This window comes from Cibotium barometz, chromosome 41, assembly GCF_041138505.1.
Source record: "Cibotium barometz isolate CiBa-2024 chromosome 41, ASM4113850v1, whole genome shotgun sequence".
Classification (NCBI taxonomy): domain Eukaryota; kingdom Viridiplantae; phylum Streptophyta; class Polypodiopsida; order Cyatheales; family Cibotiaceae; genus Cibotium; species Cibotium barometz.
Window position 1 is genome coordinate 16,178,713 of NC_141086.1, and position 72,089 is coordinate 16,250,801.

General features: G+C 40.1%; 1 protein-coding gene across 2 annotated transcripts; it reads left to right on the forward strand.

The window, feature by feature from the left end:
- Positions 1–25,296: 25,296 nt before the first annotated feature.
- Positions 25,297–34,452, forward strand: LOC147614712 (cell division cycle 20.2, cofactor of APC complex-like). Of its 2 annotated transcripts, none has more exons than XM_086780041.1 (10): positions 25,297–25,580; positions 26,285–26,400; positions 26,494–26,610; positions 27,116–27,304; positions 27,448–27,717; positions 27,834–27,936; positions 31,180–31,487; positions 31,587–31,736; positions 31,935–32,161; positions 34,332–34,452. In XM_086780041.1, exons 2-9 carry the CDS (start codon positions 26,290–26,292, stop codon positions 32,085–32,087), a joined length of 1,401 nt encoding a protein of 466 aa, XP_086636167.1. In that variant the 5' UTR covers positions 25,297–25,580; positions 26,285–26,289; the 3' UTR covers positions 32,088–32,161; positions 34,332–34,452. The 2 variants fall into 2 exon arrangements, with proteins under 2 accessions (XP_086636167.1, XP_086636166.1); XM_086780040.1 differs by lacking the exon at positions 34,332–34,452 and adding an exon at positions 32,301–32,700.
- The last annotated feature ends 37,637 nt before the right edge of the window (positions 34,453–72,089 follow it).

Genomic DNA, 72,089 nt, shown 5'->3' on the forward strand with positions numbered 1-72,089 from the left:
TAAGACTTTGTATTTCCTTGGTAGTACCCTTGTGCTTGCAGTAATCTTTTGGGTACCCAGACTGATTGAGATGTTGGAGTTCGTTGAGGAACTCGCATAAGCTTTTGTGGATGGTATTGTGGGGTACTTTTATTTTTCTGTGGCCTTTAAGTGATGTGTTGAGGAAGAGGCTTTGATGATTGAGGCACCCTGGTTGTTGTTGTTGATGAAGCTTGAGTCTCTTGTAGAGTGGTGGTGATGATGTTGAGGCTTTTGAGCATGCATCCCCCTCTTTTTGCCAAGGTTGGTTAATGAAGAGGCGTTTGCTCTGGGGATTTTTCCTTGAGTTCCTTCTTTGAGACTCTGATGGTTTTGGTTGGTGATCTTCTTTAGGAATAGTCGTTGATTACGTGGTTTTGGCATTAGACTTTGTTTGGTGTGAGGATGGAGTGGAATGGGTAGATGCTTTATCCGAGTTGGTCATTAATGCAGATGGTAGGTCATTTTTGTAGAGGGGATTCCGTGGAAGAGGCTTATAACTTTTTGCGTTCAGCATCATGGTTCATCTTGAAGATTCTATCATGGTATGGTTAGATTTCCCTGCGGGCAATGATGTTTAGCGCAAACGCGCATTGATTAGCCCTCGAGCTAGTCATAACATCTTAACAATAGACACTTGGGTGCCATTGGGATAACCTAAACTCATCCCTACAGACAATGGTCTTGCAAGAGGAGCCAATGGACAAAACATTGAAGTTCTAGGTTACTTTAGCTATGCTACTCAAACAATAAGTGGAGATGTGGAATTTAGATTCCATGTTACCCCAGATCCCCTTGAGTATGATGTCATCCTAGGTGGAACTTGGATATGTGGCTCATTGTATTCACTTGATAAATACATGCAAGCAGTCACTTTGAACACTCTTGCATGCATTGTGCAAATGCTCTTACGGGAGGAAGAAACCTTGGAGGAGCTGGAACTTCCAACATATCTTATTGAGATTATCCCAAGAATTATGGTTGGATTTGAACTTTCCGATAAAATCACCACAATTCAAGCATAACTTTATCCAACACGAGAGAAAAATCTCATGACCCTTGATTATGGGATTTGTTAGGTCAACCAAGACTCAGCTCATCTTGAAAGAATTCCATTTATACAAGACTTGAACATGCCATGTTTGGGGTACTTTGAACATACAATGTATATTAAAACTAGCCCCCTTACTTGCAAGTTTTTTGTGGTTGAGTATATATTGGAAGGAGATTTGATCTTGGGGTATAAATGGACCATTACTACCCAAGCACCACTGTGCTTTGCTAGCGATAGGGTCATCATGATGGTCAACGACACAAACTTGACAATACCATACTGTCAGGAGGAAGATCCAACCCTATGGATGTTTTAGTTTGTATTTTAGCTTCCGATCTCATTTCGATTTCATATTCCCATTCACTCTCATCCTCTTTTTAGCTCTCGGCTTTTTCAATAGTACCCAATGTGTACAATGGTGCACTTGGTCCTCTGACAATTATAACTAAGGTCTGTTTGGAAACTTGCGATACAGTCCCGTTCTATGTAGCTCTTGATGTCTTTAAATAATTCATGTTTAGCCTTTAAAGGTGCAAGTGCTGATGCTATGCTGGCTTCACCACATGAGAGAAGAGCACTCCTCCAAATGAGGTTTTGAGAGATTGCTTTAATTTTGTTAGGGATTCATTGAATTCCTCACGTGCTTTTTCAACCACATAATTCATGTAATCCATCTCTAATGACTCTTCTATAGAGAGTATGTCTTCCTCTTGACAGCGGAAGCGATACTCCTCAAGTTCTTGTATTTTGGTTGCTTTTTTAGGATTGGCATTATGAGGTTCAATCACATTTGATCCTGTATAACACTCAACAATGCTAAGCATGCTCTCCTGAGCTTGCTTTTTGGGTTTTGCATATGTCATGTGATCATGATTTTCAATTTGGGGTGGTTGGGCAGATTCTAGTTTCTTGATTGGTCTGTGAGGTGCATCTAGTGCCGAATCAGAACTTGTTTCATCCTTACTTATCAACTTGTTTCATCTTCTGAATTTCATTGGATCGTCAAGTTTTCAACCGCATAATTCATGTAATCTGTCTCTAATGACTCTTCTATAGAGAGTACATCTTCCTCTTGACAGGGGAAGCGATACTCCTCAAGTTCTTGTATTTTGGTTGCTTTTTTAGGATTGGCATTATGCGGCTCAATCACAACCGGTGATCCTGTATAACACTCAACAATGCTAAGCATGCTCTCCTGAGCTTTCTTTTTGTGTTTTGCATATGTCATGTGATCATGATTTTCAATTTGGGGTGGTTGGGTAGATTCTAGTTTCTTGATTGTGGTCTGTGAGGTGCACCTAGTGCCGAATCAGAACTTGTTTCATCCTTACTTATCAACGTACTAGAACTTGTTTCATCTTCTAAATTTCATTGGATCGTCAAGTTTTCATTATGTTTTCCCATGCAACGAGAATAAATTTTCTTTCGGGCATTTGTATTCTGTGTCGCACATATGGGTGTTTTGGTTTATGTGGTATCTTTTGAGATGGATGTTTCTGTATCATGTGTAGTTTTTAGCTTTTTTGGGGGTAGGTCCTCCACCCACCACAGGCTCTTTTTCCCTATCCCTTATTTCAGCTTTGCTTTTGACGGTTTGTTTCCCCTTGTTTTTCTTGGGTTTAGAAGGTTTTGCTTGCTCTTTTGGTTTCTGCTTTAAGGCATGCTCTTCTACCCATTTTGAAGTGTTTACTTTTGCGTTCTTTTTGACCATTTCTAGTGCCTTGGCTTACAATTGTGTAAACACATTCAAGGGTACCGTGGACAATTGCCCATTTTGTACACTTAAGATGCTTAGAATTGTATTCTGTGAGACAGGTTGCAGTGAAGCAACTTGCCTTGGGCAATCTTGGAATAGGTTATCGATGCCACATCGTGCACATATAGGTTGCGAAGTAACAGTGACTATGGGCATGGAAGTATTCCAAATTGTGTAGTTTGCCACTTTGTACAGTCCACAACAATAGAAACACTGAAGTGTTTGCTTAACTGCTTCCTGAGCGGTTTCTACCCTTTTGACTATTTCTATTTGGTGCACGGGAGATGGAGGTTTTGAGTTAATTGTTGATGAATTGGGACACTGGTGGGTGGTATTTTGACCAAAGGTTTTGTAATGTATGCAGTACAGAAAAGCAGGTGCCTTGTATGCACAATGGGGATTGGGATGGTCGTAGTGATTGCACGGGACACAAGGCATTTTACTCATCACTTGGAGAGGCATTAAGGATGTTTGGTTTTGGGGAAACTCACCGTCCCTTAGAGATGTCGATTGTAAGCTTTTAAGTAAGGCTGTATAAAATTCGAGGAATTGGGACACTAGGTGGTATCATGACCAAAGGTTTTGTAATATATGCAATACAGAAAAATAGGTGCCTTGTATGCACAATGGGGATTGGGATGGTCGTAGTGATTGCACTGGGGACACAAGACATTTTGCTCATCACTTGGAGAGGCATTAAGGATGTTTGGTTTTGGGGGAGCTAATCCTCCCTTAGAGATATCGGTTGTAAGCTTTTAAGCAAGGCTATATAAAATTCGGGGAATGATAAATCCAAGATTAATTCTTCTTTAGCCATTTCTTCAATTGCTTTAGATGAGGAACATCTCGTATCATGGTCATCTTCTATCATGATGTCATCTAAAAGTATTGCTTCTTTAGAACAGTGATCAAATGTTTCTAGATTGGATACAATGATCAAGTTGTGTAAGATGTTATTCTTTAAGCCCATCACGAAACATCTCTTTAATTGAGAATCATTTAATTTCTTCCATGACTCACATCATGAGTCCAAGAATTTTATTCGAAGGATAAAGTCTCTAATGGTTTCATTTGGTTTATGCTCAATTGAATATAGTTCACTTGATGAACTCCACCGATCACCTTGTCTTGAAAAGCCGTGGATAAAGGTTGTTTTCAAGGTTCTAAAGTTGGTCTTGATCACCGGCATCAATGTGATGAACCATCGACTAGCATTTCCCACTAAGCATAGGTTCAATGCATGTACCTTGGTGGGGCAGTTTGGATTTCTAAAGGCTTCACATCTCTATTCAAACATTTGAATGAAGTGAACAAGATCAGTTGTTCCATCGTATTTGCCCATGATTTTGGAGATCTATATTGTTGTATTTTTGTATGAGTCATTGAGGCCGTATGTGAGTGCTCTTGTGGGTAGGGACTCACTTAGTCTCTAGGTAACCCTCCTTCCTAAACTAGTCAATATGTCTAAGGTGTGGGCATGCAGGGGTTGGAAAGGGTTAGTAACTTTAGGATTTGTGGGAATGTTAGGTAAAGGACCAAAGCCCGATGGGATTGAAGGGACAGGGGGTGTAAAACCCGATGACACGCTTGTTGTTGGCATGGCAAATGGTATTGGGATTTGTACATAGATCTCAATGGCTCGAAGATGTTAGCCATTGGGTTCAGTGAAGGTGTCATCCCACGTAGTCTCTTTATCGTTGCCATGTCTCGATGCTGTCAATTGCTCCTTAATGAGCAAGCACACATATATATATATATATATGTGTGTGTGTATATATATGTGTGTGTGTATATATATATATGTGTGTGTGTGTGTATATATATATGTGTGTGTGTGTATATATATATATATATATATATATATTGCTTTTTAGATTTTCTCATAGCCCGTTACAGCCTAAGAGGCATGGCATACTCTTCGTTGGGTCAAACGAGTGTCCATTTACCTTAATTAGCTTAGACACTACACGCACCTAAACCTTAGGCATATTTTTCTGAAAAAAGTATATGCTAGTATCATCCCAAATGGAAGAGGAGGTCTCAAAACCTATTTTCCATCACAGTCCGAAGATAATTTTTTTATTCAGGGAAATTTTTCCTGTATCGCAGCCCGATTTTGAAGGTGTTCCAAGTGAAATTCGGAAAAACTTTGTATGAGAGAGTTGTAGTATTTTTGGAGTACTACAACTTTGTCTCTCTGAGTCTTTCATGATTTTGTCGTTTAGACCCTTAAAAAATAGCCCGAATATGGTTCGCAGTTATTTTTGTACTGTTTTGGGTGATTTTTGGTGCCGAAGGATCGTTTTTTGCCTCGATTTTCATGTCGAATATTTAGGATGCTGGTTGGAGGCAAAAACGATCGATTTTGACCTTGGATAGCACCAAGACCAATTTTGAAGAGCTCGATGTCGGCTTTTCGATGAGCACTAGAGTACCTTCATCGGATTCACAGTTTAGGAGATACAGGCCTCCAAATATGGCTTTTTTTTTGGGCCGACGGAGCCCCTTTCATGACGTGAACTAGCAAGGTGCAGTTCACAACGTGAAACGAACTTCATGAAAAGAATTATTATTATAATTATTTTATTTTTTTGCACGGGGATTATTTCACGCCGTGAGACACTTTAGGGTTCATGTTGTGAACCCTTAAGGCGTGAGATAGACTTCACGAATTTTATTAAATTTGATTATTTTTTTATGCATGAGGCCTTAAGGCATGAGACACTTAAGGCATGAGTCGATTATTATTATTTTTGCACGTGAGGCCTTAAGGTGTGAGATGCTTAAGGCATGAGCCTTTTTTTTTGCGCGTGAGGCCTTAAGGCGTGAGCTAATTTCTTTTTTTTGGAGTCAAGGGAAATTCAAATTTCCTTGTTTGGGAGAGGGGATGTTTTTTGAATTTTAAATTAGGGAGATATTGGCATCTTCCCAAAAAGGCAAGTGGGAATCAAAAAAGCCAACCTTTTTATGACACCCCCTTACACCCTTCATAATGACCCCCAAAATGGACAATTTGACAACTCATGGATATCTCACTCATTCAATACTCATTAGCCTTAATGAGTTATGTAAAAAAGTGATTAAGAATTAATCTTTTCACTAATCTTTTCCTCTTTTAGACTAATCAAGGGCTCTAATTAACCTGTAATTACTAATTAATTCACACAATTGAGCACATCTTTGAATAGAGCAAGGAATTGCTAAGCTATGTGCATCAACTAATGTGTAAATTAATATATAATTAGATATTAATTAGACTCTTAATTTTAGTCTTTTCTTTTAAGATAAAATTAAGCAAAAGAGAGTCAAATTCCTCCAATTGACAAAGAAATTGATGTAACGAGGTGTTTTGATGCATCTAGATGCTCTCAAAACACTTAAAAACACTAATTTCGGCTACTTACATGATCAATTTGGACCCTGAATAACACATTTTCTAAATTTTTTGTCTCTTGAAGTGGATTAATCACCCTTAATGATAAAAACCAGTCGATTAAGGAAGATTAGTCATTTTCAAGAGTTTTTTTATGTTTTTGAGAAATGTTTTCAATGATTAAGCTACTCATGCTTACTAACACTCTAATGCATACAATTCCAACAAAAAACACACAATTTAAGCTAAAATCAATGATTCTAGTTCTATGTTTAACTCTAAAGAGAGCTAACATTCACTAAAAATTGTATTCTATTGCATTGTTTGATGCAAGGGATGCAAACTAAGCCTAATAAACTCTATTTGAAAGCCCCAAGAACATTAAAAACCACATTAACAATAACAAAAATAACAAATTAAGCTAAAAATTAAGTAAAAAAATAGTTTTTACAAAACAAAAAAGAGAGCTATTTCTCACAAAATCACACACAAATATCTATCAAATCCAGATCTTTTTTAAGGGAAACCATTAATCAAGAGAATGGGCAATGAATAATGCGTAGATTAGAGAAAAATGATGGAAAAAGCCAAGAGATGGCTCCCCGGTAGAGCGGCGCAAAAAATGTTATGGCTCATCCTAATCCCCCTTAAAACACATCTAAGAAAAGATTACCTAGTGAACCGCAACTGTCATGAGGATCTTTCCAATGGCCGAGCTCGTAACCCTTGAGGTCTCCAAGCTCTACAAATCCTTGAGAAGCAATTCCACTGCACCTCCTGTCTGCGAGCGTTGTCACACTACCCCATTGCACTACGTGTACTCGTCCCTCCTCTCACCTCACATCACTCACACACACTCACTAGCATGCATTACATGGCCATAACACTTAAATTGTGGCCGACCGGGCACTTTAGGCTCATAAGAGGCCTAATGCTATTACAATGACTACTCTCATAATATATCCATGAAGTACATCACTTAGGACTTCATCCTAACTTACTACCACACGCTCTTGAAGTGGGACTCGCCATAAATACTCTGTCACACCATTATGGGTGCTCATCCAAGTTGTAGATTTGGACACCATTGCTTCATATCTTGAATGTATGACCTTTTGGTGTATCTACCTTGACTCCTTGATATAAGATAATGGTAGTATCTCTTTTTAACCCTAGGAATGGGTTAATAGAGAGGTAAGAAATTGTCCCTTCTTCACCCCCACCTCTAGAGATATGAGATACCAAGTTCTTTATCTTAAAAATATATAGAACTTGAGCCATTTTTTAGGGCCATGCCTACACACCCTAAGGTAGATATTTTGACAAAGCCATTCCTCAAACTACCATGTCCATGTAACTCTAGAGCCAAGATCTAGACTTTAAGCCCTATGTTGTGGCTCTAAAATTCTATGGAGATAAATGGCTCTATGGCCATATCTCTAGACCTTGAGATTCCCACCTCTACATGAGATATGATTCACCTTAAATAAACTATTTATTTGGCTCTATATCTAAAGAAGGTGTGCCTATAGACCAACACGTCATTAGAGAAAAGGGAGAAATGGCCCTTGGTGGCCTATATCTCCATGCCCCATGAGTTACCCACCTTTAATGCCTTGAGCTAGGCTTAGAGCCCATGTTGTGGGTTTAAATCCATAGCCTGAGGAGATTTTACCTTAGGACCATATCCATAAAACCTATGGCTACATGGCCATATCCATAAAACCTATGGCTACATGGCCATATCTCTAGTTCTTGAGTCACCTACCTTTGGAAGAGATATGGCCCAAGGGTCATTTCTACACACCCATCTCTAAATTCATGAGTAACCAACCTCAAGGAAAGATATGGACCATGAGCAATATCTCCATGCCTAGAGCATTCCCAAAGGTTGATACTACCTATCTCATTAATATGGATGATTATGTTGCATCTCATTTCCCTTTTCACTAGATGTGGACATATGGCGCCTGGGCCATATTTCCCTACCTTGGTCTCCCACCTATATATGAGATATTAACCACCTCTAATTAACTTTTTATCTTTTCCCATCACTAGAGGATGCATGTCTCTATAGGGACAAGTCATTAGAAAAAAGGGAGAAATGGCCCTTCGCCCATATCTCCAAACCATATAGCTCTACTTCCATATTTTAATGCCATGAGCTACCCACTTGTAATGCCTTGAGATAGACTTAAAGCCCATGTTGAGACTCTGAAGGCATAACCCACTAGATTAAGAGGGATATTCTCTAGGGCAATATCAATAAAAGATATGGTTACATGGCCATATATCCATTCCTTGATCCACTAACCTTCGGAAGAGATATTGCCCAAGGGTCATTTCTTCACACCCACCTTGAGAGGAATGCACTACCATTATCTTGACAAGATATGGACCTTGAGCCACTTTTTTGAGCCATGCCTACACAATCTAATCTAGATGTGGCTAGAGTGCCATTAATCCACTACCATGGCCATTCAACTTCAGAACTTAGGGTTACAATTCAAGCCCAAGGTTGTGGCTCTAAAGCCCTATCTAGTAGATGGGAAGAAATGGATCTACGGCCGTATCTATAGACCTAGAGATTCTCACCTCTACATGAGATATGACCCACCTCTAATCAAGTATTTATATCGTCCCATCTCTAGAGGAGGTATGGATTTAGAGAAATAAGTCATTAGAGAAAAGGGAGAAATGGTTCTTGGTCCATGTATCCAAACTATATGGCTCTACTTCCATATCGTAATGCTATGAGCTACTCACCACCACCTCTAACACCTTGAGATAGACTTAGAGCCCATATTGTGGCTTTGATTACAAGGATATATTGCTCTAGGGAAATATCCATAAAAGATATGGCTACATGTCAATATCTCCATTGCTTGAGCCACCTACCTTTGGAATAGATATGGACCATGTGTTATTTCTTCACATCATTCTCTTGAAAATATTTAGACCTTGAGCTATTTTCCAGAGCTATGCCTACACAATATAAGCTAGATGTGGCCATAGAGCTATTTCTCCACTTCTATGGCTGCAACTCTAGAGCTGAGAGTTGGACTATAAGACCCATGTTGTGGCTTTAAAGACCTATCCTAGTACATGGGGAGAAATGGCTTTATGGCCATATATATACACTTAGAGATTCCCACCTCTACATGGAAAATGACCCACCTCTAATCAACTATTTATATGGCCACATCACTGGAGAAGGCATGGCTCTACAGCAATAATTTATTAGGAAAAAGTGAGAAATGGCCTTGGTATATATCTCCAAACCACTTTCATATCTCAATTTTTCAGCTATCCACCTCTAATGCCCTAACTAGAATTAGATCCCACCCACTAGATTAAGAGGAGATAGTGCTCTAGGGTAATATCCATAAAAGGTATAGCTACATGGCCATATCCTTATTCCTTGAGCCATCTACCTTTGGAAGAGATATGGCACAAGAATCATTTCTTCACACCTACCTCTAGAGGTATGAGCTACCATTCTCTTGAAAAGACCTTAAACCATTTTTTAGAGTCACATGCCTATATAGTCTCTACTAGATATGGCCATAAAGAAATTTCTCCAATTGCATGGCCATGTAACTCTAGAGACAAGATCTAGACTTTAAGCCCCATGTTTTAGCTATAAAGCCCTATGAAGTTTAATATTTTACCTTGATATTCCCACCTCTTCTACATGATATATAAACCACCTAGAATCAATTATTTACCTGGCCCCATTGCTAGGGGAGGCATGGCTCTAGAGAGATAAGTCAGTCATTATAGAAAAGAAAGCAATGACCCTTGGACCATATCTCCAAACTATATGGTGCTACCTCCATACCTCAATGCCATGAGCCATTTTTTAGAGGCATGCCTACACCGTCTAAGATAGATATGGCCACAAAGCCATTTCTCCATTACCATGGCCAAGCAACTCTATAGACAAGATCTATACTTTAGGCCGCAAGTTGTGGCTCTAAAGACCTATGTAGTATGATGATCAGAAATGACCCTGAGGCCACATCTCCAGACCTTGAGATTCCCACCTCTACATGAGATATGACCCTTTGTCTCTAGAGAAGGCATGGGTCTCAGTGATAAATCATTATATAAAATGGTGAAATTGCCCTTCAACCATATCTCTAGACTATATTAGTCTACTTTCATATATGAATAATATGAGCTACACACACCTAATTGTTATATGCACATTATGTGTGCATATACTAGGAGGCTAACCCACATTAGGCTTGTGATCATGGGAGCATGGGAACAAGCTCTAGTGGAGCATGGGTTAGGACTAACCTTAAGGGTTAAGGTTAGGGTCAGGCATCCAAAGGTCACACATGGGAAATGGAAAGTCAAGAGTCACTTGAGGGCAAAATAGAGCGTATGAATCAGATTGTAGAGTATATGCTTCATGCATATGTCTCTAGAAAATCATCATATTGGGAAAAATATCTTCCAATGATGGAATTTGCCTATAACGGTTTTGAATATACGGCTATTGGTTTTAGTCCATGCATACTTATGTATGGGTATCAACCTAGGGCACCTATTGATGTCGGTCTTAATAAGGACATCGAACTTGATGCATTGAGGGATTTCTTGCGAGATATGTAGGAAATATTGACCGAAGCTCGGGATTCTATCAGGAGTGCTCAAGATAGGACACGGTTTTATGCTGATAGGGGATGCTCATCTCGGTCTTTTGAACCAGGAGCGTTGGTTTATTTTAATGTTCCTAAAGATTTTCAGACTTTGTCACTGGGAAAATGCTCTAATTTATCTCCTAGATATTGTGGTCCATTTTCGAGTTATACATCGGATTGGCACAGTTGAGTCTGCACTTAAAACTACCTCCACATGTTAGAGTTCATCCAGTCTTTCATATCAATAGATTGAAAGGAAAACTGGGAGGTGAGGATAACACATTTACTCCTCAAGAACTCATTGAAGTCGATTATTTATCCTATATTCCATATGAACTTGATAAGGTACTTGAATTCAGGGAAAGCAAACTTTGTAGTTGACTAATTCCTGAGGATAAAATTAGGTGGAAAGATAGGGAAATAGAGGATTCGACTTGGGAGTCGGTTGATATTGTTTAGTGAAGTTCTTCTTCTTTTCATTGCAAGAGTGCAATGTTTTGAGAGAGGGGAAGTATGTTATATGCACATTATGTGTGCATATACTAGGAGGCTAACCCACATTAGGCTTGTGAGCATGGGAGCATGGGAACAAGCTCTAGTGGAGCATGGGTTAGGACTAACCTCCTTAAGGGTTAAGGTTAGGGTCAGGCATCCAAAGGTCACACATGGGAAATGGAAAGTCAAGAGTCACTTGAGGGCTCTCCTATATAATAGGGGCATGGGACACACTCAAAGGAGGCTTGGGGGGCTTGGAGGCTTATGCTATGCTCTCTTGTGTAGAGGTCCATATCTACTCATCTACCATTTCACACTATAGCTACATGCTATTGGATTGGAGTTATACCTCTTGATGGTATGGAACATCAAGGTAGAGGTATGATGTATTTCATTTATAATTCATGTGTGCATCCCTTGGGCTCGGGTGGTTGGGTGGTTGAGTTTATGCATGTTTTATGCATGTTTATGCATAACAATTATATAGAGAGATCTTAGGGTTTTAACACTAATTCCTTGAGCTAGACTTAGAGTCCATGTTGTGGGTCTACATTCATATCTCAATGACATGAGCTACCGACCTCTAATGCCTTGAGCTAGACTTAGAGTCCATGTTGTGGCTTTGAAGCCACAATAACCCACTGGATCAAGAGGAGATAATGCTCTAGGGTCATATCCATAAAAGATATGGATGCATGGAGATATGGCTGCATGGCCATATCTTTATTCGTTGAGCCACCTACCTTTTGGAGAGCTATGGCCCAAGGGTGATTTCTTCACACCCACCTTTGGAGACATGAGCTACCAATCTCTTGAAAAGATATGGCTGCATGGAGATATGGCTGCATGGCCATATCTTTATTCGTTGAGCCACCTACCTTTTGGAGAGCTATGGCCCAAGGGTGATTTCTTCACACCCACCTTTGGAGACATGAGCTACCAATCTCTTGAAAAGATATGGAACTTAAGCCACTTTTTAGAGCCATGCCTACATACTCTAAGCTTTATGTGGCCATAGAGTCATTTCTTTTTTGCGATGGCCATGGAACTCTGGAGCCAAGTGCTAGACTTAAAGCCCCATGTTGTGGCTCTAAAGCCCTATCTAGGTATAGATGAGGAGAAATGCCTCTATAGCCATATCTCTAGACCTTGATATATTGCTATAGAGAAATTATTTGTTGGCAAAAAGAGAGAAATGGCCCGTGGTGGCCGATATCTCCAAACCATATGGCTCTACTTGCATATCTCAAAGCTAAAAGCTACCCACCTGTAATGCCCATGGCCAGACTTCTAGCCTATGTTGTGGCTCTAAATCTATAACCCCCCCATAACCCACTAGATCAAGAGAAGATATTGCTCTAGGGTGATATGTCCATAAAAGATATGGCTACATGGCCATATCTCCATTCCTTGAGCCACTTTTCCTATGAAGTGATATGGCACAAGGGTCATTTTGTCACACCCACTTGTAGAGGTATGAGCTAGAGATATCTAAAAGATATGGACCTTGAGCCTTTTTTTAGAGCCATGCCTACCTAGTCTAAGCTAGATATGGCCACAAAGCCATTAATACATTACCATGGCCATGTAACTCTAAAGCCAAGAGCTAGTGAAAGCCTAGTAGAGGATACCCAAATATGATGGCAAAGCACACCCAAAGTCACTAGAGAAAAGGGCATAAGAATGCAATAGCCATGATATGAGACACAATATTGCTACAAAAAGTGGGGAGAGTGAAGGAACTGTGTGAGGGAGAGGGATAAAGAAGAAGAAGTTTCAACTTCCCCTCAACCATCGAAAATCACACGACTCCTCAAGTCACTTTTATATTCCTTTCTAAAGTTTTTTAATTAGATTGATCTTAGAGCCTTTGGGTTGAGGCTTTATTCAAATGGAACCTAAGACTAAAGTTTTTAAAAAAGTTTGCTAAAGCACTAGGAGTAAACATAACATGTGACCATCATTTTTTAAAATTTATAGACCTACTTTTAAAATGCACACACTTACAACTTCCAACAAGGAGTAAACATAACATGTGACCATCATTTTTTAAAATTTGTAGAGAGATGGCTCTATGGCCATACCTCTAGACCTTGATATTCCCACCTCTACATGAGATATGACCCGACTTATAATAATCTATTCTTCTAACCTCATCTCTAGAGGAGACATGGCTCTAGAGCAATCAGTTGTACTAGAAAAGGTATTTCTTCACGCCAACTCTATAGGCATGAGCTTATCGAGAAAGAAACTCCATAGCCATGTCAGAACACACACACACACACACACACACACACACACACACACACACACACACAGAGGTTAAGAATATGTGTGCCGGCACAAGTATCACCAAAATAAATTATCTTCATTGGTATAAAAAAATTCACCAAGAATTTGTAACCATTGTAAAAAAGGCCAATATGAGCACGCTAGAGTGTGTGAAAATGAAAAGTAAATCCCAACCAAATGAATATGCAAGTGTAGGTGTGCACAAGAAAAACATAAGTGGCAAACATGAAGGCTACAAGAAAAACATAAGTGGCAAACATGAAGGCTACAAGAAAAAACAAAGAAAGAGAAGCGGCAAAAGCCTCGCATTAAAAATTCATCTCACTACCCATTTCTTAAACAAAATTTGTTGAAAAAAAAAATCCTACTTCCTACAAATGCACCAATGTGAAATGGCTAGCAAGTTGGCGCCAACACCACTGGAGATTTTCCCTTCTCCTCATGCTGGTGGTCAACACCACTGGAGGTTTCTCCTTCTCCTCCTCATGCTGGTGGGCCCAAATTTGCCTTGCTCTTCCCCCAAAAACTAATAGCTGAACTCAGTGAGCTCTATGATGACCAACTTGACTCACACGAGCTTTGCTCATTCACAACTTCTTTGAGCTGAGTGATGCTAACACATAGCTTCCATTAGTACTCTTGTTATTCTTTTGTACTACTTTTTTTTTCTTCATCTTTATTATGCTACACTTAAAGCTCTATGGTGATATAGTTGCTGCTCTACGCTAGAATGATTCTACCATTGCTATGTTCTCCTTCAAGACCTATAGCTCATTGGTCAAATTCCTAGTTGTTTGGGTGCATCAGATTGAGTTGAGTTGCACTATTAGACGTGTCTGTTTGTTGTTCAGCTTGTGCTTGTAAGCATTTTGCGAATGTTAGAGAAATGTTTGTTTTGCTGAGCTTACGCTTGCAAGCAATGATGCCAGTGAGTGGGGGTGCCCAAGGTTTTGACGAGGTGCTTGAATATGAGTGTCTTCAACTGACAAATTCAGGTCACTGGCAGTGTAAGTAGAAGGCAAAACAAATTGCACAACAAAAGGTGCATAAGCTATTTCTTTCTTAGCAATTCGTTGAGATTTTTAGAGCTCTTTTAGTATTGGTCATATCAAGAGGTGTTCCATGCTCCTTTGATTTCTTCTTTTCTTCTACAGTCTACATATACTACTTCTTGATAACCCTAATGACTTGGTAAAAAGTGATTGTAAACAATATGCTGAGCAATGGAAGCTTCAAATACGGTTGTTCACCCAAAACCACAAAGTTGTTATGCTATTATAAAGCCTTCATTGTTGGTCAAGATGGTAATATTTTGTACATACTAAATTCCTTAAATACTTTTTGCAAAAGCTCAAATCCCAACTTAATTAAGCCTTTATTAGCTTAATCCACCTTTATTTAGCATCCATACATGTTGTTCCACTAATCCCTGTTAAACCACTATGAATCCACTCTTATGCTTTTCTTGCTTTCATACAATTCTCCACCAACAATGTGTACCATTTCTTTGCATTAATCTATAGGGCATGCTCTTGCTGCACTTCAAGAAGATAGTAAATTGTTGAGACTAGAACCACTTCTCGTTTTCAAATAACCTTAATCAAGTGGTTTAACCTATCACAAACTATTGTAGAATAATGTAAGCTGCTTGATTTGCCAAGATCAATCAAGGTTAGTTGCTAATCATAAGATTAGAACTTATAAGATGCTCTTAATGCTTTTCTTGGTCAAGAACTATCTAAGCTGTCTTAGATCATATTAAATCATCAAACTACTTCCATAATCTTGTAATATTTCCACCAAGATTCAATAATCTTGCTTTCTTGCATCAAATATTACAATATTTTTTGAACTTTTTAAGGTTTTCATAATTTATCTTAAGGAAACGCAATTTCTTGTAAGAATCGATAATCACTTGAGATTAAGGTTTTCTTATCAAGATTATCAAGCAAATATTTATCGAGAACTAATATAAACTTAAAAATTTGGTTATTTTAGACTACTCTTAAAAATTTGGCTATTGTAGACTACTCTTAATTCGAATCCAAGAATGATTAACCTAATCAACTCTAATCAAGGATAAAAGACACTCAAAGAAATGATTATTAAAAATACAATCTATCAAAGATAAAAAACACTCAAAGAAATTTTAAAATCTATAAAAACCCTAATCTAAGAATGATTAAGTTCTCTAATCACTCCCTGATCAAAATACCAAGATTAAAGCCAAGAGCTCTGATACCAATGTAAAGAAAGGATCTAACCAAGCTAAGATTTGGGAATGGATCTAAGCGGCGGGCGAGGCTTGGGATGCTGATAGATTTAGAGCAACCTCATCCAGGGGTATAGAATCACTCGCAAACATCCCTTGTCAGCAGCCTACAAATGCACCAATGGGCATAAAGGTGGAACGATCACCTACGCACGTCATGAGTGTTAGCTCATGCAAGAAAGTATCTCAGCTCACCTAAATCGTTCATGTCAAAACTTCTTCTTGAGGAGACCCTTTGCATTATACGGTTGTAGCAAGATTTTTTTTTAATGGGCACCCTTCAAATAGGTTTTGTATAGGTTTTGTACCCTCGGGCTATGTAGCATGACAGATCTTCGCTTAGTGATTCTATAGCTGGACTACACCTACCTAGTCTAATTGAGTTATAGCATACTTATCTTGCTAATTCACCTACTTAGCATGTTCACATTATGGACCGCTTATACATAGTACTCTAGTACTTATGTTGATTTTCACTTATCTTTTATAGAAGAAGAAGATTTGAGCCTTCCAACTTGGTGTGTGTCTTATCCATTGTTGTGCGCGTGTGTGTGTGCTTACAAGAGCTCAAGCTCTCTCTTTTCCCCCAATCTTTTCATGGTATCAAAGCCTGGTTTAAACTTAGGAGCTAAGCAACAAGAAAAGGAAGCTACAAAGGCAAAGAAAGTGGTACACAAGAAAGAGCATCATCATCTCTTCCCCTTCTTGTTTTGGTATGACACCCCTTGGGTAGCTTTGGTGGGTGCTACACGTCTCTGATTGAGGAGCTATCTTTAGAGGTGGGGAGGTACCTATATGGTGCATAGTACTTTGTACTGACATTTGGCGAGATGGCTCGATTTGTGTTTTTGGTGCATTTCGACCTCCCTTCACTCAATCCCCACTGCAAGGTGTTTACAAGCACTTCTAGGAAGTTTTAGTTTGTAACGGTCTCTGTCAAACTCTAGTTATTGCAATGCACAACAATTTATTTTAGGTCTGTCCAGATAATGATTGCACATATATTCTTGATCTTGGGTGTATATACGTGTACTTTGGTCATGTATTGTGACATACAGATTATGCAGAAGTACCACTTAACGACGTGTACTCTGGTCATGTATTATGACATACATATTGTGCAAAAGTACCACCTACTAACAAGAATTACAACAACAGATACTATTGTGTTGCAAGTTGCATACAGAGATTGTCTATTTGTAGATTTTTGGTTGTTGCAAGAAAAGATGTCAGACAACATCAACCAAATTATCATTGAGAAGCTTAACAAGAATAACTTCCATGTGTGGAAGTTTAGAATGACCACTTTCCTGATAGGAAAAAGATTTTGGGACTGTGTTTAAAGAGATAATGAGGATCCCCTTCGGAATTGCCTGAAGAGAATGCTACTCTGCCAGAGATAAATGTGTTCAAAGACTAGAACTAGGGTGCAAGGATTGTCATGTATTAACTTTTAGTTAGTGTGACAGACGCTATGATAGGGCATACATGATGCTAACACTCCAACAGTTGCATGGCAAAACCTAATGAAGAGGTTCCAGACAAATACAATGGCAAGAAAGTTGCAGCTAAAACAATAGGAGCTGCATATAGTGGAGAAGAAGAACATGTCCATCAATGAGTATACATTCAGTATGGGTTGAAGATCAAGGGTATTGTTGAATCTCTTATACCTAACATAACAAGGAATTTGGTTTTGGTTGGGCAGATGGTTGAGTAGGGTTTGCAGCAGGTATGCTTTAACCTTGAGGGCTACTATGTTGAGAACTTCAACAATAAATATTGTTTGGTTACAAAGGGAAAAAAAAGTGGGTAGAATGTTTACTTTGGATGATGTAAGCATGCCTAAGGTGAAAGCTACTATGTTTGCATAAGGTATATGTATTGTGGTTGATATAGGTATCTGGCACAAACATATTGGTCATGTGAATAAGCAATGATGATTAAAGCCTATGCAAAAATAGGAAATTGTTACACGTTAATAGGATTTTTTGTGGACCAAAGGATGATCTCAATGGAGGCACCTACCCACACCCCATGAAAATAATAAGGCTCATAGAGTACATATGAAAACTTTAGAACGGATGTTGCATGACTACCAACCTCAAAGTGTATGGTTGTTGATAGCTGTAGTGAAGTAAAGTTGAGAACTGTTGCATGCGCATGGCGGCGTGGTGGTTGACCAAAAATCAAGCAATAGGCGCATTGCATTGGTGATTTGAAAAAGAGTCGAGGAAGGAGAGAGTGGAGGTGAGTTGAGGAATTGGGGAGATAGTTGCAATTGAAGGAATTGTGAAGAAGGAGAACATCAGAGAAGGGGAGGAGAGACAAAAGATTTTGTTTTGGATAGCTTGCTGATTGGTTTTCTCTGGTTTTGTGGGGAATTGACGCGAGACTAGATTTGAGGAGATTTGGATTGGTTCAAAGCAGAGTGTGCAAAGGAAGACAAGGAAGACGAAGGATCTTGTAGGATGATTGGTGCCCTAGGATCTCTGTGGTGCTGCAGTTCTGTTGGAACTAGAACCTGTCCCAAAAATTGCTCATATCTTTTCTCTACTATGCGTGGTCGTGGGCCTGTAGGTGTTGTTGTAGAGCCTTTTTCTTGTCTAGTTTTGTAAGATTGAAAGATTGGACGACCTTGTTGTGGATCCCCCCTTGCTCTAGTTGTTTCTTATTGTTGATATCCCCATGTCTCAAGGATGTTGAGACCTTGAAGTTTCTTTGTCTATCTGATGACATCTGAGAGGTTGGTCTGTGTTTGTTGTGAGTAGATAATATAGAGACTTTTGTTTTGATGTATTGTTGTGATATGATGATTGTTTTGAGTGAGTTGAAGGGAATGAATCTCTGGGTTATACTTGGTTGATGTCTGGATATTGATTTTGAGTCAGTTCTAACTTAGTCAGAAACTATGGAAGGGTACAGGTTTGATTCTATGTCAGCCAGGCATCATATCAATCAACTGGGGGCCTGGGGATCTTGTTATGATCTATCTGGGTAGTTTGGAAGTGACTCTGAGGTACAGCTAACTGTTTTGGGTTTGTCTGAGGATAACAGTCAGAAGACTTGTTATCTCACAAGCTTTCTGTGCTAGCAGTCTCACGACATAGGTGGTCCAATGAGGGTTTTTGAGGGTGGGTTCTGATTGTGTTTAAGTGTTTAGAGGTCCCTATGGTGTCAGCTGACTCAGAGGATAGAGTTTCTGTGCCAGCTAGGTCAGTTAGGCTAGTTGGGTGGTTAGCTGTGAGCTAGTAGCAGTCAGCAGAGAACCTAGGAGGTGATATCTTGCCTAGTTGAGAAGTTTATGAGCGGTTATACCTATCAAAAGACACTTTGGAAAGTGTCAGAATTGTTGTTGACTTCAAAGGCAGAATAGCTCTGTAGTAGTAGAATTCAGAAGTAGAGGCTGCAGGTATTGGTGGGAGGTCAGAAGACAGTCGGAAGAGGGTCGATAGGACATCTAGGAAAGTCTAAGAAGTGTAGCTACAAGGTCCGTGAACGTTAGAGGATGGTGAATTAAATTGGAGGATTAGTTTTGGACTAGAGTGAACCATCTAAATTTAGAAGCAAAAGACAAAGAGTTTCTGACTTGCTTGAGGCAGCCTGGAGGGAATACTGTCAGGCAGAGGTCAGCTACATAGTTCTGAAAGGTTTTAAGACAAGATTTTGATGTTAGCTGACTATGGAGGACATTTTGGGACTCTATAGGACAAGATTTTGACACGAAACAAAGAGGAGGACTTTGGAGGCGGGTTCTGACCATTTTTGTGTCAATTGGAGGTGGTTTTTGTCAGGCAGAGACACGAGAGGTTCTGCATTGACAGATCAAGTACATTGGAGGTTAGTGCTGACCTTAGAGGACAATCTGAGCCCTCTGTTATTGTTGTTGCTAGGTTGTGGTGCTTGTGTTAGCTTCCTCTCACGGTGGTGTGCTTCAGACGGAGCTATAGAGACAGTGTTTCCCGAAGCGATCAACATTTGCCAAAGTTTGTAGATGGAACGTATAAAGTATGTGAAGCATGTCACTTTGGAAAGCAAAAAATGGATGTATTTCCACATGATAGGAATGTAAGTAAGAGAGCACTTGATGTGGTGCCCTCAAACGTATGGGGACCGACAAAGACAACATCAATGGGAGGATGTTGTTAATATGTATCCTTTATTTATGACTACATAAGGAAGGTGTGGGTATATTTCATGAAAAAGAAAAGTGAAGTGTTTACTCACTTTCAAAATTTTAGAATATTGGCTAAAAAGCAAATAGGTTTACAGGTTAAGTGCCTAAGATCAAATGGAGGGGGAGAGTACTTCTCCAACGATTCAGTGAGTACTTGAGAAAGTATGGAATTTAGAGGCAATTCACATGTAGGTAAACTAAAAAAACAAAATGGTGTTACTCTGTGAGGAAGAATAGGCACATTGCTGAGGTTACTCGTGCATTGATGGTTGAGAAGAGTATTGCTCACCGTTATTGGCTTGAAGCAGTTTACGACTGTAGGTTACATTATAAATAGAACTCCCACAATAGCATTGCATGGTGTGACTCCAAAGGAGAACTATACTGTGACATAAAACTAGATTTGTCACTTGAAAGTGTTTGGATGCATTATATATGTACACATTCCTGATGAGCCACGCAGTAAGTTGGATCCAAAGGCTGAAAAATGTGTGTTCATTTGTTACTCCCTTGAGCAAAAGGGGTATAGATGTTACAACCCTATCACACGTGAGATGAGGGTGAGCAGGGATGTTGTCTTTGATGAGATGAGAAATTGGTATAATGCTATAAAATACTCGATTAGGGCTGATGCACAGGAGCAAGTCATTGCACAGAATATAGGTCAACAATCACAGTCATTGAGTGGACCGAGATAGTCCTCTAGCAGTGGATCTCATTGATAGACCATGCAATGGCAAGCAGTGGCAAGCTACATAAAAAAATCAATCCTACAAGTGCATCACATAAAGGTAAAGACAATGTTGATGAGTCTCTTGGTATGCCTGACATTTCAGTAGGGCATTCATATGTTAATGGAGAGTCTAGTGGCTCACAACAGAGCCTTGATGAGGAGTTTGGGATTCCAGCTATTAGTTTGGTGCAAGAAAGACTAAGGCAGCCGCAAGGATACTAAGGATAGATCCAAGACCATGCAGGTTGGGTAGGGTCAAAAACCTTATTCAGAGATTGATGTATGATGGTTATCTAGCTCACCATTATGCATACATGGCAAAGGTTTCCCAGGAGGTTGAACCCACATGTTTTGAGGATGTTGTTGGGCATGGACATTGGGAGAAAGCCATGGATGAAGAAATGGCTGCCATGGATGAACAAATGGTTGCATTAGATGCAAATAAGACATGGGAATTGGTGCCTTTACTTGAGGGTAAAAAGGCTATTGGATGTAAGTGTGTAAAAAGTGAAGCACAACTTATGGAAGCATCAATAGGTATAAGGCAAGATTAGTTACCAAAGGTTATGCTCAGACCTACATCATTGATTATGAGGAGACATTCAAACCCATTGTTGCCAAGATGGCAAACGTGAGAGATGTTATTGCAGTGGTCTGCATCAAAAGGTTGTGTTTTACATCAGATGTTATGAGGATTTAAGTCACCTAGATTATGTGTGTAGGCTACATAAAGCCTTATATGGCTTGAAGTAGGTGCCTAGAGCATGGCATGATAAAATTGCACAGTATCTTATTACCATTTTCTTTCATAAGGTAGATGTTGATCATCACTCTATGTGCAAAAGAGTGATAACGGGATTGTAGTCATCACCATCTATGTGGATGACTTGATTGTTTGGGGGGGGTGACAATGAAGAAGAGAAAAGCTATACCAAATGCTCTAGTGGCGTAAAGGTGGAACAGTCACCCAGGCACGTCATGAGTGTTAGCTTGTGTTGAGCTTGACATCTCAACATCCCCAATCCTCCCAACAACCCTTGGTGATTATGTTGACACCAACACCACCATCCAACATTGCAAAGACCGGCATTTCTTTATAAATGGCAGGTAACACGACATTTATTTCATCACTTTCAAAATAGTTCTCTAGCTTGTTCATGGGAACTTTTGGCTGCCCTTTTGTCTTGGGTATGGAAGGAGAGCACTCATATGCAATGACTCATCCTCCTCCTCTTCAGATTCTAGTTCAGTTGTGTCGAGTCTTAAATTTCCATTCATCCAGGTGGATAAATCTCTCCAAAGTTGAGACTTTCCTTATAAAAGAGAACTTATCGACACTTGGACTTATGAGGATAAGATGATTGTGAGGCTTGTTATGTCCCTCGTGCAATAATCATGCTCACTTAGCTTTGTAGTAGTCACTTAGAGGTGGACTTACTAATGATATGCACTGGTCCTTCCCTAGGAGGCGGTGCCTCTAATGGGGTCAAAATAAAGCCTCACCTATCACATTGTAGAAAATATTGTGGTGAATATGATGACCCATAGAAGGCAGCACTAACACTGTATCTAGCAATGCAAAATCTAGTTAGATTGGTTCCAAAGGCATAGGCTCTAGACTTGGACCTTTGTGTGGCCTCCTTAGAATGGTTATGGTCTCGGTCAAGGCCTTTGACGAGCACTAAGGTTCCCTCATTCGTGCTATGATTGGATCTGGGATGGGGTTAGGGATAGGCTTAGGTAGGGTCAGTGGTTTGTACTCAACCCACTTGTTCAAGTACTGCTCTAGTGTAGCCCCTACGCTAGAGCCAGTGGTTCATACTCGACCACTTGTTCAAGTACTCGCTCTAGTGTAGCCTACACCTTCCTTACAAGCTCTTGGGCTTGTTTCATTTGCTCTTTGTCCAACATGGGTTTGGGGTACTCCTTGAGTTTCTTTGGAAGGTATGCATAGTCAATGGGTTTATTTTCTTTGGGAAGAGTTGGTTTGAATGGGAGATTGTTTATTGTCTCCATGATAAAGGTAGCTTTGGAGCTATTATCCGAACCACTTTTAATGGTCATGACATTGTTTCCCTTGACAACTGAGCATGCATTATGTTTCCACATGTTCTTCGAGGTGGACCTTTGGTTCTGGTTGATTATCCTTTTTAAGGGTTGCTTTGTAGGTTTTGGGGCTTGCACCTTTGGCTCTTGGGTTGTTGGCTTCAAGGAGCTTTCTGCTTCTTTGTTGCCTTGGATGTTTCCAACTCCCCTTGATTTGGTGTGGAGACTTGTGATGACATTAAGGGGATTGCATGATGTGTGTGTGTGTGTGTGTGTGAACTATATGTATACACATATATATATATCTGCATATGTGATAATGTATATATGCTCCTACCATGAGGGTGATTGTGGCATTATCCTTGAAAGCATGTTCAAATCCACACTCCGTATGGAATGACATTGGGGTTTGGCATTGGAATCAGGGATGCAGTTGGGGCACTAGGTGCGATGGTGGCTCTATGGAGGACACTCAGCAGCACAATGTAGGCCTTTATAATGGAAACATTTCATCGGTGGCCTACATGCCATATTATTGAGGTCTCTTGCTCTTTATTGCACCATGACTTCAAACAGAGAGGTATAGTCTATGGATGGAGGTTGTTCTGGATATCCATATGAATCATATTGCTCATATGATTCATAGCGAGCAATATGATTCATAGCTCTCTTGTTCTAGACTCTCTGAGTCCGCTGGCAATATCACCCATAGCAATGGGGTGTGGAGGAAGAGCTTCAACTGCCTTAATGGAGGCAAGAAGAGTGTTTCCTCCATAGTGGTTCTCACTCACAAGAGATGGTGTGGAACTCATGAAAGGGAGAGCTTATAATCAATCCTACTCAAACATGCAATGGGAGCCTCTATGCAACAAACGATAAAATTTAAGATTTGATCCCTCATGAGAGTGAAAGAAATCTATCGAACAATGCAAAGGTCCAAGAGAATTCATGCCAAGGTGCAAGAGAGATCATGCAAAAGAAATAGTCCATGGCACTCACACTTGGATGGCCATAACTTAAAAAAAGTTTATAACTTCTAAGCCTAAGCAAGTATATACATGGAGCCTGAGGCTTCCCCCATTTGGTGTTAAACATAGAGTAAGGCCACTTTATATTTTCTAACGCCATCTCTCATAGTTCTTACAAATGATATGTTTTGGTCACATAAAAAAAGCTAAGAAGGCAGAGCGCCTTACAAAAGTAGGTCGAGCGAGACTATTTAAGTGGTTAACATACCCCCCTTCCTTAAAGGTGTGACCACATCCTCACATCACAAAGCTCAAGTGGTGAGGATACTACTAATTATGGAGATGTATGGAGAAGCTATTTGTGTGGTTAAGTAGTTAGCATGCAAGGGATCGATTCACTTGCTTTAGGGCTTGTTAGAGATAATTTATTTTGGTCCCTGAGGTAGGAAGCTTGTTGATGCTACATGTGGGATAGTGTTGGCGAAGAAGTTTTTGATGTAAGGCCTCATCTCCATGGTTTAGGCATGTACGTTTTCCATGCTCATGATAGTACTAGAGATGGGGCTTCTTCATTGTGTGTTGCATCTTTGGTGGTGAGGTTTTTATAGTGTTGGTTATTGTGGGCAACGGAGGGGGATAAGGATATTGCATATCCTAAAGATCTAGGAGGTGCCTAGCCGTTTGAAGGGAATCCATGTCGATGGGTTGAGAGAGAGAGAGAGAGAGAGAGAGTGTGTCTTCCGTAGACAGAATGGGCCCAACTTATTTCCAAATGCTCTTCTATGTGGCGATTTGTGAAACTGAAAGTCCAAATGCGGAACAAATATGATGACGTGTCTTTTATCCACCATTGGCTAAAATCGTGTAATATAACTGGAGTGAATGTGAAAACATACTCCGAGTTGGGATGTCACTATTTTGGGTATACAATTTTAATAGTTTCATTTTCTATCTTCATCACAAATTGATGCTAAAACGGAAAATATTGTGGTTCTCTTTATCCTGGAGCTTGCTTAACTTCTGAAGAATCCGCCTCATCTTGAGAGGAGCCCCCTTTATGAGGAGTAGCCATTGTGGAGTACTTGGGCACCCCAGTTTAGACACTCGATGGTGGCCAAGTATGGCCAGATGGTTAGGAGGAAAAATGCTGCCTCCTAACCATCTAGCCATTATGACACCATCTGGCCATACCTATAGTAATTGGATAAAATTATGAAGAAAATGCTAAATTTTTCCTCGTAGTAATTGGATGAAATTATGAAGAAAATGCTTATCTTTTCCTCTTCAATTCATGGTAAGAAAGATTCATGTCAGATCAATCGAAAGTGTTTTAAGAACCTCTTTCTTTAATTTCAAAAAATAAAAATAAAAAATAAAATCCACAATTTTTCTTTGTTTAGAATTTGAAATTGCAGTTTTTGTTTTACCGTTAAAAGCCTTCATGAACGAACTTTGGATCTCCTTTCTTGCTCCGTCCGTCTTCCACCTGGATGAGGCTTGCAGCTCCTTCACCATAGCCACAGCCATAGCCAGGCTGCTGCAAGCCTTCTCTACAGTTCAATTGTAACAAAAGATCCAGTAATTTTCTGCTGCTTTCTGCTCTGTATCGCCGCTCCGGCATCAGTTTTCCACACAATCAATCGGTTGGCTTCTCAACAGCGAAACTGCAAGAAATCAGTCCATCGAATCATCCCTGTGTCTATCAGTTCTGCAGTTTCATGATCTCCTGCAAATTTGAGAAGAAGTAAGTACTACCTCTTTTTTGTTGTCTGCTGCTTCAATTTTAGGGCTTCTGTTGAACTGATCATGCCGCAGGGGCTTTTCTCTGCTGCCTTCTTCTTATCATCTAGGGTTTTCTGTTTATCGTAGCGTGCGTCAGATGCATTTTATCTATTTCCTGGTACCTCGTTTCTAGGGTTATTCTTTTAATTGAGGATGCCGGCAGACGCCTTTTTTCTGTTACCTTTTGCTTCTTTGAGGTTTCTGTTGTACTGATTATGCCTCATGCCTTAGATGCGATTTCCCTGTTTCCTACTGCCAATTGTCTAGGGTTTTTGTGCCACATGTCTAGGGTTTCTGTTCCTTGCGTTCTACTGCTACAATTCTATATGGTTTTGTTCAACTTAGCATGCCACGGATGCACTTTCTCTCTCGCCTGCTGGTACATTCCTAGGGTTTGTGTTGGAATGTACAGTGTTGCCTGATGCTACTGTTCGAGGTTTCTAGCGAACTGACCATGCCGCAGAATTTTCTTTGTTTCCTGCTACTTCATTTCTGTAAAATGGACACGTGAATTGTGTAGCTTCCAGTCCCTTGCCTTTGTTCTTTTCTGCTTTATTTGTAGGGTTTCTGTTAAACATAGCATGCCACACATGCATTTTTCTGAAGAAAATACACAGTAAAGCTGCTTGTTTTAACTGTTGTCAAAAAATCTTTTGGATGAAACAGGACATATGTTAGCTACAGTACCACCAAGGGAGGGGTTTAGATCGACAAAGCGACGGCCCTTTCCATTGAGCATCGTTCCTCCATCCTGTAAGACAGGGTTTTACAATGGATATCAGGTGATTTGTTCTGTCTGTGCTGTGGTTTTCCACATCTTCTTTCATCTTTCCTTGAAAGAATATTGAATGATTTTTGTTTTTTGGCCATCTCAGGGTGACAGATTTATCCCTAATCGTAGTGCGATGGATTTGGACATTGCTCGCTTCAACCTCCTTCATGAGACAAAGGAAAACACTTCATCAGTGATAAATATCACTTCTCCCATCAAGGTCCCATGGCTTACCTTTAGGATTCATGGCTTTCCTTGTATGTTTGTTTTTCTCTTTGGTTTTTCTATTAGGTTAGTTTTTGTTTTGTTTTTTTTCTGACTGGCCTTAGGCCCAAGGTGGTTACCATTTTCCACTGCCCATAGGCTTTTATCTGCCCGGGCGATTTAGTCGAGGAAGCACCTTGTGAGGTTTTGAACACAAGACCTCCTGGTCTTAGACAAACACCTTCACCACGTGAGCTATCACCTCATTGGCGGTTTTTCCATTAGGTTTTATGGCCTTGCTGTTGCTTTCTTCAAAGAAACTTTAAATTGTTACTTCCCTTTCTATTTTTCTTTGCTTAAAGAAGCACCAGATTGTGGCTTTCCTTTGAGGAATTATGTCTTGCCTTTAGGTTTTATGTCTTTCCTTTTTTCTTTGATTAAGAATGTGTATTTCCACTGTCTTCAAAGTTCAGTGTTGTTGGGTAAATTTGTATCATTACAAATTTGGCTTAATTCTGCAGGAGGAATATAGAAAGAAACTTGCAGAGAATCTTTTGCATGATGGAAATGTGTCTGGAGAAAAAAAAATTCTGGCTTTCAAGAAAAAAAAGAGCCCTGCTCTGGGGACAGATGAGGATTTCACTCTACAGTTCTATTCAGAATCTATAGTCAAATCCTCAATACAGAAGCTGTACCGGCATATTCCTCAGGTAATACTGGTTCCTTCCTCCAGCATTCGAGCTTGAGAATGGTTTCTCTACTTGTGGTTGTGTATGTAGTCACCAGAACGGATTCTTGATGCACCAGAACAGATTCTTTACTTATGGTTTCTCTACTTGGTTTGTGTATGTAGTCACCAGAACGGATTCTTGATGCACCAGAACTGGTGGATGACTACTACTTGAATCTGCTAGATTGGAGTTCCAAAAATGTTTTGGCGGTGGCTTTAGGGACATCTGTGTATCTTTGGGATGCAGAATCAGGTGCAATCAACCAGTTAATGCAGACAGTGGATGATGATGATTATGTTACTAGCATTGCCTGGGCTGCAGATGGAAAGCACATTGCAGTGGGGGTCAACTCAACTGAAGTTCAGATATGGGATGCTTGTAAAGGAAACCAGGTGTTGAATCTGAATCTGTAATGCATATTAGTTAAGACATGGTCATGTAGTGCATCTCTGTAAATTTCAGTTCGCCATTTTGGATCAGAAGACTTATATTGTAGTCATGTTTACAGGTGCGACGGATGGCAGGTCACTCAGCTCGAGTTGGGAGCCTTGCATGGAATGGACCTACCTTGTCATCTGGAGGTCGAGACAGCAGGATCATCAATCATGATGGTATCCTTTTAAACTCTATGGATGGACATTATACTTGTCTGTATCAGTGGTTGGAGTGATGGCAAGAAGGCTACTAAGCTTGGGAGTGCATTGAATTGTTGAGCTTTGATTCACCTACTTGTACTCTGATCGTAGGCCGAGTTTAAAAACCATTTGTTGGTTACTGCAAAGATCATGTGTCACTGTGTTTTTATTCCAGATCTTTCCTAGGTGCAAGGTCATTCAGGCACTTCTCAACTAACTATCAGCTATCCAAGTTTATTTTTGTCTCTGCAAGGTCACATACATACATGCAGATATACAACCAGATGCATGCATGCGTGTACACATACATCCTAGAATCCTCCTCTAACCAAATAGTGAGGAGACCACGTCAGCTCATGGTTCCTCTGTGAATGCCATGTATCAGTTATCCAAATTTAATTTTGTTCTCTGCAAGGTCACATACCGACATGCAGATATACATGCTTTGAATGTACAAGCAGATGCATGCATGTGTGTACATACACACATACATCCTCAAATACTCCTTTAACCAAATAGTGAGGAGACAACACGTCACCACATGATTTTCCCTGTTGAATGACATGTGCAGAAAGAAGTGGAGAGTAAATGATAATACTGCTTGCAAACTTTGATTACAAACTAATGGCTGTCTGCCCACCTGCGTGCACCCATGCTGGCTTTTTTTCGCACACAAAGACGTTCAATGTCAGTGCTGCTGTTGGGTCTTGCAAGGCTGAGAGGTCCCTTGGACTGAATCACCCTTTATATGGCATGCGGCTGTAGATGTGCTGGCCAACCCCCTGTAGGGCATCCTGCTCTATAGGGCTGGCCAACTATGCACAAGGGTTGGTCATGGGTTAATAAACCCCCTTGAGGAGTGTGTAGGTTGGGTGCCCCATACTTGGTCCTTGCCTCTTGGCCTTGGGCACCCATACTCCTCCGTGGCCCCCTTATTTTGGGTGACCATAGTGCCACAAACCATATGTGCAACCTTAGTCTTGTAAGAAAACACAATAGCAGCAGGAGGATCTTCACAATACAAAGCATTGAATTGCAAAAAGAAGTGGACAGTAAATGATATTACTGCTTGCAAACTTTGATTACAACTTTGATAATTGATTGCAAACTGATGGTTGTCGGCCCACCCTTGTGCTTCGGGTAAGGAGTTTTGATAGTGGACGGAGGATGTTTTGCTTACAGGAACACTTGAACACAATGAACTCGATGATGAACAAAGGTTGCCAAACTAACCCGTATATGGTACCAAGGGTTGGCATGGACGTAGGTCGACCATGTTGGTCAACCCACGACTTGGTCTAAAAGGACCAACTGACCATATCATCCGACTGGGACCATATTAGACTACAACGGCCATCTCAGACCATCAGGACCCTCAAATGGACATTGCAACCTGAGAACAATGTGTCCTCGTCGATTTGCTATCCAACGCTCACAAATGCAATCACATAACTCGCACACGCATGCATCCTACTTGGCAGAGTCCACATAATGTGGTAGATGGGCCTTATCCATCACCCGTAGTGATAACACGAGGGTGGAGCATTGAACAAATGCTTTTCCAACACCCCTCCTCAATGTCCACCCGTAGGTTAACTATCTCTTCGGTCCAATGTCGAGTCGATGAAGTGGTGCTCCGGCATATCTCTCCCAAGAGCCTTTATGAAAAATTCTGCACAATTCTCTATCGTTGGGTAGTAGACAATCTCCACCTCTCCATCCATGATAAGCTCACGCACATTATGATATGTATCTCAATGTACTTTGTGTGAGCATGAAACATCAGGTTCTTCTCAATCGTCATGCAACTCTGATTGCCGCACAACGTTCCTTTCTGAGCAACACCCATGTCTCCTGAAATCCTTCTTAACCAAATTTCTTTCTCAAATTAAATAAGCATAATGTCATCAGCATAAAGTAGTATGGAAACAAGGATGCCTGGTAGTGATATGTCTCCTCCCCCTCTATCAACGAAGGCCGAAATTTATCATTGTAGAGGCCAAAGAGAGTGGGAGCCAGTGGGGGCATCCTTGCTTCACTCCAATGGTACTGGAGATCTCCTATGATAATCCTCCTAGGCAACTCACCCACCCTATTACCGACTCACATAATGCAATGATCCCCTAGATCATGTTTTATGGTACCCCCAAATCCTGGAGTCTCTGCGGTAGTCTAGCTCAAGGCACCGTATCAAAGGCTTTGCGGAAATCCACAAAGCAGCATTAAACTTGTTGATGTCATGCTCTAGCCTCTATGATGGCTCGGACGGTGAAGATGTGATCCAAAGTCGAGAATGACCTACGAAAGCCGCCTACTCGGATGCTTTGTGCATGTGTCTCTTTGCTAGTGTGCTAAGCTCCATCTCAAGTACTAACCCATAAAGTTTGGCCAGTGTGTGGCCATTCATAATGGTCTTGTAATTGTTGGGGTCCTTGGGATCTTTGGCCTTATGGATAGGTGTGATGATATGGGCTGTCCAGGTGGGTGGGAAGCCTTCCGAAAGAGCCTGGTTGAACATATGGGCTAGGAGAGTTTCCCTCGCATGGAAGGTGTGCTTTGCCAAGAGGCCCTCGTGGTCCTGTGATCGAATGTTTTTGAGTCTTCGGATGGCTCATGCCACCATGGAAGGTGTGAAAAATGTGGATGTGATGGTGGTACTTCATACAGGGATTGTGCATATGTGCCATATGGATGTGATGGTGGTACTTCATACAGGGATCGTGTATATGTGTGCCATATGGATGGAGATGTGATGGGTGTGGGTCGGTGTTTCTCCCAAATTTTCTTCTAGCCCTTGTTTTAGTTCACACCTTTGAGAGATAGGTATAAGTCCTTGTATTGGCCCTTAACATGTGCTTGTTTCTTACGTCTGGTTGAGTATTGGTTAATCCTTTGAGCATCTCGCTCGTTATGGGGCATGGTGCCTGTAGGGGGTATGGCGATGGATCGGCTAGTGAATGGAAATGCAGCTATTGCGGAGGTGTGTAAGATTGTGGTGAAGTGAGAGGTGAGGTCAGCTAGTGGGAGATTTGGGTCTACATATGTTAGATGTTGGTAGAGATGAAAGCTGAGCCTAAAGGAGAGATAGGCTTGTTCGGCTCCAAGGAGGCAGGTGGGAATGGTGAAGGCATGTATGGATGTGACAAAAGCTGGAGAGAGAGAGAGAGAGAGAGAGAGAGAGAGAGAGAGAGAGAATTTGATTTACTACTGTTTTTTCAGTGCGTGCACGGGACCATATCATCTCCATTCTAAGGGGTCACAATCAGGAAGTGTGTGGTTTGAGCTGGTCTCTATCTGGTCAGCAACTCGCAAGTGGTGGAAATGATAATCTTCTTCATATTTGGGATGTGGCATCAACAGATCATCTTTATAGATTGTGTGATCATCAAGCAGCAGTCAAAGCTCTTGCATGGTGCCCCTTTCAGACAAACCTACTTGCTTCTGGTGGTGGGACTGCAGATCGATGTATCAAACTATGGAATACGCAAAAAGGAACCTGTTTAAATAGCCTTGATACACAATCTCAGGTGACATTCCATTCTTGCAAGGACAAAATGAGGTTGTTTACTTTGTTTGATTTTCTGTGTTGGCTCTAAACACTTTCTATGCATTAAATAAACTTTCAGGTTTGTGCTCTAGTGTGGAGCCAACATCATAAGGAGATTCTAAGCAGCCATGGCTACAGTAAAAATCAGCTTTGCCTCTGGAGATATCCTTCCATGGTCAAAATTGCAGAACTCACGGGTCATACTGCTCGTGTTCTGCACCTTGCTCAGGTGTGCATCTTACTACACAATCATTTCACACAGTACAAGCATTAAGAGAGACTGCGTTGCTCGTGGGTTCTAAACACCAGATGTGGTGTGAGCATTTGGCCTCAAGGGAAGTGTTTTGAGAATCAGTGCAGCTAGTCTTGTGCCTCAATATAAGAAGGTTATTCATTTTACACAGTTATTTATGTTTTCGTATTCCAGAGTCCAGAGGGAGCTACAGTTGTGTCAGCTGCGGCAGACGAGACTCTCCGCTTTTGGAAAGTGTTTGTGGGTCCTGACAAAAGTAGCTCCAAAGCCAGCTTGCAGGCAAGGGAGAGTGGTTCTTTATCACTAAGAACAGTGCACATAAGATGACGATTAAGATTACAAGCTCTGGAGACGGAGAATTTCACAGTATGTGACCTGGCTCCATCGAAGAAAGACTTAAGGTAAGGCGAGAAACTAAATCATCTAATTATGTGAAGTTAAGAAGCTGCTCTCGTTTTGAAGCTGTCCAAGTAAGGTTTGTCTTCATCAAAGGTAAATTCCTAACAGCGTTTACTTGCTGTTTGCAAAACTGATCTACAGACACTCTATCTGCACAGCATTTTCCTTTGGGTGTTCCTCAGTCTCAGAAAGATTTGCATAGAAAGGAAAGCCTCTGAATGATAGGTTTTGGACGTAGGGCCGAATTAGCTGCCTCCTTCCAAAGAGTAGACAGAATCAATCTGTAAAATACCATACCAAGATGGGATGACCAGAAGAAAAATTGAATCTCCACGTGGGCGGACAGCTCTTGACAATACACATCAACATAGGTGGATAGTTCTTTCAAATAGAAATTATATGACGATTGAAACATTGTATACCATAAGTTCCATGCTGCAACAGCAGCCATGCTGGATAACAACTGCTCAGAAATGTTTTCAAGCCCACATGTGAACATAATTACGTCACACTTTATAATTACAACCTGCTATAATATTCAGACTCAGCTTCTCCGTGTGACCATTAAGTATGGCATTTATACTACAATCATGCATAAACCTCCCCTCGCTATACTTCAAAGTATGGTGGTCACTGGTTGCTGAGAAGGTGTTCTGTTTGTCAAGATTAGCTTGTATGTATTGAGGCAATGATGTACATACAGTGAGTGCTTGCATGCATTGAGGCACATACAAAAATTACTTTTGATAGTGCTGGAGAAATCGTATGGTAATGCCTCATGAGATGATAAGCTACTTGATTGTGTTAGTGCTTGCGCATAACATAAAAGCGTATGGATAACATTTTGATAACCTAAGGAAAGGGAGTGTGGGCCTCCTGAAGATTCAGTGAACGTCAAATGACTGAAGATCAAGGGAAGTACCAATATTTTGATAATTTACCACCACTTTGGGACCCTTCCCATTGGGAACTTTGTGATTGCCTTCCTCCAAGGGACCATCATATAGAGATTTCCATCTTCTCACCCCTGGTTGCAATTGCTCAGACAGTTGTTGCCCCAGCCTTTCAATGCTTAGAGGGAAGATCCTCTACCACCTGGGATGGTGGTGGAGGATATCCATCATGTTGCTGGTGTCTTAATTTATTGACTTCCATCTGCAGCTGGATCTTGTCACCTTTACTTGGGGCCATTGCTTGAGGGGATGCGGAGATTCACAAGTGTAGATGAAGGGTACTAGGTAACTTGGAAAAGGTACCTACCTAATAATACTGTGATACCTATGATGTGGCTCAGATGCACACTTGAGCATTATTGATGTTTAAACACATGAGTTGAGCTTGAGATGATATCCAGGATGATACAATGCAATGTAATGAACCTCGAGAATATCAACAAGGATGATAGCAATTACAATCACCAAGGATTGGAGGCACAATTGACAAGATGTAGGAAGAGCCCTTAGCTGCTGATTTGTAGGCTCACCTTAATGCTTATGCTTTAGAGCCTTAGACAAATGCTTGATTAATGTGTAAAGCCTAATGTGTATAATGCCTATTCGCAGTGAAGGTTGGCCACGCTAAACAAGGCCTTCATTGTTATGCAAAATGAGATCCAAGTTATTGATGATGATGTTGGTGAGGTTCATAATTAAGACTTTCAAGGTGTACAATTACTTACTACCTTTTTGAGGTGGTCCTTGGTCATGGTCCTTGGTCATACTCAACTTAGCTCAATATAATGAGCTATATCATTATTTGCAATGTATTTCCAATTAACAAAATACACTTTTGAGTCATTCACTAGTCATACTAAGGTTCAATGATAATGAACAACATGGCTTCTCTTAGTCATACATACTAAGGACATAATAGGTCAGCGATTTGGTCTTTTTTATGGATAATGTTTTTTTGTAGATCATTTATATCTTTTAAAAAAATGTGAGTTATATATCATTTTTTGTGGATCATTTATATCTTTTTTTAAAAATAAAAAATGAGAGTTATATCTTTACATGAGACCATTATCAATTCATGTTTATCTTGTGTGTTGGTTCTTCGTGGTTCATTTATTTAGTTTTACTTTGGGTAATAATAACAAGTCGATCATCATTTTGAAGCTTGTTTTCCCATTGAATTTACTCTTTCCTAACTTATTCTTTTGGATGGTGGTAGGTGAGTGGTGATGGTTGGAGTAAAAGATGTACATTTTTTGTGAGGGTCATATACATTACTTTAAAAGATATTTAATTCTTCATTATGCTATATATACAAGCTTTTTTTAAGTAGTAAAGAACCATACATTTTTTAAGGAGGAACATTTACATTACTTCAAAGGATAATGGATTCTTCAGTGGCTATATGCAAGCTTTATAAATTGTTTCTTCTAGTGTTATCTATAAATATAAGATCAAATCATTTAAGGTCTTGTTACCCTCCCCCCCACATCCACACTCACACACACACACACACACACACACACATGCATGCATGCATGCATGCACAAGGATGGATTGTCAGGTGTTGAAGCACTTATGTTTTTGAAAGTCTTAAATATTAAATTCCCATATAGGCAACTCTTTGAAAGTTCATGATGCTTGTGAATTTGATTGTAATAAAAATTCATTAAAATTGATTCAAACAAGAAAATAAAAATATTACTAGAACCCTAAATATGTTAAACTAGGTCAATATTTTCTGTTATTGATGCCAATAATTATTACTTTTTGTTTTTTAATAAGGCATTTGATACTGTGTCTTGGGTACATCTTTTTAGACACCTTCAAGAGCCATCCATGAAAATGATATAGGAGTGATAGCTTTACATGAGTTAGAGTAAGAGAGCTGGCCCTTCTGGTGGAAATGATGTAAGAGTAATAGCTCTATATAAGTTAGAGTTAGAGCACCATGATGCATGTCTACACATTTTACTAGCATGACTAGGGTGAAAATTACGATGCTCTCTCTCTCTCTCTCTCTCTCTCTCTCTCTCTCTCTCTCACACACACACACACACACACACACACACACACACACACACAGATGAGATCTTTGACTTCATGTAGAGACTTGGTAGTCCCCAGTAGAGTTAGCACATTGATCTCAATCTTGCAGTATGTAGATGACATAGTTCTAAGATTAGATTTAACAAAGGGGCTATAGAGACACCTACCAACACCAAAGGGTTTTTATGAGTAGCAAGAGGGCTCACAATGATGACCAAGGTCATTTCTTTTAAAATATCACACTAGGTGACATCTAGGTAGAATTTGACCTATGCAAGGGACCATCATATAGAGATTTCCACCTTTTATGTATACATGGAAGGGGAAACACCACTCTAGTTGCCTAGAGATTTCCACCTTCTATGTATACATGGGATTTTCTTTCACTGGCATGACACCATGTGTTTGGCAATGTAGGTTTGACTGACGACAAGGGGAAACACCACTTTAGTTGCCTAGAAAGGCAATGCTTTCGGTATACTTTAAAGAGCATGGCATTAAGAGTGGATTTTTGACACACTAGTGAGAAAGAAATAATACACAGGCCCCTTTTTGGAAGGTAGACCTTGGAGAGAATGAATAGAAGAGGATACACTAGTGATACGAACAATAATACATGGGATCCCCTTTGGAAGGTAGACCATCAAAGAATGGAGAGATTGCAAGTGATGATTTTTTGGGAGTATGCCATCAATGCACATAAAGCAGCATTACCATGCACACAATGTCAAATAGGGAAAGCTGAAGACTTAGTGTACATAGCTGTTGCTTAAGACTAGTAAATAGAGACTAGATGATTTTTAAGTTTGGCCCACCTAGTATGAGAACTAGTCATTTGTATAGGGAAAGTCTGAGGACTTAGTATACATAGTTGCTTAAGACTAGTAATAGAGGTCAGACCATTTTTAAGTTTGGTTAGCATAGTGTGAAAACTAGTCATTTGTATATAAGTCAGTTTTTACATCGTTACTTAAGACTAGAAGACCAAACTATTTTAAGTTTGGCTGGCCTATTATATGGAATCATAACCTGCAATCGTTAGAGACCAGTCATAATTTCCATACTTATATATTCCCACTTCATCGGTGGAATGTCAAGGGGATGTAGATTCCCATGCATTTTCACCCTTTCAACTTTAATCTTCTAACATGTAAGGAATTATTGTACATGATAAAGTACACTCTTCAATCCAAGCTAAAAGTAACTCCTTGATGAACATCTTTACATAACCAGGATATTTAGTAATAAGGCTATCGTGAGTTTCAACCATGATTCCTTTTTTGAAATCACTCCTTTGAGGGACCTACACATATGATTGTTAAAATATAAACAATTATCTGTAACCTTGTATCCTTGAACCTTCCTTAACTCCTGAGGAGTCTTACTCTCATGCATTAACAAAGATATCATTGGGACAAGGAACTCATCTGTCTCGATTTCCTCTTTCATCTCAAAAAAAAAAGATTGGTGATCATAGTTATTGTTAATAAAGAAACTTTTCGACTAAGGGCGTTAGGTATGGTACCGGATGCCAGATCACTGAGTAGAGTATGTTTAGGACAAGGGGCCAGCCCATAGGGCTACCCCGGAGCTTAGTATGGGCATGGGAATGGTGTGAAACCATCCCCATGTGGGCTAGTAAGGCCTAGGTTGGGACCCACCAGCCATGGAAGGGCTGTGGGTCAGCCCTAAGGCAAGAATAAGGCCATTTTTAGGAGGTTACAGCCTTCATAGGGCTGTAGGGCAAGCATGGGGCAGCCCATACGGGCTGTCCAGTCCATGGATTGTGAGCAAAGGCTATGCCCAGCCTTCTAGAAGCAAGCGCCAGCCTCCCTAGCTTGCTAGGGAATTTACGCAGCATTTTATGTTGATTTTGCTTAGTCGTGGGAATATGCTGCTGGCCGCCTGCTCTTATGCTAGCCGACTCCCCCTGAAGGGTAGTATAAATAGTAGAGGTCCACAATCCCATCATTCATCTCATTTTTCACCAAGTGCTCAAGCAAACCAAGGGGCCAAGACAGCCAAGGGCTTGCTAACGCAAAGGGGTGAAGGATTCAAGTCAAGGGCAGGATTTTTCAGCCAAGAAAGGTCAAGTTTTCTGTATTTGTTTTCAGATTTACATTATTCTAATAAAGCAAATACACCATCCGTGGTGGGGGCCCTACAGAGAGTAATTGGGACCCAATACTGTGTCCTCTCCATCTCCCCCTTCTCTCTCTATTTTTTGCACATCTCCTTTCAGTTTGTGCGTTAATTTCTGTCGTGAAAAGAGTGCTGATTTCTGAGTTTTGAAGAACCGATCCTTCTCCGAAGCTTCCGCATACTACAGTGGTATCAGAGCCTAATTCAAGGACAAAGATTCAGCAAAGAAAACCAAAAAAAATTTCTCGCTCGTGTGGTTGGTTTTTAGACGCCGGTGGACTACCCCTTTCGGAGTGACTCCTGTCCCTCGAAGGACGGTTGGTTTTTAGCCTCTGGAAGCCTCCGAAAGTCTCCCACACAGATAGTGGATGGTCAGATTGTGTTCCGAAAAGGAATTGCATTTTCCTGCTATGGCGAGCTTCGGCAACGAGAGAGAACCAGAACCATGGGACCAGAGTGCACCAGGCAGCCCAGCTAGGGCACCCGGCTTGAGTGTCACAGACATGTTCCAGCAGATGATGCGAGCACTCGCCCGTAGAACAGACAACCAAGTTGGATGAGCAGAAGGCACGGATCATGGCTTTGGAGGAGCGTTCCCGCTCTCTAGCGTCGCATTTTCCACCCATAGACAGATGGCCAGACAGAGATATACAAACAGTTGGCCTTTGATGTGCTGAAGTGTTATGTCCACGGTCAGCAAGGTAAGTGGGAATCGTTTTTGCCTTTTTGAATGACTCTTTTTCTTCAGCTATTGGCAAGACTCCATATGAGGCAGTGTTTGGAAGACCTTTCCAGTCGTTGTGTGAACTAGGACTTCATCTTCAGTACCGGAGGCGAACAGAGTGACGGAGTCTTACCAGGAGATCCTAGAGTCAGTAAAAGATAGATTGGCTAAAGCACAAGAGGCCTACACTCGATAGGCCAATAAAGACCGAAGGGATATGACATTTTCGGAAGGAGATTGGGTGTATCTTCGGTTTATGAAGCAAAGATTGAAGCAGGTGGGCAAGCGATGCCCAAAGTTGTCTTTCAGAAGCTTCGGACCATTTCCCATCTGGAAAAAGATTAATGAGGTGTCTATGTAGTTAAAGCTATCTCCAAGTTGGGACTATGCACGATGTATTTCATGTCAGTTGGTTAAAGCCATATGCAGGTCCACCCCCTTCAGAGGTCAAAGATGAAGTGGAACCAGACATTGTGGATGAAGCAGAAGTAATGGTTCCAGAAGAGATCCTTCTGCACTGTTTCAAGCATGGCTCAGGCCGAAGACTATGCCAGTTCCTCACGAAGTTTCAGGACCGAGGAACTTATGAAGCGGTATGGCTCGACAGAGAATTTTTCGAAGACTATCCGGCATTATTGACGGATTATCTGGAGGCTATGCAGCTTCCGTCAAGTTAAGCAGAAGGGGATGTCACATGCATCCCGCACTTGGATGCCACGTAGACATTTCTGTACAGAAGGTGCAGGACCTGGGATGGTGAACTGGTCCCATGTGAGCCAGTCCAGGACGAGTCAGCTAGGGATCCATCTCAGCCGTCCGAGGTCAGGTGTGCATTGTCCTGCACATGAGTCCAAGGTCAGATGTGCACTGTCCTGCACATGAAACAGTGCCAATCCGCGCTGTGAGTCTCCCTCTAGAATGATGTCAGTGGTTCTGTGTATCAGGTATGGTACCGGATGCCAGATCACTAAGTAGAGTATGTTTAGGACAAGGGGCCAACCCATAGGGCTGGCTACCTTGCCTTTGGGCTACCCCAGAGCTTATTATGGGCATGGGAATGGTGTGAAACCATCCCCATGTGGGCCAGTAAGGCCCAGGCTGGACCCACCAGCCATGGAAGGGCTGTGGGACAGCCCTAAGGCAAGAATAAGGCCATTTTCAGGAGGTTACAACCTTCATAGGGCTTAGGGCAAGTATGGGGCAGCCCATACAGGCTGCCCAGCCCATGGATTATGGGCAAAGGCTATGCCTAGCCTTCTAGAAGCAAGCGCCAGCCTCCCCAGCTTGCTAGGGAATTTACGCAGCATTTATTAGGATTTTTAGAGCATTTTATGCTGATTTTGCTCAGTCGTGGGAATATGCTGCTGGCCGCCTGCTCTTATGCTGGTGGCTGACTCCCCCTGAAGGGTAGTATAAATATTAGAGGTCCACAATCCCATCATTCGTCTCATTTTTCACCAAGTGCTCAAGCAAACCAAGGGGCCAAGACAGCCAAGGGCTTGCTAACGCAAAGGGGTGAAGGATTCAGGTCAAGGGCAAGACTTTCCAGCCAAAAAAGTTCAAGTTTTTTGTATTTGTTTTCAGATTTACATCATTCTAATAAAGCAAATACACCATCCGTGGTGGGGGCCTTGGCAAGATGTTTACTTTTGATGTGAACATGCCTCAAGTAAAGGCAACCATGTTTGTGCATAAAACATGTGTCATCAGATATTGACATATAGCATAAGCGCATTGGTCATATGAATATAGAGTGACTGAAGTCTATGTAGGCCCAAAATATTATTACAAGTTTACCAAAGTTTAAGGTTGATGGTATGCATAAAGTATGTGAAGCATGCCAACTTGGTAACAGGCCAAACATGCTTTCCCACATGAAAAGCATGTCAGTGCAAGGCCATTAGATACTATACATTTAGATGAATGGGGACCGACCAAGACTGCAACAATTGCACATTGCATGTATTATGTTATATTCATTGGAGATCACACTAGGAAACTGTGGGTTTTTTTCATGAAGGAGAAAAGTGAGGTGCTTGCTCACTTTTAGAGATTTAAAGTCTTGGTTGAGAAGGAAAAATGCATATAAATAGAATGCCTGAGATCAAATGGTAGAGTATTTCTCTAATGAGTTCAATGATTTCTTGAGCAAGTACACTCTGCAAACAGAATTGTGATGCAGAAAGAAAAAATAGGCACATTGCATAAGTCGCACGTGTCTTGATGTCAGAAAAGAATATGCCACATTTTTTTTGGGCAAAAGCAGTAGCAATTGTTGTGTGCATTATGAATAGGCCCCAACTACAACTATTCATGGTATGACACCTAAACAGAAGTTTACAAGCATAAAATCGAATGTGTCTCACTTGAAAGTGTTTGGGTGTATTGCATATGTGCATGTTCTCGACAAAGTGAGAAAAAAGTTGGATCCAAAGGCATAGAAATGCATCTTCATTGGTTATACTTTGGAGCAGAAAGGTTATAGATGCTATAACCCTACCACTCATGAGATATGCGAGTAAGCAGAGATATTGTCTTTGATGAGATGAGTAGCTAGGATGCACCAACAAGTGAAGGCAACATAAGATGTAGATGTAAAAAGTATTGATGTTGTGCCACATGTAGAGTAGAAACCACAAGTGCTTAGTGGACCTGAAGAGTTTGCTAGTAGTGGATCCAGTGTTAGTTCATGGTCAGGCAGGTTGAGGAGAGATGTAGATACACGTATCACACAAAAAGAAGGAAAAGAGTCTGCTAGTAGTGGATCCAGTGTTAGTTCATGGTCAGATAGGTTGAGGAGAGATGTAGATACATGTATCACACAAAAAGAAGGAAAAGATAGATCAATCTTTTGTTCATGATCTATGAACATGTCACTCATATGTGGATGGTGACTCTAGTGGCTCTATGAGAGGAAAACCTTCATAATGAGCTTGGAATTCTCTCTATGGTTACTCTTGGTGTAAGGAGAACCAGGGCTGTTTTGAGGACACCTGGCAACAGTGATCTAGGTGTACTCAGGTCTATGAGGGTTAGGTACCCTGTTTTGATGAGACAGGTTGAGATGTGATGAATATATAACCCATCATTATGCCTACATGGTTAAAGCAATACAAGAGTTGGAGCTCACTTGTTTTTAAGTAGGCACTTGGAAATAAAAAAATGAAAGATGCCATGAATGAGGAGATGGCAGCATTGGATGCAAATTCAACATGGGATTTAGTACCTTTGCCTAAGGAAAAGAGGTTAATTGTATGTAAGTGGGTGTATAAGGTCAAGCATAATGTAGATGGTTCAATGAGCAGGAATAAGGCAAGATTGGTTACCAAGGGCTATGCTTAGACCTATGGCATTGACTATGAGAGGAGACCTTTAGCTTGGTTTGTGAGAATGGCAACCGTGAGAGTTGTCATTGCTATGGTTGCAGTAAAGGGTTGGTATTTACATCAGATGGATGCCTTCTTGCATGGTGATTTTCAAGAAGAATATAGCCCACTAGGTTATGACACACCTAGATTTTGCCTTCTTGCATGATGATTTTTAAGAAGAATATAGCCCACTAGGTTATGACACACCTAGATTTTGTGTGTAGGTTACACAAAGCCCTATATGGCTTGAAGCAGGCACCTAGGGCACGATCAAGTAAGATCCGAGATTATCTTTACCATTGAGTTTTAGATATCCAATGTAGATTTTTTCACTTTTTGTGAAAAAGATAGATAGAGGGATCATGTTATTGGTCATTTATGTGGATAACTTGATTATCACTGGTGATAGTGATGCTGACATACATGTTATTGGTCATTTATGTGGATAACTTGATTATCACTGGTGATAGTGATGCTGACATACATGATGTCAAAAGGCTTTTGAAATAGAAGTTTGAGATGAAGGATTTGGGTGAGCTGTAGTATTTCTTGGGCATAGAGATGATCAGATCACCTCATGGCATTTTGTTATTACAAAGGTAGTATGGCTTGAACATGTTGTCCAAGTATGGTATAACAGGATGTAAGCCTATTTTAGTGTCATTGGAGCATAATACAAAGCTTTCCATGGATACAAATGAGCTTTGAGGACCCCACTATATATAGGTGCATAGTGGGTAGCTTGATCTACATGACCACTGCTAGGCCAGACTTGAGCTATGATGTTAGACTTGTGAGTCAATTTATGCAGGCCCCTAGGAAGACACACTTGGATTTAGCTAGATGGATTCTTAGGTACTTAAAGTCCATAGTTGATTATGGAATTTTCTAAGAGGCTAGTATAGAGATATAGCTACACGAATACATAAATGCTGATTGGGATGGTAGTGTCACAAACATGAGGTCTACCAATGGCTTTATGCTTTCATTTGGGAGTGTTGCTATGAGTTTGAGTAAACAACCAATAGTTACTTTATCAAGTACAGAGGTAGAGTATATGGGTGCTGCTATATGGGCAGCATGTGAGGTAGCTTAGTTTCAAAAGCTACTTTTGGTGATATGGGTAAGCCCATGGAGAGGGCAGTTGTCATTTATTGTGATCACATGAGTAGCATACAGTTGGCCAGTAACCCACCATACCATGCTAGAATGAAGCACATTCAAATGATGTAGATTTGGTATATGTTAGCACAGAGGTAGCTGACATCTTCATGTGAAGACATTGCGCACATAGAAGCTCCACAGGTTGTTTAGGAGCTTACTTGGAGTGTAGTGTGTGAGGTTGAGCTCAAGAGGGAGTGTTGAGATATCGAGCTTAACTAGTGCTATAGATATTGATGACCCGCCTGGGTGATAGCTTCCACACTTATACCACTGGCATGGTTGGTGAGATTATGGTGATATTCATTGATAACCTCCTATATGTGCACTTAAAGTGGAAGGAGCATCTTGCTCATCTTTAGCTAGTCATTAAGAGATAAAAACTCTATTGCATCTGGTTAAACCCACTCAAATGTCAATTTTGGGTTAAACAACATGATGTAATCCTTGGACACATTGTCTCCAAGAATGAATCTTTTCAAATGTCAATTTTACGTTAAACAATATGGTGTAATCCTTGGACACATTGTCTCTAAGAATGACATCTTCACATTGACTCCAAGAATAGCGTCTCCATAGATGAGAACAAGATCCATGTGATCTTCTTAACAATTGCCCCGTGATCTAACTTTCAATCAATTCCTAAACTAATCTCTAATCGTCTAATTTCTTTTCCAATCGTTCAATCCTTACAACAATTGCTGATTTCTACTCCAATCGTTCAACTGCTTCTCATTCGATCGTTGAGATTGCACCTACCAATTTTTTTCTTTTTTGTAAGGCAATAGACACTGCCCTTGAGCTATAAGGTAAGAGGTAAGAGCTTGCTATACAATGGATTCCAAGGGACACACTGATAAATTTGATGGTAAAGGGTTTCACACTTGGCAAACTAAGGTGAAATTTATATTGATGAAAAAGGAAATTTGGGACATTGAAAATGGGAAAAATAAGAAACCAACAACCAAGGGGGATAGTGAAACATTATGGCTCGCTAAAAATGAAAAAGGGGCTTTGGGACATTACAAATGGGAAAAATAAGAAACTAACAACCAAGGGGGATAGTGAAACATTATGGCCCACTAAAAATGAAAAAGCTTTTATCATAATAGCTTTGGGATTGACTAACATAAACATACATCATAGCTAAAAATGCACACAAGGCTCGGGATACACTTGATTAGCACACATGAGGATTTGGATAAACTTAATTGGGTTCTCTAAAAAAGGCCAAGGACCATGATCCTTATCATCGACTACCCCATAGTGTGGGCCCTCAATTTTTTTATCCTTTTTATACTAGGAGACAATAGACTACTTTCACACCCATAGCATGATACTTGGGTAACTGACCAATAGTTAATGGGATATTTGTTGAGGGGGGATTTGTTAGTAATGTTCACTAAATATCCCTAGTCATTTATGCATATAAGGGTCATTAGTCTAAGGTTAAAATTCTATGTAACATTATGCACATCTTTACTAGTCCATGGATACACCTAGGGGATCCATGAATTGTGCCAAAAACATTGAATGAGTATGGTGGCTTGACTTTTGAGCCTAGATTTAGGGGAGAGAATGTAGGAGATGATTGAGGGGGTGTATTAATTCATCAATGATGTATTTTTTATGCTTGTATATTCAGCCTATATAAAAGGCACTCTCTAATGAGAATAAATACACTAGATTTTCCACTCTAATGCTACTCGGGTTACATTAAACTCCTTAATTACTTCTCTAAACATTACATGTATGCTAATCATATCTCTAATCAAGCTTATATGTCTCCTTGATCCACCATGATTATGTTTCTCTTTCTCATGCTTTAGCCCTCAAATCCTCTTTAGTTAACAGATTACTCATTTTGGTTGCCCATTAAAACTAGTTAGTGATTCTCGAGTATGATTGTAGCAAGCAATCATGGTACACATTTTATAAACAAAGTGATGGAGTTGTTGCTCAAATTCCCACTAGAAATACTTAGCAATTTTCTCATAGTATACATTTTATAAATGAAGCAATGGAGTTCCTTGTGGTGCTGCTCAAATTCCCACTAGAAATAGTTAGCAATTGTCTCATGGTATACATTTTATAAATGAAATGATGGAGTTCTTGCTCAAAGAGTTCCTTGTGATGCTGCACAAAAAGTCAACACGTTACTATCCAAAAGCAAATAACCAAGCTAAAAGCACACATGAGGCTTGGGATTAATTGGGCTCTCTAAAAGAGGCTAAGGACCATGACCCTCATCATCGAACACCCTATAGCATGGGTCGTCAACTTTTTATCTTTGTTTATATTAGGAGACAATGCCCCAACAACGTTTAATCGCCTCATGCAAGACATTCTTAGAGAATACTTGGATGAATTTGTTCTTGTCTTCTTCGTTCAATGACATCCTGGTATACTATAAAAATGCAGCAGATCACAAAGATCATGTGTGTAAAGTCCTGGAGATCCTAAGAAAGCTCCAACTCTTTGCAAAAAAGAGCAAGTGTACTTTCTCTGCTGACCATGTAGAATACTTGGGATTTATAGTATCTAAGGATGGGATTTCTCCTGACCCTGCTAAAATCCAAGCAGTCATAGATTAGCCAGAGCCCAAGATAGTGAAAGAAGTTAGAGGATTCTTAGGATTAACCTGGTGGTATTGAATCTTTATACCCAGGTATGCTCAGATAGCATCCCCTCATTTGACTAACCTTCTCAAGAAGAGTACCCTATTTCATTGGACCGCTAAGTGTCAAAGTGCTTTTGATAAGCTGAAGCCGCCTTAGTAACCAACCCTGTTCTAAAATTGCCAGATTTTTCCATACCCTTTGAAGTAGTAACAAATGCTAGTGGTTTTGCCCTAGGAGGTGCACTTATGCAGGAAGGTCGTGCAGTAGCCTATGAATCTAGAAAACTCAGAACACATGAGAGAAATTATGATGTCCATGACTTAGAGTTACTCTTAGTAGTTTCTGCTCTAAAGTTGTGGAGACATTATCTCTTGGGACAAAGATTCACCTTAATACAGATCATCAAAGTCGAAAGTGGATCTTCACCCAAAGGATCTCAACATGCGTCAAAGAAGGTGGATGCATACCTTGCAGGAATTTGATTTTGAGATTATCAGCCAGGGAAAGAAAATGTGGTAGTAGATGTGCTCAGTAGGAAAGCCTCCTTGCTTGCAATAACATTGGTGTCAAATCCGTTGATCAAGTGAAGCAAGAGAGAAGATCATGCAGGACAAATTCTTTGCCCCTATTGCTACCCTACTCATGCAGGAAAGCAAGACTCCTCGGGAAATGAGTAGAGTTCTTGGGTACAAATTGGACGAAGGATGCATGTATTACCATAATCGGCTATGCACTCCCAATGATGAGAGAACAAAGAGAAAAATTCTGAGAGAAGCCCATGATAGCCCGATAGCTGGACATCCAAGGGTTCATAAAGACCTACATGTCTATAAAGAAGAGATTCTTCTGGCCAGGACTCAAAAAGGATGTACTTAATCATGTGCGTGAGACTTTAATATGTCAAAGAGTCAAGGCAGAAAGAGTTAAGATGCCAGGAAAGCTGCATCCCTTAGACATTCCACAGATGAAGTGGGAATGTGTTAGTATGGATTTTGTTACTGGACTACCGTCAATGCAATCAGGTTACAACTCTATTTTTGTGGTAGTTGACAGATGAACCAAGGTTGCCCATTTGATTCCAGTAAAAAAAACCTACACTATAGTGGATGTTGCCAGAGTCTTCCTCAAGGATATTTTCAGGTTGCATGGCTTACCCAAGAGGATAGTGAGCGATAGAGATCCTAAGTTTACGTCAAGGTTCTGGACTGCATTCTTCGAAGCAGTGGGAACTTTCTTAGATCTCAGTACAATCTATCACCCCGAGACAGATGGCTAGACAGAAAGAGTGAACCAAGTAATAGAAGATGTCCTTTGGTCATGCTGTGGTAGAGAACCTAGGAAGTGGTTAAGCTACTTACATCTAGTTGAGTTTGCTTATAATGCCTCTTATCACCAAAGTAGCAAGATGAGCCCTTTCAAAGCTCTGTACGGACAAGATTGCCTCACACCATTAACTTGGTTCAACCCATTGAGGAAGGTCGAGATGTCCAGATAGATGCTTGATGATATGGAGGAGTAGCAAATGCAATCAATCCGCAAAGATATTAAAGCTACCTAGGATAGACAAAAGCAGTATGCTGATAAGAAAATTAATGGAGAGAGTGTTTAAAGAATCAGATATGGTCTTCATTCGTGTAGTACGACCCAAGAGAAGTTCTTTATCTCTAGGAAAGTACAAAAAACTATCTCCTAGATACCGTGGACCGTACGCCGTTACTAAGAAAGTAGGAGATCTAGCCTATGAACGTCTTCTACCTCCCCATCTGAAGGTACATAATGTGTTCCATGTCAGTTTGCTTAAAAAGTATGTACCTAGCCTGAGTCATGTGCTAGATGATGAGCAGTTGACTTTTTCGACTCAAGGTCAGATGGAACTCCAACCTGAAGAAATCCTAGATGTTCGAGAGAAGGCTCTTAGGAACAGAGTCCTTAGAGAATTTTTGGTCAAGTGGAAGTTCTACCCTTTAGAGGACGCCACTTGGGAAAAAGAAGATCAACTGGTAAAGGATTACCCCCACTTTGCGAGATGAGGACATCTCGCATTTTTTGAGTGGGAGAGGATGTAAGGTTTCTCCTCAGCCCCTAAAGATGTATAAGTTCTCCTTTCAGTCCCCTTACAAAAAAAACATTATTTCCCCTTGTTTTTGGCCTAGAGAGAGAAAATATTCTAGAGAGAGGTAACAAAAAATTGAAATATTTTTGGATAAGTATTTTCTTCCAGTCAATAGGAAGTGATCCCCTGAAACAGAATTTTAATCAGAAATTTCTAAGTTGCATTAGATTTGGACAATGTGTGAGCCAAGGAGTCCCCTAGTTCAAAGTTCTAAGCCTTATTAAATTCTTTTAAATTTAAAAATGTGATATCCTTATCCATTAAGGTTGGAAAATAAGAATTAAAGAAAATGAAAAAATTTAGAATTATCCACAAGAAAATAATAAAGAAAGGCTCACATAAGGTGAAGGTTCCATAATCATGAGTTTCAGATATTTAAAGGAGACTTTTGGGAGGCCTTGTGACACCTCAGGGGGGGAGGAAAGAGGCCATAAAGGAGGCGCCTAGAATCCTCATCATCTCCCCAATTTTTAATTTTAAAAAAATACGATATTTCATCTCTCCTCTTCCATACTAGATCAGAAAAATGGGTTTAACTAGTCCAAAACTTATCCAAATTGGATCAAACTGAAGCTGGAAGCCTCTAGATCCCAGTTGGACTTGGTTGGTGGCCTCCCTCACCTATAAATAGAACCCCATTCCTTTGTATTTTCATCTTAGTGTATTTATATGATGCTAGTGAAATTTTCATTTTAGTGTAATTCCATTATCCCTCTACCTTGCCTCTCCATTGTGAAGCTTTGGTGCTTCTCTAAACCTCTTCTTCTCTTGGAGATTACCCTCTTTTCTTGGTGGCCAAGCCTCTTCCTTGAGGGCTACACATTTCCTTAAAGAATCAAGCCAAAAACCAAGGTTAAGCCTAAAACAATGATGTTTTACTCTATTCTTGGATGGTAATCTTCTTCCCAACCTCTCTACATGCTTAGGAAGCATTCTAATTCATTGTTTCTTCTTAAAACCATGCCTTATTGATTTATGCTGTTTAAATGAATTAATGATGATGGAAACACTATGGTTTTATTACAGTTTTGTCTTGAAAATAGTTGAATATGAGAAAAGGAAATTTCATATTAGGTGCGTAAGTGGTGTGTCTATTTAATATTTTGCATGAGTGCTGGCTAGGGGGCCTGGGAACTCTTTTCCCTAGTACCCGGGACAAAACACAACCAAATTTTTATAAAAAGGGATCCCACCAATACAGTGGTTGGGTGGTTGGCTAACCCATGGGCCGGTTAGGCTGTATCGGTGGATTCCTACAACAAAGTTCAGTTAAGTTTAAGTTACGATAGTTGAAGTAAGTAGCAGGGTAATTCTTACTCTATGGGAAAGAATCAATGGCGGTTGTGCCTCACTTCAAGGGAAAAAAGCGATGATCTCTATGAACCAAGTGCAAGTCCCTGCTTGATTCGGCTGTGTGACCACGGGTTTAGTCGGAATGAAAATGACAGTTAAGGCTCTTGATCCCGTTAGATACATTTTCGTTAGAAGATTTTCCTGGAGGAATCGCCCGTGCTTTCTGGGCGAGCAAAGTTTTTCCGATCTCGGTTTTGGAAGACCCGCCGGACTAGTCCCTTGTATGGACATTCGTGGGCGAGGCCTCGAGTGGGAAGCTCTGCCCTATGCAAGAGGTTGCTACTTGTGCTGCTAGCACCCCAGAGTTTGATGCAGAGAGAGGGTAGGGGTCTCACAATGTCAGTGTACTTATGCAAGCACTTGATTTTTTTGGTGAGGCTATAAGGCTATTCATAAACTTCAGGAAATCAAAATTATTACCCTTTAAGGAAGCGGATTGGCATGACATATTATGGCCAGGATCTAGATTCATCTGCCCCTGACATTGTTCAGCACTTGGGATATCTATTAGGATGGAATGTGTCTCACTGAGATGCCATTTACATTGTTCAGCACTTGGGATATTCATTAGGATGGAATGTGTCTCATCAAGATGCTAGTGAATGGTCAAGGAAAATTGGATTTATTAGAGTAATTATCTACTTGGCCTCTTCATGTGTGGCTTCTAATTGTGAATGGAATGTGTCTCATCAAGATGCTAGTGAATGGTCAAGGAAAATTGGATTTATTAGAGTAATTATCTACTTGGCCTCTTCATGCTAGTGAATGGTCAAGGAAAATTGGATTTATTAGAGTAATTATCTACTTGGCCTCTTCATGTGTGGCTTCTAATTGTGCAATCCATTCTTATGATATATATTTAGTTTTTCTTACCACTTTTAATATGGTCAAAAACAAAGATTGATGGTTTTATGTCATAGATAATGGAGGTATTGTTATGGAAGACAAAGTATCATAAAAACGCATTGACACTTATAAGATACGGGAGAGTCTATTTAACGAAAAAATATATGGTGGACTACATGCTCATAATATTCATTATCATGTCTTGGTAAGAAAAGTAACATTTCTGCATACTTTTCTTACATAGGAATAGCCTTGGGTGCTTATGGTAGAGCAGCAATATGTACAAAGTTTCAAACATGCTCATTTGGTAAATGGTAGCTACAACATTGGGAAATATTATTTGGACATGTGCATGGTAAGATTCTTGGCTATCCATCATACACAAGCAAATTGATACTAATGGAAAAAAGTGCTACAATATCTGCATTGGTCTAGAAGGCCTTCATAGATAGGGAATTCATTGAGATGCAAAAATATACATTGGAGTAAAGTTGTTACTACCCTGTTTTCCCCATCAACAATTACAACACCTCGATCATCTTATTTCTTGTCTACTAAAGGGATATGTACCATCCAAGATGTCATATCCCTTGAGGGATATGCTTTAGACTTTCATGGCAAGAAAGTAGAACCCAACTCTACAACCCTTGGAGAATGATTTACGTGACCCTTAGCATAGTATAGACTGAAAGATTTGAACTTACAAAGGCAAGAGACATGCAATATTAAGTGATATGGTTTGGGAAAGATTCATTGAATGCAAGGCATATTAGTGATAAGGTTTGCATAGCCCTAATGGTAGGCATATTAGTGATAAGGTTTGCATAGCCCTGATGGTAGGCATCTTGTCGAGGTGGCATGAAAGGTATAGGGCGATATAGGATGATCCAAGATATGTTATGAAGTTGGCATGTGAGGTTAAGTGGTTTGGTTTGGAACTAACCTTGTCAATTCCAACCCTCCATCATGGATGAGTGCAAGCTTGGCCCATGGTAAAACCTATCGCCCTCAAGAACCCTCAACCTTGTAGGTACCTCTAACTAGCCTCATTGCATAGAATCCTAATCTCTAAGCATCATGTTGTGAGGTTTAGGTATAATCCTATCATGCCAAGTTGTCCTATCATGTTGTGAGGTTTAGGTATAATCCTATCATGCCAAGTTGTCCTAGACTACCATATACTGATGTAAATAATTAGGAGCCTAGTCCTAGTGCTCATTCCACCACTCACATGGTATGGACCACTTCTACTAGCTACTAAATATTAAAGGGTTCCCACCATTTCCACAACAGAAGGAGGCCTTGCATATAAAGAACTTCTACATCCTATACCTTTCATGCTACCAAAATAAGATCTGCCTACCACATCAAGGCTTCCTAAAGCTTATGCCTTACATTCGGTGGATCAATCCTTGCAGGTGCATGTATGTGTGCATAATACCACTAGGTGTGAGATGTGAGAAAAGAATGTCATGTGCCTATAGTGAAGTATGTAGGTGACATGCATGGGCAATGGGCTAAAGGTGTGCCCCTATTCTCTAGGGAGATAGGTCATACCATGGGCCAGGCTTGCACCTGCCCATGATGGAGGGTTTGAATTGACAAAGTTAGTTGCAAGTGCACGTGTGTGTGCATACAGCTAAGTGTGAGATGTGAAAAAAGAATGTGATGCCCATAGTGAAGTATGCAGGTGACATGCATGGGCAACTGGCTAAACATGTGCCCTTGTGTGCGCATGCCTCCAACACAAAGATTTCTCCAATTCAATTTCTTTCTTTGACTCTTTTTGCTACTTTCTTTGACTCTCTTTGTTGCTTTCTTTGACATTTTTTTAAATTAATGATGCAGTGAATATGGCTTTTCCTATAGCTACAATGGTGCTGGGTGGCCTCTATGGCTCAAGGAATTTGGTGTTAAAGAGAAATAAGGATAGAGGCTAGGTGCACCAAGAGTTGATGTGGTCAAAGATGAGGTGATTGGACGTCCTTGGTGATTTAAGGAGGATTCAGGTGATGGGTCATGCCATGGGCCAACCTAATATGGAAATGTACCTGGTGGGACGGATGTCAATGAATCTTAATATAAGTTCTTAAAAGAGTGTTGTCCATGTGTCGATTACATGTAAATCCCATGTATATATTGTAGGTTTCATGCATGGGCATGGGATTAAAGGTGTCATGCATGGGCATGGGGCTAAAGGTGTACTGTATAAAAGCTCCTTCCATTGAAATCTCCAACACGTTGCTTTATTTGACTCTAAATTCAAGATACTTCTATGAGTGAAACCCTAAGAACAACGGTTTTTTAAAGAAAATTTAGGCCCATAAAGAATTTGGAAAGAAGTAGACAAATAGGGCGCGACATGGGGTGAGACTTACTAACCCGCATTGATTCCAAAGATATCGATGCGCTCATAAAAATGTGATAAACTTTTTGCATGAAATTTTTGACCAGATCGGCCCATGATCTCAAGGGGCTTCCAAAACCAAGTATCTAGCATATCTTTCTCTTAAAAGTGACCAATATATGGCTGTGACACATGTTGTAAATATCTATTTGTTGGTGGAAGTTGAGATCTTCATTGAGTTGCCACTCTTTTACTTTTGTCCATTCTTGGGCACCTCTTCATGAGAATGTTGAGTTTCTATAAGAACTAGCATGTGGTTAACTATAGCGAGGTTGGGGAACTTGGTGTAGTAGAGGTCATTAAAGTTCTTCATTTAGAGCCACATCTCCGTGGTGGTGAGGGGTGTGGAGGTCATTAAAGTTCTTCATTTAGAGCCACATCTCCGTGGTGGTGAGGGGTGTGGAGCCATCAATGTATGGGAATTTGTAGGCAAGCCTTTCCTTCCGTGCACATAAAGTTGCACCATATCCAAGTACCTTATTTTGAACTTGGGGTCAATGATGCGTAATTTTGTGGGTGCGATCACATTTAGTGTGATCACTTAGGAGATAGGGCATGCACCACTGAGGTTGGACTCCTATATGACTTCCTCTACATGGGTAGTCCCTAGGATCAATAAATTGCGAGCCTCATGTGGTGTGCCACAAGAAGATGGAAATCTTTCATTGGGAAAATAGGTGATCCATGTGTTGATTCACCAGCAGGTTAATTTTGGCCATGTCGAAGGGTGTATCTAGGTGGTTGTAGAAGTTGCCTTAGAAAGTGAGATCCTGCACAGTGGCTAGGTATGTGTTTACCAAAGTTATGGTAACCACCATTATTACCATAATCCATAGCCTTTCACCATAATCCATCCCCTTTCAAGGATGGATTAGTGTTGTCATAATCCATCCCCTTTTGAGGATGATGATTTCTCTCATTGCATCTATAGGGGCAATACAAAACTTGCACGATCAATGAGAAACTCACTTTAAAACTTGCATAATGTAAAATTTTAGATCCAATGAAAAACTCCGCTTTAAAAATTACACAATGTAGGTGTAGATCCAATGGAAAAATTTTCTTGAAAAGATGGTCATAGATTGGGAATTATACACCACGGTAATGTGGTTTTTGTCGTGTGAGGAGTGGGTCACCTAATTAGGTTCACATCTCCCAAGATAAAGTATTATGGCTAGCCCCAGTGTGTTAGCTAATACTAGCCACACATTCAATTGGTTTATCTAGAGGAACTCTAGCTTAAGGCAAGTAGGTTGTACTCTAGTGTTTTTGTTTTGGTCAAATCACGGAGGTCGACTCCATGTACATAGATCTATATGCTTGGGGTCTTTGGCCTCTTTCATTTTCTTTGAGGCATGCCCTCTGTTTTTTCATATCAACCTCTCATTTCTCCTCTTTCTTCTTATGGATTTGGAAGAGCATGTCTTGGGTGAGAGGTCCATAGTTATGCTTCAGCTTGCTACCATTGAAATAGCCTTCCACCTCAGCCCAATCCAAGGTCTTGATCTTTTCTATGCCTTGAGGAGAAATTTTTGTGATTGGGTAGGGACCTTGTGCTTTGTACTTGAGTTTTGTCTAGTGTTCTTAACACTATACATAAGCATCATGTCTCCTACTTCCATGAGCTTGTCCTTGAGTTGGGTATCAAACCACTACTTGTGTCATAGTTTTTTAACCACCATCAATCTCCATAAGTGGATTATAATATTTGCTTGGTGAGTTGGTCTAAGGTAACTAATCTCTTTGTGAGAGGGTTTCTCTTGAGGTTATTCCTTGATGAAATTTGAAGGCTTGGAACCAAGTGTTCCATTGGCATGACTGTGTCCCTTGAGGTTATGCTCTTTGTTGCAGCAATTCAAACACTTGGGACCAATTTCCTAGCTATTTCTAATCTCTTCCCTCTTAGAGCAGAATGGCAAGACAGTAGTCTGGGATGACATACCAATCAGGCAATGTCATGGGATATGTGCACTCACCCACCAAAGTTTTCGCGTACAAACACCAACTCTCAAATAGTCATGGTGGGGACACACAGAACACCACTCTACTGAGCAAACCTTCAGTCACACTCTATCAGTTCACACTCCTCAACTCTCCACTACATCTCTCACTCACTCTCTCACACATACACAGCATGTTCATTAAAATAGAGACACGTCAAGCTTAATCAGCACAGTGCAGCAGAGAGTAACACAGAAGCATGATGAAATGGCAACACTACCTTGACTACTTTCCAAAAGTATCACGGACTATTACAGAGCAATTCAACACAAGCTATCACTTCCTAAGTGCTATCTCTATAACAAGCTTCATGTCACAGACTATCCACCACGGTTGAGAGCATACAATAACTGCATCCTTCATATGTCTATTCTATCAGAGTGTCTTGTCTCTCTCTCTCTTTCTATCTATCTATCTCCATATTTCCCTGTGTCTCTATCTGTAGTAATCAATCGCCCTTTTAAGCTGAGACTTCTTGGCAATGACTCTCTGGTGGTTATAGTTCACTCGCCACCTCCACACGTGCGATACCGAGGTGGTTCTCACGACATGTGGAGTGGGTTGATTGTGGCTTCTGCCACCACTGAGCTGCTAGGCGCAACACTAGCTCCTAGCACAACCCATGGATTCCTTGGGTGAATCCATGGACTAGGAAAGATGTAAATGTTCAATGTTACAGAGAATTTTGATCTTAGACTAATGAACCTTACATGCATAAATGACTAGGGATATTTGGTGAACATTACCAACAAATCTCCCCTTGGTAACAAGTATCATGTTCAATTACCTACGTACCATGCTATGGGTGTGAAATAGTATATTGCCTCCTAGTATAAACAAAGATAAAAAGGTGAGGGCCCATGCTATGGGGTACTTAACAATGAGGGTCCTGGTCCTTAGCCTCTTTTAGAGATCCAGATTATGTGTTTCCCAAGCCTCATGTGTGCTTTTAACTTGGTTGTTTGCTTGTGGGTACTAAGGTGTTGACTTTCTATGCATCACAAGGAACTCTTTGAGCAACAACTCCATCATTTCATTTATAAAATGTATAATGCGAGATAATTGTTAACTATTTCTAGTGGGAATTTGAGTAAGAACTCCATAAATTTGTTGATAAAATGTGTACCATGTTCGCCTGCTCTCTGCAATAACTAACTATTTTTAATGGGCAACCAAAATGAGTAATCTGTTAGTAGCTAAAGAGGATTTGAGGGCTAAAGCATGAGAAAGAGCAACATAATCATGGTGGATCAAAGGAGACATATAATCTTGATTAAAGATATAATTAGAACACATGTAATGATTAGAGAAGTAATTAAGGAGTCTAATATAACTCGAGTAGCATTAGAGTAGCAAATGTAGTGTATTTTTTCATTAGAGAGTGCCTCTTATATAGGATACATTATTAATGAAACAACTCCTCAATCACATTATTAATGAAATCATACAACTCCTCAATCACATATCCTACATTCTTTCCCCTGAATCTAGGCCCCCAAAAGTCAACCCACCATACTCATTCAATGTTTCTAGCTCCTAGTACAACTTGTGGATTTTTGGGGTGAATCCATGGACCAGTAAAGATTTAAATGCTCAATGTTACATAGAATTTTAACCTTAGACTAATTACCCTTACATGTATAAATGAGTACGGATATTTGGTGAACATTACCAACAAATCTCCCCTAAACAAATATTATGTTACCTAGTAGACAATTACATGGGTACCATGCTAGGGGTGTGAGCAGCATGACTGTAACTTCATAATGCCCATAGCGAGTATTGATGGGCTGTCTTGGGGATATCTTGATCCTTGATTCTGATCTGGTAATATCCAGATTTGAGATTTATCTTTGTGAACATTTGGGTTCCACTTAACCGATCCAAAAGTTCATCAATCCTAGGGATATGATATTTATTTTTGATTGTTAACTGATTTAATCCTCTGTAATCAATACAAAGCCTTAATGTTCCATCTTTCTTTTTCTGAAAGAGAACAGGCGCACCCCAAGGTGAAACACTGGGTCTTACAAATCCTTGCTCTAACAATTGTCTTAACTGGTCCTTAAGTTTTATGGCCTCTGGGACTGGCATCTTGCATGCACGCTGGGCTATTGACTGAGCTCCGGGGGTTAGCTCTATCTCATCATCTACTTCACGAGTTGAAGGCATCTCAATCAGCTCTTCTGGGAATACATCAGCATATTCACTTAACCACTCCGGTTCCTTAGCCTTGGACTTTCTGTCTACTGGATTCATTAACGACATCGACAACTTGCTTCTTTCCGAGTCCTTTCAGCAACTTAGAAGCTTTGACTAATTTTGCAGAACTGGGGATCCGAAAATTCCAGTTCCTTGAACTTTATTCTTATGAAGATCAAGGAAAGAGATGGTTCCCTCGTTTGAGAGTGAATGTCAGCCTGATTCTTATGGATCCAATCTATTCCAAGGATTCGGTCATAAATTCCCAAAGGTAAGACTCTGAACTGGTAGTCTATTACATTCCGATCTAGATTAAACTGAATACGATCTGTCTCATGGTGTGTAAGATTCCTCCCCAGCCTCTCAAGAAGTCCACTATCTTCCCCTGTAATCAAATCCCTCTTCAAAAATATAAAAGATCTTGTTTCTATCTGCTGTTTTGGCCTAGAGAGAGAAAATCTTCTAGAGAGAGGTGATTCAATTTTTAAATATTTTTGGATGGAAAAATATCTCATCTTATTAAAATAAATTTCCCTAAAACAGAAGTTCAAAAAGAATTTCAGGTGCATTAGAAATAAATTATAATCTATTCAATAGGCCTTATCCTAGGGTCCATATTTTTTGAAAATTTTAAATTAAGGTTCCTATGGACCAATAAGATTAATCCAAATGTAGGGAGGAGGTAAATTGAAGAAATAAAGAAAATCCTCCCAAAAATGAGTAAATACTCACATAAGATGAAGAGTGGACTAAGGACCAAAGGAAATACTAAATATGAATTTTTGACACCTCAGAGTGGGGATTCCCCCTCATGAAGTAGGCACCTTTTTCCCATCATTGCTTTTGAATTTTAAATCAATAAAATTAGATATTTCATCTCTCCTCTCTCCTAATTCAAAACTGGATCCAAAAAGTGAACTAAACTGACCCAAAAATGGCCCAAACTGATCTGGAAAATTCTAGAATCAGTTTGCTTGGTTAGAAACTCACTTTTTTCTGTAAATAGAAGCCTCCTTCTTTGTAGAAGCTTAATAGTGTTTTATGCACTGTTACTCTACTCCTCTCCAAAGCCAAAAACAGTGAATATATTGATAATTCATTAGTTTTTGACCATTTCCTCTTCAAAAGAATTGGTGGCCACTCTTGTTACAAACAAGAGTAGATCCCTCAAACAATCAAGCCAAAGGAAAGTTCACAAAAATTCATGTAAGCTAGAAATCCTACTTTTTCTTTATTCCATTTAATGGTTCTCTAATTTTTGTTTTCTTTAAAATGAAAAATGATGTTATGCCTTGTTGGAAAGGCTTTCCCCCTCTCTTCACTCTTGAATTCAGCCTTTCTTTATCCTAGATATGTAATCGAATTCTTAGAATTAAAATTTTCATATTGTTTCTCTTTAAAAAGTGGAATTTGATTAGTTTAGAATGCTTTAAACCATTTAGGATAATTTCTAAGTAACTTGAGAATGAAAAAAATTGAAAAATGGTCAGCCATACAAAGGAGGTTATGGAAAAATTTTCTTAAATTTTGTGAATTAAGTTTTATCTTTCATTATTCAAAAAGAGTAATCCCCACCGTTTGTGTATTCTAAAAGTGTTATTTTCATTCTATACATAAAAAATGTATATTAGAAATATTTTTATTATAAAAGTGTTATTTCCATTAGAATTAATTTCTATGCATAGAAAGATGCATATTGGAGAATTTTTTTTAATTCTAAAAGTGTTACTTTCATCAAAATTAATTTTTATGCATAAAAGATTTTTTTATTATTATAAAAGTGTTACTTTCATCAAAATGGATTTTTATGCATAAATAGATGCATAAAAGAATTTTTTTAATTATAAAAGCGTTACTTTCATCAAAGTTGATTTTTATACATAAATAGATGCATAAAAGAGTTTTCTTATTATAAAAGTGTTACTTTCATCAAAATTGTTTTTTTATGCATAAATAGATGCATAAAAGATTTTTTTAATTATAAAGTGTTACTTTCATCAAAATTGATTTTTATGCATAAAAATTTAGATGCATAAAAGATTTTTTTTAATTATAAAAGTGTTACTTTCATCAAAATGGATTTTTATGCATAAATAGATGTATAAAAGAAATTTTTTTAATTATAAAAGTGTTACTTTCATCAAAATTGATTTTATGCATACATAATTTTTATATTAAAATAAGAGTTCTCTTTAATCCTATGTTTAAATCCCATGAATATTAGTAAATAAATAAGTAAATACTCTGTGAGAGAAAATTCTACTGTTTCATATTCTCTAGGATGGTAATGAGAAAATTCAAAAAAACTATCGAAGTCAAAATTTTAGATAAATGATTAATTTATTCCTCATAGGAATTCGTGATTAGTTTTGAATTCAGTTAAGCAAATACTCAATGAATGAAATTCAGTAAAGTAGTAATTGAAATATTACCCTTCGAGAAAGATAGTTCAGGGAGAACCTTTCCAGACTCAAACCTTGAATCAATCTATGACCAAGACATAACTCCTTCGTCAGTTTCAAGAAAAGACGATGTGACCAGTTCAGAAAAATTCACTCAAATCACCCACCGAATCTGAAACTAAGTTGAGACCCTTTGATTTTGATATGAGGATCAAGGTTATAGAATTCGAGGAATTCTGTTTGGAATTCAGACCTGCGACGATCAGAAAGTCTTAGGATATGGATTTAAGATATACTCATTGTATTCAAAAGAAACTCAAAACTGAAAACTTGCATAGAAACCCTATTTTCTTAAAGGATTGTCTTATATGCCAGAATGCTGGAGGGAGCATTTGGTATATGTGTTTTTCTAAGGGAAGTTCGGTTGCACAACAGCTGGCGGCGGGGAGTGTTCAAAGGGGACGGCTCACGCGGCAAAAACCTACCCAGGTCTTGACCAGTCTTGGTATGGTGAAAAATGGTGTACTTCCGATACGATGGGTGAGGGCCGACAAAGCAGTCCCTGAGTGAAGTGCCTGGACACCTAAGGAGGATCCTAGAGGGTTCTGACTAGGCGATGCACGGCTCGCGGTGCTTAGGACACCTATGCGTATGTCGTGGAAGATATATATGTATGATGACGAAAAATTATTGTAATCTGTTACTGGATCTCGTTGCTGACCAGCTGGTCTCAACAGAGAGTCCAGAGTGATACTATTTTGAATAGTTAAATAATAACCTGAAAACTTCTCAAATGAATAGATCAACGGCTGTGCCTTATTCAATTAAGAAAAAAGCGTTGATTCCTTCAAGATAAGTTTGTAATAGTTTTCTTTCTATCTAGTTTAATCAGATGAAGTTTAGTTCAATATCTTGACCTCGTTAGAAAAGTTCGTTAAGAAATTCAAAATGGTGGAATCGTCCCCGTTTTTCGAGCATGGAAAATTTTCTCGGTTTCGGTTTTCGGAATGACCGCCAGCTTAGTCTCGTGCTCAAACATTCGAGGGCGAGGCCCTGACTAGGAAACCCTGCCCCGCGCATGAGGGAGATACTTCCACTGTGCCAGCTATACCGAGAATCCGGTGTGCGGAGGGGGCAGTGGGATCTCACAGTGTGTGAAAAGAATCTTCCCAACTGGCCAATTCTACTTGCATAGGTTTCCCTGTTTTCTAATCTAGGACTAACTTACGCAAACATCCTGGGGAAATAAAAGAATGCGTACTCTCTGAATCAATACAAAAGCTTAAAGCGCTTACCCTTGTGCTCTGCTGGAGTGTGAATGACCGAGAAGAACTGATGATTTTGCCCTTGATGTTCAATGGCAGCATAAATCCGTCCTCTTTCTTCCTCCACTACATCTGCTATTGTGGCAGCTCTGGCTACTACTGCTGTTTGGGGTGGAACTCTCTCTCTTTGGTTTCCCCAATTCTGAGAGGGGGACCTGAGACTACTTTGGATTGTGGCTGTAGGCTGAGCTGGCATTCCTCTAGGGTTGCCTTGATTTTGGCGAGAGGGACCTTGATTAGATTGATACCAAGGAGTCAATCTCGGCATTCTAGGACCTTGGCTTCCCTGGCCCATTGACATAGAAGGAGTTCGATAGTCCTTGAGCTGGTGCCCAAAACCTTGACAGCCAAAACATTTGTTCTCACTTCGAAGCTCTTCCTTCTGCATCCTGGAAAGAGCCAGAGTTCAAGAGAATGTGCTCCGAGGAAAAGGCCTTCCTTCCATTCTGAAACTTCCCGTCTCCTAGGTTTGATTATTAGGACCTTGTTGTCTCTTAGGAGGCAGAAAGTTGGAAGTACTTCTTGGAGTTTGGAATCTTTTAAAGGACGAGGGTGCTCGCTTCGACGGGACCTTGACAACAAAGGCCTTGGCAAAATCCTTCGCCATCCGCACTAATTCGGTCATAAAAACTGGCTTAGCATTCTTCACCAAGGTATCCAAAGGTTCGTTCATTCCCCGAATGAACTTGGCCACCATCAGCTATTCTTCATCCAAAGGTTGGCGAGTATTTGAGGAGGAGATTGAATGCCTGGTGATATTCCTCTATGGTTTGGCTTCCCTCGGTTAACTCCAGGAACTCGTTCATCTTTGTTTCCAAAGAAGCATGGAGGACAGAATCTCTTTCTGAGATATGCTTTGAGATCATCCCATGTCTGGGTGTTCCAATCCAAGCGGTTTGTCTCGGAATGGTTCCTCCATGCTACTCTGGCTGTCTCTACGATCTTCAGCGCCTGGCAAGAGCCACCTTACTTTTTTCGTTGTAACCTATGACATCGAAGTACTTCTCCATAGCTTCGATCCACTTTTCTATGACCTCACCTAAGTGTTCTCCTTCACCCTTGAAGGGATCTGGCTGAGATTTGTGTAGAGCTTTACAAACATCAGGGTCAAGCTCATCCTCATCCATGTGAGGATCTGGCTGTCTACCACGTTGCGCACATCTCATGATTTTGCCAAAATGATACATCATTAAATTTTCTTTTTGTCTTCATTTGAAGATTTTTACGACTTAAGAAGTTCGAAAATAATTCCTTTAAGGTAATCGTTCCACTATCGACCCTCGACATACGTCCGAGAAATAAAACTTATTCCTTTAAACTCAATATCTAGTGCTCACAATCACTTAGACAACTAGAATTTTTACAAAACATTCTTTATTTTCATAAGGTTTATAATATATACATAGAGCAACATGGCTCCAAAAGTCAATGCCTCAATTGCATACGCATGAAGTGGCGATACTGCGATGTGGACATGCTGCAATGCAAGTGTGCCCTCACCGGCCATTGGTGCTACAATCCTACTCCTCAGGATAAAATGACTGAGAAGCCTGAAAATATTACAAGTGACCCTAAAATCTCAAGGCGTGGGGTGATAACGTATAACAACACGAACCACCCCTAGTCTTATCATAAACCAAAGCTAAAGAGAAGTTCTGTCTTAGCCTCTATCGTCGCGCTGATTGCAAAACAGGCATGGATATATTGCCCTGAGAACCACATATGCTATCGTCTCTCCACTGGGTCTGGAAAATATAGCTCTTGGAAATGATTAGCAAGATTTGCTCTACTCAATCAAGTCCTGGCGAAGGAGAGAATATGCTCAAAAGCAAAGGTAGCCATATCTTGATTTTGGGTAAGGTCGAGGATACCTGACCAAGGAGGTGGCCGAACAGGTAATCAGAATTATGGCCAACAGCAGCACAACAACAGTCCCAGAATTCACAACAACAACAACACAGGTGGAAGAGGCCAATTCAGAGGCAGGGGGAGTCAAAGAGGTTGTGGAAATTGGCAAAGGCAGTATAATGATAGACGTGGATACTTTTATTGTGGTAAGCCTGGACATGTGTAGGTAGATTGTTATAAGAAGCAGGCTGACATGCAAAATGGAAAATTGCAGCAAAACAACTTTGCATCCTCGAGCAGAAACAATGAAGATAATGAAAGGTTGTTTGTTATGCAGCATGTCGTGAATGCCATGTCTAAAAATGTTGAAGCAGCGCATAAAGATGATGTATGGTACGTTGATTCAGGTGCTTCGAACCACATGACAAGTCATGGGGAGTGGTTCAAGGAGATGAAAAACCTTGAAAGACCAGGTTTTGTGGATGACACTGCTCATCCAATTGCCCATGTTGGAGATGTGCCATTGTCTATGCAGGATGGCAAAGTGAAGTACCTTGCAGATATACTTCATGTTCCGAACATAACAAAGAATCTGGTTTCAGTTGGCCAGATGATTGAGCAGGGTTTGCAGGTTCGGTTTAACCTTGATGGTGGTTGTTATGTTGAAGACTTTAAAGACAAGTGCAGTTTGGTTGCAAAAGGCAACAGAGTGGGCAGAATGTTTACATTAAATGTAAACATGCCTGAAGTGAGTGCTGTGATGTTTGCAAATGGTTTAGGAATTGTTGCAGACACAGACATTTGTCATAAAAGAATTGGACATGTGAATGTGTAGAGAATGAAGTCTATGCAGACTAAAGGAATGACAGGGCTACCAAAGTTTAAAGTTGAAGACATGCAGAAAATATGTGAAGCATGCCAATTTGGAAAGCAAACAAAGCATGTATTTCCACGTGACAAAAATGTGAGCAGAAATGCACTAGATGTGCATTCAGATGTATGGGGTCCTACGAAGACCATGTCTATGGGAGGCTGCAGGTATTATGTGATATTCATGTAGCCAATGCAGATTTCTCGCTGTATGTGAGACACAGTGATAGAGGGGTTGTGCTTGTTGTCATCTATGTAGATGACCTGATCATTACGGGGGACCATGATGCAGAGATCTTTGATGTAAAGATCTTGCTTAGACAGAAGTTTGAGATGAAGGATCTGGGGGAGCTCAGATATTTCTTGGGCATTGAGGTGATTAGGTCACCACATGGTATTGGATTACTGCAGAGAAAGTATGGCTTGGACATGTTGTCCAAGTATGGTATGACAGGCTGTAAGCCTATCTCAGTGCCATTGGATTATAATGGCAAGTTGAGTGCAGATTCAAGAGAGACTTTTTGGAGGATCCTACTATGTATAGACGCATAGTAGGAAGCTTGATCTACATGACAATCACCAGGCTAGATTTGAGCTATATTGTTGGGTTGGTGAGTCAATTTATGTAGGTTCCACAGAAGCCGCATTTGGATTTATTGAGATGCATACTGAGGTATGTGAGGTCTACTTTGCATTGTGGACTGTTTTATGAAACTGGGACAGAGATATGTGTACATGGGTACACAGATGCTGATTGGGCTCGTAGTATCTCAGATAGAAGATCTACTAGTGGCTTCATGTTTTCTTTGGGGAGTGCTGCTGTGACTTGGAGCAACAAGAAGTAGCCTACGGTTGCTCTACCCAGTACTATACAGAGGCCGAGTACAGAGGTGCTGCTATGGCAACATGTGAGGTAGCTTGGTTGAGGAAACTACTTGCGGATTTAGGTCTATCAGTGGATAGACAAGTTGTCATTTTCTGTGACAACATTAGCAGTATACAGTTGGCCAGGAACCCAGTTTTTCATGCTCGCATGAAGCATATAGAGGTCCACTACCATTTTGTCAGAGAGAAGGTTTTGGGGACATGAGACATTGACCTTGTTTATGTCAGCACCACACAGGATCAGGTCGCTGACATTTTCACCAAAGCATTGGGTACAGAGAAGCTCCGCAGATTCAGGGCTTCGCTTGGTGTACATGAGATAGAGCTCGAGGAGGCGTGTTGAGATATCGAGCTCATCTAGTGAGGCGGTGGACATTGATGACCCGCCTGGGGGATAGGCCCCACACTTACACCACTGGCATGGTTGGTGAGATCATGGATGATATGCGGCCAGTGGGATGACAGGCTATGTGACAGCCATTCTAGAGACTGGCATAGTTATAGCGCCAGCTCATTTAGTTGGGTTCACACTATAGAGAACCCTAGTATGTATTTCGTTGAGTACCTTTTCATATGTGTGTACTCTTATCTTTGTATATGGTGTGTTGAGTGTTGTGTGAAGAAGAAGAAGAAGAAGATTTTCAGCCTCTCACCTTGTGTGTTCTCTTTTAGGGTTTTGTGAGTGTGTGTGTGTGTGCTTGCAAGAGCTCAAGCTCTCTTCTCCCCTGCATCTTTTCAGGAACCAACAAGGGTCAACCAGCACACTAAGTTGCTAAGGCGGCAGGAGCAACAGGAGCCAGTAAATGGCCTAGACCTAGAGGGGGCTATCTTCGCGCCAGGCGCTCGACCTCATGGACCTTCACTTCAGGAGTGACTTTGAGCAAACATAGTGGATCTTAGGCAAGTGGGTCTGCCTACAAGAGATGGAGGGAAGTGGTGTGGCCTGTGCCGGTGCCCATGGTAGCCCTTTCACCGATTGTTCAGCCAGTGTGGTGGAGCCTCCACAATATGCAGAAGTGGCTTTGGCACAGTAAGAGCAAGTAGTCAAAAGGCTGATAGGGGGAATGCCTTGGGAAGCCCCTGATTTTGTAGTTCAACTAGAACAGCTGCGGGCATGTGTCCAGTTCCTCACCCATAGCCAACTGAACAATGGTCTATAATGGTAGTCAATAGAAGAATTCAAGAGTTAGAAGCAGAGATGGCTCGTGTATGGGCTGAGAATGCGAGATTGCAGGATGTTTAGAATGACAGAGCGCAAGCTTTGTGGACTTCTCGAGTCGACCTGTTATCAACGCAAACCACACAAGAAATGCTTGCTATAGGAATTACTCAAGAAATTATAAATTTTTTAGTGCAAAATGCACTCTCCTCTGCGATACTCATGATGCAAACTTTGACTTCTGATGCAGTTACAATAAATATGGATCAATTGGATGGGCTGCTTGTGGTGTTGAGACAGAAGAAGTTAGGGAAGAATGGCAGCGACATATTCAAAGATGGACCTTGGCTGTGCAACTACTATGCAGACCTTGGCTGTGCAACTACTATGCAGACCTCCTATAAACCCACATTCAAACAAGGATGATGATGATCGAGAGGGGTTGGGAAGCCAGCAGGGTCGGGTAACTACATTAAGGAAAGCTACCCAAGCTACCTCAGCGCCAACAACAGTGGAACAGGCAGTACCAACCCGGACAAGATTCATGGCAGATGCAGGAGCCGAGCGGTCTGTAGATCGGGTGTACGGGATAAAGGAAAGAAGCCGATGGAAGTTATGTCGGCTATGATTTGCATGATGAGGTCGTTGCCTTGGAAATATTATTTAGCTCTAGTGGGGGTACTAGTTTGAATCCGCAGTTAGAACTGATGAGGGAACATGCAGCTGCATTGGAGCACAGAGTAACATGATTTACAATCTGAAGTCATGCTGTTGAGGGAAAATCAGAGATGTCCAATAATGTTTTCCTAATGATGCGTGCCAGGTGTATTGGGTGGCCCGGTATGAATAAGATAGGAAGCGACGCAACTAGTCATAGTGAAACGTCATGCGATGCATGCAAACTCTGCTATATAACTGTAAAGAAGAAGAACATAATACAATGTGTCTTTATCGAGCAATCATCTATGTGTGTTTTTGAAGAATGCTTTATTCTCCAATCTTATGCAGATAGTTGTCTTGTGTAGTGTTTATCATTCGTCTACATAATCGCTCTAACATCTGTATTAGTAATTAGAAGAATAAAGTGAGGCACTTTACTAATTTTTTACTAATTTAAGGGGTTTTCTCAATTATTGTATAACCAAATTTAATTGGTTACTTGAATAATAACTAGAAAGAGGGATGAGTAGAAACAAACATTTAAAAGATAAATAGATAAATAGTAAAAAGTTGTATCTACTTATCTATTTATTTCTATTTCTCCATCCCCATTTATGGAATTACAGATGTTAGAGCAATTACGTAGACGAATGATAAACACTGCACACAAGACAACTATCTGCATAAGATTGGAGAACAAAGCAAATTTCTTCAAAAACACACACAGATGATTGCTCAATAAAGACACATTGTATTATGTTCTTCTTCTTTACAGTTATATAGCAGAGTCTACATGCATCGCATGATGTTTCACTATGACTGACTGCGTCGCGTCCTATCCTATTCATACCGGCGACCACCGAGTACACTTGGCATGCACGTTGAACTCGGGAACCCACATTACATTTTCATCATCAAGAAAAAATTAATGTGAGTTCTCAAGTCCACCGTGTGTGTCAAGTGTATTGGGCGGCCACCGGTATGAATAGGATAGGAAGCAACGTGGCCACCGGTATGAATAGGATAGGAAGCGACGCGGCCAGTCATAGAAAGATTTATTTATATGAAACCTTTTACATATAAATAATATTTCCTAGTCTTACCTTTTAGTGTTACATGTTAGACTAATAATAGTTTCTAACCATATGACTAGTCATGGAGAGTGGTTTACATATATGCAAAAAAAATGGAAAAACTAGGGTATATAGAAATGGTTGATGATACTATGCATCATATTACGTATGTTGGTAAGGTGCCCCTCACTATCTAAATAGAAAAATAAAGTACTTGGCTAATGTAATTCATGTTTCAAACATTACAAAGAATCTAGTTCCAGTTAGACAAATGGTTAAGCAGGGTCCGCAACAAACAAGTGAGAATTACTTCTCTCGTGGTGGTGGATGTTATGTAGAAGATTTCAATAACGAGTGTTACGTGGTTACAAAGGGCAATATAATTGGCAAAATGTTTACATTGGACATAAACATGCCTGAAGTGAAGGTTGCAATGTTTACACATGGTATAGTGTGATTACATACAATAACATTTGGCATAAACACATTGGTCATATCAATATTCAGTGAGTTGAAAAATATTCAGGCCCGAAGCATTGTTACAAGTTTACCAAAGTTCAAAGTTGATGTAATACACAAAGGATGTGAAGCATGCCAATTAGTAAGCATACATTTTCACATGATAGGAATGTGAGTTAAAGACCATGGATATGGTGCCTTCTCATGTTTGGGTCTTTAAAAATGGCATCAATCAATAGATGCGACAATATGTATCATTCATTGATGACCACAATAGGAAGATATGGGTTTAGGCACTTGCAAAGTTTCAAGGAAATGGTTGAGAAAGAAAAAACCATGTACATAAAAATACCTAAGATCAAATGGTGGAGTAGAATAAATTCATGGGATAAAGAGGCAATTCATGTACACAATGCAGCAAAATGGGGTTGTAGAAAGGAAGAACATACATATTTATCCAATAAATTCATGGGATAAAGAGGCATTTCACGTGCGGCCTACAAAATGGGGTTGCCAAAAAGGAAGAACATGCATCTTGCAAATGGTGGCCATGCATTGATGAGACTTAGAAAGGGATGCCTTATGAATTTTGGGCTGAAGCAATAGCAACTCTACAATTTACATTTTGAACAGAACCCCTACTACAAAGTAACTTATGGCATGACACTTGAACAAAAGTTTACTGGGGGTAGAAAACCAGATTTGGAAGACAAAAGTGTTTGGCTGCATTGCCTATGTACATATCCTAGATGATGTGAGAAGTAATCTAGATCCCAAGGCAAAAAAATATATCTTTATTGGATACTCCCTTGAGAAGAAGGGTATAGATGTTATAACCCCACTACTCCTAAGATGGCAGTGAGCAAAGATGTTAATTTTCACAAGATGAGTAGTTGTGTTGGTGTACACCAGTAAAAGATTCCATAGAGGCTGATGTAAACAATAATGTGGCTATAACAATTAATGGAGAGCAACAATCACATGTGCTTAGTGGACCTGGAAGTCCTTTAGTAGTAGGTCTATTGTTAGACCTTAGTCACGAAGGTTGGGGTAGAATGCCATGACTTCTAACACATCGTTTAGTGGTACTACAAGTGGTGAAAATTTATCAAATTCACATATATCATGAAAGGGAAAAGAGAAAATGGATCAACCTTTCATAATATATGATGTTTCTATAGGTCATTATTGATGGGGATAGTGGTTCAAAACAAATCCTTGATAAGGAGTTTAGGATCACGACTATTGTTACACTAGGTGTACAAAGAGCCAAAGCACTGTTAAGAACACTTTGCACTAATCTAGGTGTACATAGGTCTACAAGGGTAAGATAATAAAAAGACAGGTTGAGATATGATGGGTATACAACCCATCATTATGCTTATATGGTCAAAGAAATACAAGAGATAGAGCCCACATGTTTTGAGGAGGCAGTTGGACATAAATATTGGTAAGTTGTCATGGATCAAGAGATAGATGCATTATATGCAAATGCGATGTGGGAGTTAGTGCCTCTACCTAAGGAGAAGAATGTAATTGGATGCAAGTGGGTCTATAAAGTAAAGCAAAATTCAAATGGGTCAATGAGCATACAAGGCAAGATTAGTTAGACAAGGGATATGTGTAGACATATGGGATTGACTAGAAGAAGATTTTCAGTCCGAGTTGTAATAGTGAGAGTAGTCATTGCTATGGTTACAACAGCTAAGAAATGATCTTTACATCAGATGGATGTAAAGAATGCATTTTTAGATGGTGATTTACAAGAGGAGGTCTATATGGTGTAGCCGCCAGGATATGAGAACCATGCACACCTAGAGTTTTTTTCCAGGTTGTATAAAGTCTTGTACATGGCTTGAAATAAGCACTTAGAGCATGGTCAGACAAGATAGGAGAGTATCTTGACACAATTAGAGTTCACACATCTACAACATATTTTTTGCTTTATCTAAAAAATACTCATAGGGGAATTATTCTAGTTGTTGTCTATGTTGAGGACTTGATTGTCTCACAAGGAAAAATGATAGTGACATTCATGAGGTGAAGATACTTCTTAAGAGAAAGTTTGAAATGAAGAATCTAGGTGAGCTATGATACTTCATGTGTATAAAGGTGATAAGATCACATGATGGGGTTCGGTCATTTATAGAGCCAGTATGCTTTACTATGTCCAAGTATGAGGGATGACAGGTTGTAAGCCAATTTCAGTGCCATTAGAGCAAAACACAAAATTGGCTACTAATACATGTGATGTTTTAAAGGACCCGTCTATATATAGGTGAATTATAAGGAATTTTGTTTACATGACTATCACCACAAGATAGATTTGAGCTATATTGTTGGGTTGGTGAGTTAGTTTTTATGTAAGGCCCAAGGAAGCTACACTTAGTTTTTATGTAAGGCCCAAGGAAGCTACACTTAGATTTGGCTAGGAGGATACTGAGGTATATAAAGTCCATAGTACACTATGGATTTTTATATAAGGCTAGAGTAGAAGATATACAAATGTAGATTAGGTTGGTAGTGTCTTAAATATGAGATCTACTAGCAACTTCATGTTCTCTTTTGGGAGCGATGTTGTTAGATGGAGTAATAAGAAGAAAACAACAATTTCTTTGTCAAGTATAGAGGCTAAGTATAAGGGCGCATTGCAATGGAAGCATGTGAGGTAGTTTGGTTGTATACAATACACTATTGATTTCTATATAATGCTAGAGTAAAGGTATATGTACATGTACATATAGATGAAGATTAGCCTGGTAGTGTCTCAGACCTGAGATCTACTAGTGGCTTCATGTTTTCTTTTAGGTGTGTTGCTATTAGTAGAAGCTAGAACAACAAGAAGCAAGCAACGATTACTTTGTACAGAGGCTCAGTACAGGGACACTGCTATGGTAACATGTGTGGTAGCTTGGTTTGTAGAATCCCATGGATAGGAATGTTATCATTTATCATTGTGACAACATTCGCTAGTAACCCAATGTATCATGCTAGGGCAAAGCACACATAGGTGCATTATCACTTTGTGAGAGGGAGAAAGTTCTAGCACGTGATGTAAATTTGGTGTATGTTAACATAGAGGATCAAGTAGCTCACATCTTCACACATTAGGGCCAAAAACGGCTAGAAAAGAACTGTTTGTTAATCTAAGGATTAAGAAATTGTCCAATTGTGAATTGACACGTATACAAAAGTATGGCATTCTTGTCTCCTCTAAATGTCTTCTTCATGGTTCTATTTTAGTGGCGAATGGCTTAAACGGCTTAATTTAGACGTTTACGATGGCTAACATTAAAGTTTGGGTCCAAAATAGTGACATCTTGTTCCATTTTATATTTCAAAAAATCAAGCAGGAAGATATGAAATCTTCTCTTTTCAGGCTCTGAAAACAACGCTATTAATGACAAATCACCTAATTTTTTCAAACGTCTACTTTCCACCTTCCCTCCATTTTGGTATGGCTCATTCCCTTTTCCACCTTCCCTCCATTTTGGCATATGGCTTATTCTCCTTTCTTTGCATTTTTAAAAGACTCACTATTTTTCTCTCATCTTGAGCTTCTATGGCGTCCTCACGTCGTCCTTCTCATAATATAACTTCTTGTGATTTTCATAACACCAGAGAGGATGGTGTTTGGAAACCCATGTCTTTTCGTGTGAATGATTGGATAACAATGCTTCCCTCTTGCAAAGGTGCCCACAGGGTGAAAAGAACCAAGCGAAATGAAGTGAAATCCCATTGGAAAGGTCGTGTTCTTGCCTTCAAAGTGACCGACAATGGCTGGCTTGCAAAAGTTCAACATGTCTACATGGCCAAAGACATGGTATTGAACTTGGATGAACATCCAATTCTCCATTCTTACTGTAATTTAACAAAACTTTATCTATTTGATACAACACAATATTTCTCCTTCTGATATATTTGTTGTTTGTTTAATTTCAGTTATCTTTCCATCAACAGCTGTGGAGTGGCAGCCTGTTGAGAGCTTAAGTGGCACATTCAAAGCAATTCACAAGGGAATTGCAGATGTAATGTATGCAGACAAACCACCTTCATTTTACAAATCAGTGGATATATTTGTGTATTTTGCAGAATACAGGGTTCCATCAAGAGAAGGTGTTCATGGAGAATTATATGACATACCTATTCCCACATTAATGTCACTGGAATGGGAAGTTCCTAATCCAAATACCATAACAAGCTTCAAATCCAAAATCAAAATGAACAAAACAAAAGCCAATTTGTGGAATCACTCAACAAAATCAACTTTTCTTTTAGCATGGGATGACCCTGGTTCTTTAGAGAATCTTTCTCTCTTCTGTTTGCTTCGATCAAATTTGGCTGATTGAGGTTCAAGTTCTGGAGTTTTGAGCTCTTGAGGTGTTGGAAACGAAGACTTTGCAGTGGATTCCTCAACTGGTGGTAAGTTGGGCTCTTCTCAGAGATCTTTAGGTGTTGGCGAGGGAGATTTGGCAGTGGGGTCTGGTTTTGGAGAAGGTTCTTTGGAGGTTGGCTTTGGAGACTTGGCAATCTTCTTGGGGAACATGAAAAAGAAATTGAATGGAGAGCCAACATTTGCCCTCTTACTTTCTTTGTTGGATGAATGACGCTTTTAAATTAAAATTCACTGGTGAGTGAAAAGGAAGACCTTTAGTAGCACTCTTCTCTTTGAGACAGGGGTCTTCTCTTTGCTTGGGGTTTTCTCTTTGACAGGGGTTTTCTCTTTGACAGGGGTCTTCTCTTTGATAGGAGTCTTCTCTTTGATAGGGTCTTCTCTTTGATAGGAGTCTTCTCTTTGCTTGGGGTTTTCTCTTTGACAGGGGTCTTCTCTTTGATAGGAGTCTTCTCTTGAGCTGGTGAAGAGCTCTTCTCTTTGGCAGGAGGGCTAGGGGTCTTCTCTTTAGCAAGAGGGCTAGGGCTCTTCTCTTTAGCAAGAGGGCTAGGGCTCTTCTCTTTAGCAGGAGGGCTAGGGCTCTTCTCTGTAGCCTGAGGGCTAGGGCTCTTCTCTGTAGCCTGAGGGCTCTTTCCTTTAGAATGGGTCTTCTCTTTAGAATGGCTCTTTTTTCCCTTGGAAGATCTGCTCTTAGTAGGGCTCTTCTTTCTTTTCTTCTTCTCTTTGGCAGAGGTCTTTTTCTTTTTGGATGAGCCATCCTTGACATGGCTTTCCTTCTCCTCCTTTTTTCTTTTCTTTGAAGTTGTACCCTTGGCTCCTTTATTAGGTGGAAAGGGGGAATCAGGATCAACTAGATTGATAGATCTGTCCAAAACCATAGACACTGTCTTCTCCCTTACCCAACTCACCCAAGAAT

Bases quoted from the DNA above. Each gene is read 5' to 3' on its own strand.
- LOC147614712 (XM_086780041.1), top strand. From the start codon at position 26,290: ATGTTAGCTACAGTACCACCAAGGGAGGGGTTTAGATCGACAAAGCGA. The intron at 26,401-26,493 runs GTGATTTGTTCT...TGGCCATCTCAG, and splicing joins GGTTTTACAATGGATATCAG to GGTGACAGATTTATCCCTAA. The intron at 27,718-27,833 runs GTGTTGAATCTG...TCATGTTTACAG, and splicing joins ATGCTTGTAAAGGAAACCAG to GTGCGACGGATGGCAGGTCA.